At 54.2% G+C, this 58,484-nt stretch overlaps 2 protein-coding genes across 8 annotated transcripts; one reads left to right on the top strand and one right to left on the bottom strand.

The window, feature by feature from the left end:
- The first annotated feature begins 3,869 nt into the window (after window positions 1-3,869).
- SDCBP2 (syndecan binding protein 2) lies at window positions 3,870-21,357 on the top strand. Its single transcript, XM_059406695.1, has 9 exons — window positions 3,870-3,976; window positions 11,409-11,480; window positions 12,101-12,155; window positions 12,876-12,976; window positions 17,356-17,514; window positions 18,057-18,232; window positions 18,309-18,480; window positions 20,116-20,207; window positions 20,439-21,357. Exons 2-9 carry the CDS (start codon window positions 11,427-11,429, stop codon window positions 20,491-20,493), a joined length of 864 nt encoding a protein of 287 aa, XP_059262678.1. The 5' UTR covers window positions 3,870-3,976; window positions 11,409-11,426; the 3' UTR covers window positions 20,494-21,357.
- A 90-nt stretch (window positions 21,358-21,447) lies between these two features.
- On the bottom strand, window positions 21,448-57,433 carry SNPH (syntaphilin). 7 transcript variants are annotated; one of them, XM_059406689.1, is made up of 8 exons: window positions 57,303-57,433; window positions 56,935-57,040; window positions 42,385-42,541; window positions 34,623-34,650; window positions 33,251-33,898; window positions 32,444-32,650; window positions 28,842-28,991; window positions 21,448-25,798 (listed from the first exon to the last, which is right to left on the bottom strand). In XM_059406689.1, the coding sequence occupies exons 5-8, from the start codon at window positions 33,430-33,432 to the stop codon at window positions 24,625-24,627; spliced, it is 1,713 nt and encodes a 570-aa protein (XP_059262672.1). In that variant the 5' UTR covers window positions 33,433-33,898; window positions 34,623-34,650; window positions 42,385-42,541; window positions 56,935-57,040; window positions 57,303-57,433; the 3' UTR covers window positions 21,448-24,624. The 7 variants fall into 7 exon arrangements, with proteins under 7 accessions (XP_059262672.1, XP_059262674.1, XP_059262673.1 ...); XM_059406691.1 differs by lacking the exon at window positions 42,385-42,541 and having other exon boundaries at window positions 33,251-33,347; XM_059406690.1 differs by lacking the exon at window positions 42,385-42,541 and having other exon boundaries at window positions 33,251-33,805.
- Window positions 57,434-58,484: the final 1,051 nt, after the last annotated feature.

A 58,484-nucleotide genomic window follows, 5' to 3' on the forward strand; every position in this document is an offset into this window, starting at 1 on the left:
TCACTTGCAGGAGTCCACATGGCCCGGGTAGGGATGTGAGGGCAGCAGGCCAGGATTCCACAACCATACAAGAAGCTGTGCCCCTTCAAGTTATCACGGTGGGGTACAGTGAGGGACTTAGAGGCTGGGGCCACAGGCAGGGGCTATGCTTCCAGAAATGGGGCTCAAGTATTGGTTGGGACTAAGTGGGGAGTGGGAGGGAGTGCGGGGCTTCAGACCCCCAGACCTGTGACTCACAAGGGCTGGGGCCACCACCTGGAAGGTCTCTGACTCAGCTGCTCAGGGATGGGAATGACTCTGAGCCCAGGCAGCTTTATTCAGTTCGCGGCCAAGGCCTGGCCTTACCACTCAGACTGTGTGGCCTTGGGCAAGGTGCTCCATGCTCTAAACCTAGGGCCCGCTGGGAAGACTATGAGATTAGGTTATGTCCCATGCGCAGCACGCAGAGGGCACTTGAATAGCCCGCTGTCCTCACACAGTGACAGTACCAGTGCAGCCATGGCCCTGGGGTCCACGCTGAGTCTGAGCACACAGCTGGTGCTTCTCTCTGCCTGGCAACTGTCCCCCCTTCTTCCAGAAAGAGTGCTTGTGTTTCCACTTGAACCAGATGACTTGTGTTTCTATAACTTGCAGCCAGACTGACCGCACGAGGAAGTCAGAAACTGGCATTTGTTGCGTGTGAGTGGCATCTCAGGCTCTGCCCATGCTTCATTCCACTCACCCGCAGGACCAGCCTGCAAAGCTGGTACCACGACTCCCACTGTAGATGTGGAAATGGAAGCTCAGAGAGGTGGACAACGGGTGCTATGTCACAGAACTGGGCCTCGGATCTGAAGCCCCAGAGGGGCCCATCTTTCTTTCTTTTTTAAGATTTTATTTACTTAGAGAGCACACAAGTGGGGGAAGTGGGAGAGGGAGAAGCAGGCTCCCCACTGAGCAGGGAGCCCCACACAGGTCTTGAACCCAGGGCCCTGTGATCTGAGCAGAAGGCAGATGCTTATCCATCTTGGGTGCCCGAAGCAGCCCACCTTTTAAATAAGAGTGAGCCTGTGCTTTCGTAACTGATCAGTGTGCCAGGAGGGCATTCATTCATTCAGCAAACACTTAAGAGAGCCTAGTGTGGGCCAGCCATGGTGCTAGGCCCTAGCGACAAGGACCCCACAGCCAAGACCTTACCCTCAGGGAATTCCCATTCCAGATGGCACAGAGGTGTCCCCCCAAGGGCCAAATCCAGGTGGCAGTAGACGTCCGTGACATTACTGTGAGAGGACCTGGACCACCTGTGGGCTCAGTAGCAAGGGTGGTAGTGGCTGGTCACACAGCGCCCCCAGAGTGCTCCTAGGGAGTTTGTGTGTGTGCATGCACGGCCTAGTGGACATCGGTGTCTTAAGACTTCTGAAGGTTGTTCATACGAATATGGAATGCAGCAGATACATAACCCAGTTGAAGCATAAGTTTCAGTTTTTATTTTGAAAACAGCTGCTGTTGATCTCATAACTAGGCCCTGTCCTCATGGAGCTTCAGGTCTAACTGGCAGCCTGACCCACGCAGGACAGTCCAATCTGGAGGTCAGAGGCTGGGGAGGCCAGATGGATGGGGATGACCGGGGGCCTTCCTGGAAAAGGAGCTCAGGGGTCTGGTGGGGACAAGGGAGGCATTCCAGAAGTAACAGGCAGGCACGGGGATGGAAATGTGATGCGGGCGTGAGGTAAGGGTGGAGACTCGGACTGAAAAGGCAGTGATGGGGACAGAGCTTAGTCCTGACCCTTCCATAGGGAGCCCCTGAAGACTATGAGCAGGGGCATGCCCACAAAGCTCCACCTGGGTGGTCGGGAAGCAGGGTAAGAGTGAGAGACGGGACGTGCTGGAACACTACAGAGTGGAAAGAAACCCCTGCCTGTGTGTGTGGGGGGGGTGGTTTGGGGCCCAGTTTGAGCCCCGGCTCTGGGCTCACCTACCATGTGACCACAGGCAAGTCCCTCACCCTTCTGGGTCCGCTTCCTTCTCCATCTCCTCTCCAAGGCCCTTTCAGACCATGACTGGAGTAAACTGAAGTGTGTGCAGATTGTGTATTGGGGGTGGGGGGACTCGTGTGATTCCACTGGCATCATTATTTTCTAGTTTTCTTGGGCCTTTTATAAAGACTTGGCCTAAGATGGGTCCATCACCCATGGCTTAACTCCTCCTTCGGGCCCATATGGCTCAGCCCTCAGATGTATCTATGCCTCAATTTCCAGTGGCATTTGTCTCACCGAGGAGAAAACATGGCCTGGGAGCCACTTTCCAGCTGTGTAACTTGAGCAGTCCTTTGCCTCTCTCGCCTACTTAGTAGAGAGGATATGGGACGTTGAGATGAGGGCTTTAAAGCATGATTAGTGGCCACTGCCTTCCTTGCTGTTGTTCCTGTGAGCTTTCCTGGGTAGGATTCCTGGCTGTAAGCTCCTGGGAGGCTGGCGGTGTCTCCTCTGTGGCGCTGCACACCAGCTGGTCCCCCACACAGGCTGGGATGCCCCGGGCTGGTGCAACTCTGCCCAGGCTTGTCACGGGGATTGTGACTCGGACCTGCCTGGCCGGTGAGCAGTCCCGATACTCACCCCGCCCTGGGTGGGTGTCCTGTGTCGGTGCCCTGTGTCACTCTACAGGGACTGCCCAGCACACAGGTCCCCAGTTCCTCCCCAGGCACCAAGAGGGACAGGCACCCCTGTCCAACCAAGCTCACCAGGACCTAAACTAAATTCTTCTCCCTTTTTTGTTTACTTGTATTTATTTGGGGAGGTAGGTAATACATTCAAATTCTTCAAAATTTAAGACGTATCAAAAAGTGTACTATAACCAAATCCCCTCCTGGCCCAGAACACAGCCCCTTATTCCTCTTCCTGGAGAAAACCAATCTAAACTCCTTTTTAAAACAAGCTTAATTTGCTCCCCCCTTAGAAAAAATTATAAGCACTAAAAGCAAAAACTAACTTCAAACCCAACCCAACTCGCCCCCCACTACCTTGGAACACACATCCAGAATTTCAGCATTTTATTTTATTTTATTTTTTTGAGGCAGGGCAAGGCAGAGGGAGAATCTTAAGGAGGCTCCATGCCAGGCGTGGAAACCAACGTGGGGGCTCGATCTATGACCCTGAGATGACAACCTGGGCAGAAAGCAAGTCGGACACTTAGCTGACTAAGCCACCAGGTGCCCCCAGACTTCCAACACTTCAGTATACATCCTCCCAAACTGGTTGCAACACATATCCACTTTTCAAGAGATGAAAACCAAACAGAAGAGCAGAATCACAATACTGACTTTTCAGTATCTTGCTCACCGTCTTGGGAACCTTTCCTCATGGTTTTTCCTTAAATGACACAAATAGCTTTGTGATCTTCCACAAATAAGGATTTGTTTAGCCAGACCCCAGTGACTTGGGGCTTGTGCTTTCTAGATTTCCTTATTATAAGCAACACGGTGATGGGCTCCAGGACCTCAATGCCTACTTGTTTACTGGAATAAATTACCAGGAGAATGCCGCTGCACAAAGATGACATGTGAATTCGTAAGGCATTCCATATTAAAAAAATAAAAGGGGGGAATGCTGGGTCACAAGTTATGGCCATTTTTTTAAGGCCCTGGATGCCCCCTCAAACTGTCCTCACGTTCAGCGGGACTGATGTCCAATCCAAATCGGACTTCCTCAAGGTCAAGAAGTCTTGGTTCCTATCCCTCCCACCAGTGGCAGCGGGCCCCTACCCCCACCTCCACATCTTGACTAAGGCCCGAACCCTCCTCTGGGCCCGGTGACTTGCTTTGTTTATACACGCACAGGGCCTTTACCTAAATCCATCCGGGTTAGTCAGCTGACTGGGGGGCGGGCACCACCCTTCCCAGAGCAGGAACCTGGCTGGGACAAGGGCACCCGCTCCCAGGGAGGGGAACAGACTCTTGGCAGTGGCTGACAAAGGACGCCAGGCAGCACCCAGGTGGCAGGTAAGAGCTGGGGCCCGTACTGACCACGACTGAGGTCTGTGAGGTTTGTTCTTACGCCCATTGGCTGGTCCTGATCCCTGTGGAGGCTCCCAGGCAGTTTTCTTTCAAGGTGCCTCCCTCTGGGGGGAACAGTGTGGACAGGGGTCTCCTTCTCTGACGCCTGCCCTGGGTCAGGTTTGAGGGCTGAGTGATCTTTATCCAGATATTATGGGGGCTGCAGGCTCCTTGGGACCTCCTGTGATAGGGCTCGGGACATGCGGCCCACATCCTGCTTATCAAAGGGGGGGCCTTTGGAAGGCCAGGCAGAGTGGACTTCCACAGGGAGCGGAGAGTATATTCCTCAATTTCTGTTACTTATGTCTCCACCTGCAACGGTTTCTACCCACTACCCTAAGTAGGCGAGAAGAAATCTGCTGGGGAATGGGGCCAGTGGCTTGGCCTCACTCGGAATGGTTTCCTTGTGTGGACACTGGACACATCCCCACACATTCAGGGGCACTGGACAAACTAATGGAAGTAAGGGGGACAGTCTGTGCCCCGCACACCACGGGGCCTCAGGAAATGGTGCTTCAGACGAGGCAGCTGTGCGCGGGGGAGACGCACTGGGTCGTTGCACAGGGCAGTTGGAACTGACGGAAACAACTGTTTGTGTTTTTAGAGTTTTTCTTTGTTTTACAGCCTTGATTTCCAAACTAATAACAATTCTCACACCACCATCAATACTCCCTGGGGCTCCCTGTGTCCACCCTTGCCCTGCTGGTCTGTTCTTCCAATATTAGCCAAAGTGGCCCTGTTAAAATGTAAGTTGGAACAGGTCACTCTGTGGCTCAATGTTCTCCAGGGGCTCCCCTCTCAGCAGAGTAAATGCCAAATGCTGGCCACAGCCCCCTGGAGACCTGGCCCACTCCCATCCTCTCCTACTTCCTCACCACTGGCCCCCCCTCTGAACAAGACTCCAGTCTCACCAGCCAGATGGTCTCTGAACAAGAGGAACCCCCAACTCAGGGCCACCGCAGTGGCCATGCCCTCAGCTTTGATGCTCTGCCCTACCCCTCTAGGCTTTTACATAGTCCCTTGTCACTCCCCACCCACAGTGAGGCCCTTGCGGACATCTGGACACCCTACCCTCCATCTTGCTTTATCTTTCTCTCTGTGACTTGTGACACACTTCCCTGTCCAGCTAGAAAGAAACCCTCAAAGACGGATTTTCCTCTTGCTCACTGCCTCAGTACCTAGAACAGCACAGGGACCTAGGTGTTCAGTAAATGTCCTGAATGAACAGCTAACGATGACTGCACACCCTTTATGTGCTTGATACTGTGCTAAGTGCCTTCTGTATTTATCTTCTCTCTTTTTAAGGATCTTTAAATCTTCACGATAACTGTGATACAAGTACTGTTACCCATCTCACAAAGGGAGATATGACACCCAAAAGGGACTCATCCATGCTTGCTCTCACAAATTAGAGGCAGCAGCCTGAACCCAGTCCTGCCTGCCTCCCAGGTCTTGCTCCTGCTTTGCCTCTTAGGGCCCTGTACTGGGGAGCATCTGCATCCCCCGAAGATGTTCACAGCTTTCCTCCAGCAGGCAGTACAGCCCTGAGGAGGAGGGGGGGGGGGGTACATGCTGGTTGCCTAGCAACAGCCTCTTCCTTTCTAACTCACCACATCCCTGGGCTAATCTGGCCTTCCAGGAGCTGTTCCTCTGACACTCTAACCCACGCTTCCCTCCCCCACACACTGTCTTCTGAAGGATGGATGAGTTGTCCACAGGAACAAGTAGGAGTCCCATAGTTTCAGCTATTTAGAACAAGGTGTTCCAAGAGAGTGTTCTCATTCCAAAACCCAAAGGTGGGAGCGGACGACCCTTTTCAGCCCTGCTGATCTCCGAGGACCCGACTGCTGGATTGTTGTGGGTGGTATTACTGCTGTTATCAAAAAATACAGAAGTTCAGAGTTGGAAATTCTGTAAAGTGCAGGGAAAGGAAAATTCCTTTGAGAGAGATGGGTTACTTTCCTTTCACAGGAGCCAATTAATTGCAGGAAGCCAGCACTGAGCTGAGGAACTCTTTCATTGTCAGACTGTAGGAAAAAGCCTTTTAATCCACCTCATTAGAGCAGCGGGGGTTTTTTTTTTTCCCCCTCCTTTCTAGGCCCAGAGTTTCTCTTCAAAGGACTTTTTTGGGGGCTTTCTCTTCCCTCTGTGTCTTGCTTTCCCATTCCTTTAAGAAAGAGTAACTGGACTCCTGCCGTGTGCCAGACACTGGGCTCAGTACTGGGGAGGGAAACAGGCAAACAAAAACAGCACAGAGGAAATCCAATCCCAGAGAATGTAGAAGACCTTGCTTACAGAGGTGCTTAGTAAACATTAGCAGAATGAATGATGAATAGGTGAATATGCGGTTCTGGGGTCTAGAGAAGGGAGGTTTGATTAATTCCGTGTGTGGGGGTGTGGGGATTTGGGGGGAAAGCTTAGAACTGAAGAAACAGGAGTTCACCAGATGAACAAAGGGGAAGGAGAAGGCGTGAATGGCATTCAAGACAGAGGGACGGGAACCTGAAAAGGCAGGGAGGCATGAACTAGGAGTGTGAGTTCTAGTGTCAGCAGGCAGGCTGGAATGAATGAAATGCAGGATGAAGTGTGGAAAAGTGAGGTGTGACTCCAGATGGTAGTAGGAGTCAGGTCATGGACATCTGAATGCCAAGTTGAAGTTTTAGAGATTTATCCTGAGAACAAGAGCTCCGTAGGGCTTCAAGAGCAGGAGCTGAGGTTAACTCCCAGATTTCTGGCTCAGACCAGGAGGTGGACTTGGTAGGACAGATGAAGAGGGGCAGCAATGCTAGGAAAAAATGAGCTCAGTTTGAATAACCTGGGAGGTAGTAAAGATCTGGAGGGCAGCTGGACCCTTGGGTCTGGGCCTCCCTATCCCTGCAGTAGCACATTCCGCACCCACTCCCTTGAACCCTCCTCCTTCCCTCCTACAAAAGCCTTTCCTGGTTGCCTAAGCCTTTTGTTGCCTTTTGCTTTAGCCTGCACCCCCTAAGCCAAACTGCCTGAATTCCTTATAAGAGCAGTGGGTCTGATTCTAATGTGGGAAGTGATCTGCCTGGCTAAGCACAAAACCCCTACTCTGGGTGGCAGGGCTCAATCACTCAGCTACTCTGGGTGGGATCCCGGGGTGAACCTGCGTAGAGTGGGGGCGGGGCACTTGCAGCTAAGCACCTGGTCAGAAGTCGGGGCCAGGCAAAAATACCTGGTGGGAGGGTCAGTGATGTCCCAACGGGCGGGAAATTACTCGGGAACTGAAAGCGCTTAAGCCTTAGCGGGTGAGGGGGCTTCTATTCCAGCAACAGGCTGCGGGAAGAGCAGACATGTCTATACTCTCCTTTCCTCCCACAGCTACCTTAGAAACTGAATCTTACCAGCCATCAGGGAACGGATCACCTGCACCCTCCCTCCTCTGGAAGCCGTAAATGGTCCTCTGGAGTCAGGGACGTGGGGGGACACTCGCTCCTTTAAAGCTGCGCGCGGCCTCCAGTCGGATAAAGAGGGGACAAGGGGCCCGATCGATCCTTCCCATCCCTTACTCTGCTGCTTTACCTGACCCTTTTTTGTGTTTGTGGGGGTGCCGGCGCCAGCCACGGCCACCTGGAGAATGCGAGAGGCCGGGGGGATTCTAGCAATTCAGTAACCAACCCAGCCAGCGAGGAAGTCGCCATTTTTCATCCCGCTGCCGCGGGGCAAGCTGGGAGCCACCAGTAGCGGCGCGCTGGCCTGGGTGGGTAGGACGCATGCGTTCTAGATGCCGCAGCGCGTCCTAGCGCCCCAGTGGGGACTCTGCGCAGGCGTCGTAGCCCCGAGCAACTGGTAGACGTCGCTTCCGCCCGGTTTAGGAGCTGAGGGTGTGTCAGAGTGGGAGAAGTTTGGAGAGTTTCAGCAGTGCGACGGATTTGGAAACTGAGGCCTGGGGTGAAGAACAGGCTCTAGCGACTCGTGGGGCTTTCCTCAGCTCCCCATGCATGGACTTTGTGCCTGCTTGCGTAAAGCGAGAAGATTGAGGCTGGCAGGGAGAAAGCGGGTTCGTCCTGAATGGTGGTTCCCGGTGGTGAACCAGCCTGATGCCGAGTCGTTATTATGAACACGGAACACGAGCAATGAAAGTAATTTATAGTAGGAGAACACGCTCTTAACTTTGCAAAAGCCGAAACAGGATTACACCAGATCGTGTTTGTACCTAACTCAAAATGAGTATGTTTGGATGTAAGAGAAGACAGCATTCAACTGAACTCTGCCACAGTTTGTATTTGACGTCTCCAGTCAAAGGATAAGTGTTTGTGTACAGGTGTGGAATTAATATGACAGTCAGGCACACGTGGGTGTATTCTGGTGAGAAGTGTTGACACTGATTTCCCAAAATGGCCAACAAAACAAAGCATAACCTCCCTTGGTTAACCTGGTATTTGCATGTCTGGATAACATACGGCATATTAAAACTAGGTTAGTACTGTAGTTGTATATGAAACGGTACAAGCAGGCTTTATGCCCACATAAAGGTTTGGGAGGATAGTTTGTTGCAGTGACTGCTCTGCACGTTCCAGGAAGTCCAGATCTCTGTTTGCTCTTTCCTAAATGTTACTGATGTCCCCTCAGTCTCGTGATACCCAAAAATGCCCACAGAAATTTCTAGTCTGTTCTTGGAAAATTACTGTTTTACTCAAATAACTTTTTTGTCACCATGCATGTTTGCCATTGTGAGGAGGCGTAGAATGTGGTGAACAGGACACAGCCCCTGCCTGCCCTTGTGAGGTGAGGGATCTGGTATGACAAAATACCCAGATGTCAATAATGTGATATGATAAATAGCTAGACAGTAGAAAGCACAAGTCAGGGTTAGGAACACAAGAAGACCCGACCAACTAGCAGGGGGGTGTCCCACAGCCTGAAAAAGGCAACCCAAGAAATAGCATTTGAGCTAAACCTTCAAAGAGTACCCCACACGGAGGGGTGGTGTGCCAGAAGCAGATGACCCAGGTGACTAGTCCTTGGTGCAGAGTAGATACTCAAATGACGTGAGTGCACAGATGGATGATTGAACGAGGCACTAAGCATATTTGTTAACTGGGAGCCATTCCCCACTAAATCATAAATGTTAAAAGGCAGGGGAATGCCTATTTCCTAATGCTGCCCAGAGCCTGAAACTGAGTGGAGACTCACAGAAGGTGAAGGTGGTGAAGATCCCAGATACAGAGAAAGTGTTGTGTGGTCCTGGCCTGGGAGTGATTTCTAGGAAGTGGATCTCTGGTTTTGTTCTCCTAGAGGGTAACCACTAAAAATACAACTGCTGTGCTGCTTCAGTGGTAGAAAAAGTGGGGCAGAGCTGACCTCTCATTTTCACATATACTCCTCATACATCATCCTCGTAACAAGGCTTATTTTTGGCGGGTGGTACCTGCTGAGGACTGTCGCAAGAGAAAATTCTCCCAGAATGTGTGCACAGTGGGGAAATTCAGAGGCAAAGAAAGAGGTTTACTCTCCCTGCTGGTCTAAAGGAAGTCAGAGCCAGTCTCCCTCTCCCTCTGCGACAACCTCTGCCCTCTTGAGGTGATCATTTCTGCAGTAAAGACCAGACTAGGACAAGGATCTGGAGCTGCCTGCTTCCGGGAGCCAAGCAGGTGATGTAAATTTCTGGCCAGGTACTTTGGGAATCAGGAAAGCACAGGCAGCCCCATCTAAGAGACTGGCTGCAGCTCAGCCTGGACTGGGTGTCGCTGTGCATGATTCCTGCTCTTGCACTGCCAAATAATTTGACTTTTTTTTTTTTCAATACAAGTTAGAAGTGAAGAATTTTTTTTTATTAGCAGGCTTTAAAATACTGGCACTAATTCAAATTTGGGAAAACCCCAAAAAACAAGACTTGAGAGGTGAATGAAATGCATTTGGGACCTCTGGTCCTTGTTTCCATCCTGGGAAGGTGGAAAGACATCAGAGCAGGTGTACACAAGAAAGGGGTCCCTAGGGTGGTCACAGGGAACTGACCGGACTGCACCAGGGGAGATGGGACTCCAGCCCTGCTCTGGTCCAGATCCTCTGGGTATCCCCCCTGAGTGGCCCACAGGGGCTAAGGTCATCCTTATCCATCATTGTTCCTTCTCTTTCCTCTTCACCTGCTGCCTTGATACCACCCCTCTACCCATGTACACCATTCCTTCTAACTTGCTATCAAGTTCCTCCTCACTCACATCTCACCCCTAGCTGCCACGCTGTGTGCAGACCTCCATCATCTTCCCACCCCTCCCCAGGCACTACAACATCCTCCAAAGGGTCTTGCCTCCTCTCGTTCTCCAGATGGCAGCCAGTAAGCCCTTCTGCAGGAGCCTGCAATGTCTCACCCACCCTTAGAGTCCCCAGGGGCTCCCCTCTGCTCTCGGTGTCTAGCTCACTTTCCCTAAGGTGGCCTGCACAGACTTCTGATTCCTCCAGAGATTGGAACTGGTGGCTCACAGGCCAGATGCAGACAGGTTTTATTTGACCTTGCAGAATACTTCATACTTTCAAATTAGTGGACTACATGCAAAACCTAAGACAAGGAATTTGACAAGATCAGAGCTTTGCAAGAAGAGTGGAAGCCTAGGCTAAGATCAAGGCTAGAAATGGGCGGTATACAGTAGGAGCTCAAATACCCAGAAGTGAGCAGGGGTGTGGGAGCTGGGGGAGGGGTTCTAAATGTCCTGCTGCCTCTCTGTTGTAATGAAGACCCCACCTACTTAACACCGGACTGACTTCTGTGTAGTTGGGGGCTGATGCTGGACACACCCCTAACAAAGGCCAGGTATGCAGCAGGTGCTCACTATGAACCTGCTGGATTTGGGTCTCGAGTGACCAGAACTTTTAAGCCTGTTTGAACTTCGAAAAAAAAATTTTTTTAAGGACTTTACTTATTTGAGAGAGAGCACAAGTACGGGGAGCAGCAGGCAGAGGGAGAAGCAGCACCCCTCCCCCCACCCCTCATGGCTGAGCAGGGAGCCTGATGAGGGACTCAGTCCCAGGACCCTGGGATCATGATCTGAGCCAAAGGCAGATACTTAATCAGCTGAGCCACCCAGGCATCCCTCCATCTGGCCTTTGAAACATGGCAGGGAAGGACTTGATCCCTAGCCCTGCTCCTCCCAGCCAGCATGTCCTGGGTGGTCCCCTGGGTCCATGGTCTAAAGCCCAGAATCAGCTGAACAGATGGGATGGAATTTTGCAAGGGTGGGCTTGGGAATAAATCAGACTTGGGTTCAAACTCCACTCCCCCATCTCCAAAATGCAGAGGATACCTTCCTGATTTATTTCTCATCCCGAGAATCCTGAGTGGCACACATGGTGGGGGGAGGCAGACATCCACACTTCCTCTCACCCCTCACCACTCCTCACCCTCTGTGCCCTGTAGGTGTTCCAAGGAGGTGCCATGTCCACCCTGTACCCATCTCTGGAGGACCTGAAGATGGACCAAGCTATTCAGGTAAGCCACTAGGCATGTGTGAGCCTAGGTCCCCTCGTGGGGACTTTGTGATTGCCCCAGGATAGGTAAGGGAGGCTTGTCTTGGAAGGTGCTGGGTGCTGGGTCCCTGGCCATGCAGGTCACCTCTGCAGGACCTGCTGGTGGACAGACGTCCAGAGGCTAAGGCAGTGGAGTTAGAGCAGGAATGGAGAAGCCCAAACAGCTGCAGACAGGCCTTTTGTGCTTCCTAGCGCTTCCTCCATCCCAGTTCAGGTAGACTCCACTGTAGACAGGCTTCCAGAGTAAGTCCGATGGGGATGGCTTTTGGCCTGCTCATCCCCAGAAGCTCCTTCTTCCTTCCATCCACCTGTGGTTCCAGTGGGTTTTGAGAATTTGGGACTTTTTGATCGAGAATTTCACTGGGAGGTAGGCCTCAGTGCTCTGGCTGCCTCAGGTAGTAAGTGGGTCGTGACATTTGGTGGGTTGTAGGCTATGGGGAGAACCTTCCCCAGAAACGTGGATACCCCACCTTAGGCTGCCAGCATAACTAAGGCCCTGACTCCCAGCCTCAGGGAGCCCCGGGCTCCAAGAGTTCTGGGGGTCCTGGGCACAGATGACCAGCGCTTCCCACCTCTCCCCAGGCCCAGGCCAGAGCTGCATCCAGGATGCCTGCCCTGCCAGTCTCCCAGTCTTCAGGTGAGTGAGCCAGCGGGGGTGGGGTGCTCCTGACCGACAGTGACCTCTTGTGGCCACTTCCAAGCAGTCTCTTGCCTGCCCCTGTGCTGTGGGCTTCCTGAACATTTTACCCTCAGCAGAACACTTTGAGAGGGAGCCTGAGAAAACTGTGGCTGAGTAAGAGCACTAAGTCCCCTTTGGAGCTACCTTCTGAGGCCAAGTGAGGAAACCAAAGATGTTTGTGGTGGTCCCTCGAGTTGCTGGTGGCAGTCTGGATTCAGGTCCTGTGGCAGCTAACTTGACCTCAGACCCAGTCTTTCCCTCCTTGCCATGCAGTCTCCTGGGAGCCGCCCTGGGGTCAGACACCGGCCTCCTACAGCCCCTGCAGACCCCCAGCCCCTGGATTTCCTAGGAGCCAGGGCCTCATGACCCCAGCACCGGCCCTGGGCTTGGTGTCAGATGTCTCCCTGGTGCCAAATAGTCTGTGGCGTTGAACACCACAGCGGCACAGGAGGGATTCTGTGTCCCAGGCTGCTTCTGGGGAGAACCCTGCCCCTCAGCCCTTCTGAAGAGAGAACCCCCATCACCAGCAAGGGTTCCCTTGCATTCTCAGGAGTAAACAACACCCCCAGGCCCTGTTTCCTGATACAGATGAGTGAGCACATGGGAGCCAGGCAGGTGTGGCCAAGGTCACACCCCTGAATAACACCTTTCCTCTCCCTTCCATTCCCTTCCTGTCAGTTTTGTACCCAAGCCTGGCAGAATTGGAAAATTACATGGGTCTTTCCCTCTCCAGCCAAGAAGTCCAGCAGAACCTGCTTCAGATTCCAGAAGGTGCTACCGTAGGTATTTGTCTCTTGCCTAATGTGGGCACAGAATGTGCCAACTCTCCCTCCCTCTTGGTGTTGCCATATGAACAGACTGGACTCTCCTCTTCCCCAGCATGTCTGGGCTGTTTCTTGATGGCACTTTTCATTTTGAGCCATCATTAAAAGGGCTGGGGTTTCCTGCAGACTTGGGCACAGAGGACCCCTGCCTGCTCTTTGGCCTCTGGCTTTAGGCAGCTGGATGCAAAGGGAAGGCGTTAAACCCGACCTAAGCTTGGAGACTTCAAATGAAGGAGCTGCCCATGCCTTGACAACTGTTGCATGGACGGCAGAGCTGAGGCAGGGAGCAACTTGCCACCCAGCTCTGATCGCCGGGTGAAATGACTGTGCTTGCTTGACTCCAGCTCTCCAGAGCTCAGGGGAGTGAAAGAAATGTTCCCTCCTGAAAAGATGTTTGTTTAGAGCCCCCATCCCCACTCAAACCCCCTGCCTCCAGCATCTCCTTGGGCCGTTGGTCAGTGGGCTGGTTGGCCATCCTGTCCCCACGTGGGACATTGGTGGCAGAACCCAGCCACCAATGGTCTTATGAAGTGAGGCGGGTGAGTATGAGAACTGCCTCAGCCGTGGGCCAATGAGGGGCTCACAGGAGAAAGTCAACCAGGATAGGGACGTGTGGGGCCCTGGAGTGCTGCTCCACAGTGATCCCCCCCACCATAGTCATGCTGTGAAATACAGACAAGAAGCCAAGAAAGTCATGTGGTATATACCTCACTCGGAAGCCTTTGACTGAATCCTTCCTTGTTCCAATAATGAGGACGTGAGTGCCTTTCACCTAAATATTGATAAAAACATGACAGATGAATTCATTTTTATAATTAAAAATGTTATGCTTAACTTTTTATTTTTAAATAATCAGATTCATGGGAAGTCACAAAGATAGTACAGAGAAGAGTGCAGAAGACTGCCCTCACCCAGCTTTCCCAGGGCTAATGGGGAAGCGGTGGCGTAACTGTAGGATAAGGAAAGCGGGCATTTTGCATTGGTCCAGTGAGTGTCTGTAGTTCTGTGTCACTTTGTCACCTGCAGAGATAGACCCACATAGGTACCAGTGCAACCAAGGCACGGATAATTTCGTCACCACAGAGGTCTCCCTCGGGCTGGTCCCTTGTGATCATGTGCACCCTCTTCCCCTCACCTTCCCTAACCCCCTGGCCACCACTAGCCTGTCTTCTGCCTCCACTCTTGTGTTTCCGAATGTTACCTTCCTGGGACCATATAGTGTTTTCAGATGGGCTTTCTCCACTCAGCATAATGCCCTTGAATTTTTTCCAGGTTGTTCACTATATTAGTAGCTCATCCCATTTTCTATATTTATTTGTTATTTGTTTATTTTTGTTTCATTTTATTTTAATTGCAGTATAGTTAACTACAGTGTTATGTTAGTTCAGTACAGTGCAGTGATCCGCACTTGCATACATCACCCGGAGCCTGTCGAGGCACGTGTGTGCTTAGTCCCCCTCACCTGTTCTCCCCACCTCCCGCCCCCTCCCCTGGCTCATCCCATTGTGTTATTAATAGTCCATGGTATGGATGTGCAGAGTTCTGTTTAACCCATTGAGGGTCATTTTAGTTGTTTCCAGTTTGGGGCTATTACAAACTGAGTTATTATGGGTATTTGTGTACCGTTTTTTTGTACGGACGTAAGTTTTCATTTCTCCGGGATAAATGTCCAAGAGTGCAGTTGCTAGGTTGTAAGAGAAATGCATATTTTGAATTTTAAAAAGATACTGGCAAACTCTTTTAAGAGTGGCTCTACCATGTTATTTTCCTGCCGGTGACACCTGTAGCTCCAGTTCCTCCCCATCCTTGCCAGCTTCTCTTTAATGTTTGCCATTGTGATGGGTGTGGAGTGACGTGTCTTCACGGGCTGAGTCTGCATTTCCCCAGTGGCTGGTGATGCTCAGTGTCTTGTCATGTGCTGTTTGCCAGCTGTAAATTCTCCTCAGTAAAATGCTCTTCATACGTTTTGTTCATCTTCTCAATGGATATTTTTTTTTTAAGTCAAGTTTTTTTTTTTTTAAGATTTTATTTATTTATGACAGAGAGAGGGAATACAAGCAGGGGGAACTGGAGAAGGAGAAACAGGCTTCCCGTTGAGCAGGGAGCCTGATGCGGGACTTGATCCCAGGACCCTGGGATCATAACCTGAGCTGAAGGCAGATGCTTAATGACTGAGCCACCCAGAGCCCCTTAAGTCAAGTTTTTAGAGTTCTTTATTCTAGAGTCCTTAGATAGGTTGCTTGTAAAAATTTTCTCCCAAGTGTGAGCAAAATTTTTAGTTGTGATGAGGTTCAATTCATGGATCTTTTTCTTTTGTGGATGGGGCTTTGCTGTCCTGTCTAAAGACATTTACACCAAGCACCAGATACTGAAGATTTTCTCCCTTATCTTCATCTAAAACCATTATAGTTCTATGTTTTACATTTTTTGAAAGATTTTATTTGTTTTAGAGAGAGACAGAGCAAGCAGGGGGAGAACAGAGGGAGAGGGAGAGAATCTCCAGCCAACCCCGTTGCAAGTCTTGATTCCAGGACCCTGAGATCATGACCTGAGTCAAAACTGAGTCACATGTTTAACTGACTGAGCCATGCAGGCACCCCAGGTTTTACATGTACATTTATGATGAGGGGCACCTGGGTGGCTCAGTTAAGCATCTGCCTTTGGCTCAGGTCATGATCCCAGGGTTCTGGGATTGAGTCCCGCATTGGGCTCCCTGCTCAGTGGGGAACTTGCTTCTCCTTCTGCCTGCTGCTCCCCCTGCTTCTGCTCTCTCTCTTGCTCTGTCAAGTAAATAAATAAAATTTGAAAAAAAAATTTGTGATGAAGTTTGAGTTAATTTTTGTATAGGGTGAAGCTTAGGTCAAGTTTCATATTTTTATCTGTGGATGTTCAACTGCTCCCATGCCCTTAGTCAAAAAGACTATTTCTTTTCCATCGAACTGCTCTGGCACTTCTATTAAAAAGCAGTTGGCCCTACTTTTGTGAGGCTACTTTTGGAGTCTTTGTCCTATTCCATTGATCCATGTGTCTGTCTCGCCACTGTTACTAAACTGTAGCTAAATAATAAGTCTTTAAATTTGGTGGAATGATTCCTCCTGCTTTATTCTTTTGTCAAAAAATAGCTTTAGTTAGTCTAGTTTCTTTGTCTTTTCATATAAAGTTAAGATTAACCTTGCCTACATCTGCAAAAATCTTGTGAAGATTTTGATAGAAATTATATTTAATCTTTTATTTTATTTTATTTTTTATTATTTTTTGAAGATTTTATTTATTTATTTGACACAGAGATCACAAGTGGCAAAGAGGCAGGCAGAGGGAGAGGGGAAAGCAGGTTCCCTGCTGAGCAGGGAGCCTGACGTGGGGCTCCATCCCAGGACCCTGAGATCATGACCTGAGCTGAAGGCAGAGGCTTAACCCACGGAGCCACCCAGGCGCCCCTACCTTTAATCTTTATATCAGTTTGAGGACAATTGAGGGCTTCACTATGTTTTTCTAATCCATGAATAGAAAATACCTTTCCATTTATTTAGATCTTCTTTGGTATCTTTTATCAGTCATTTTTTGGTTTTTGTTTTCAGTATACAATTCCTACATATGGGTTTTTAGACTTACTCCTATTTTTTATTTTTGAGTGATTATAGTTGGTAGTGTACTTTTAATTTCAGTTTCCATGTGCATGCTGTTCGTGTATAAAAAGTGTAGTTGGTTTTTGTGTGTTGATCTTGTGTCCTGTGACCTTGCTGAACTCGCTTATTAGTTTTAGGAGTTTATAGATTCCTCGGAATTTCCTGTTAGATTATCACATCATCTGCAAATATTTCTTTTCCAATCCGTACGCCTTTTATTTCCTTTTCGTGCCATATTGCTCTGGCTAGTTATTCCAGTACTGTATTTAATAGTAGTGGTGAGAGTGATATCCTGACTTGTTCTGGGCTTTAGTCCGGGGGAAAGCATTATTTTTATATTTCTTGCTAACATTTTTTTTTTCAAGGCAAAAATCAAGTCCTTTCTCCCCCTGATTGCTCCTCGTTTGCTGAAAATTTTTGTTGTATTTTTAGTTGGATTTTAAAATGGTCTTCTCCTGATCCCAGTGTGCCTTGCAAAATGAGGGTCCCTTTTCTGTATACCCATCCTCTCTCTGTCCTCATTTTCCTGCTGATTTTCAGGGGCACAGACTTTGATGCCCCCTAGTGGCTTCATGGAGCCATGTCCCCTAGCAGCCCCTGCAGAGAAGAGGTTAGTTTGGGGATGGGATAGGGCCCAGGGACTACATTCTTCTTTTTCCATCCTGATGAGGCCCCAGAGGCCACCTGACCCCACCCTGGTGTCTGCAGACAGTGAGCTCTGGCCCCTCACCAGGCCAGTTGGTGGCACCACTATCTGGGAACAGCCTTGGCACACGGCGTGCGGAGATCAAGCCTGGGGTACGTGAGATCCACCTGTGCAAGGACGAGCATGGCAAGACAGGGCTGCGGCTGAAGGCTATTGACCAGGTAAGGCTGGGGGCTGGGCAGGAGAGGTGGGGGCATCCCCCCCACGCATCCGCCACAGTCTGGGAGGGGGCAAAGTGGGCCTTGTCCACAGTAAGGAAGGTGCAGAGCAGGCAGGGGAGCTGAGGCCTACCAAACCTCGGGCTCAGTTTCCTCCTCTCCACCTCTGTCCCCCAAGGCCTCAGGGCTGGTGCTGGGTTTTAGCAGCAGGGACCCTCCACCTACCCCCTCTGGGTTCCTACTGCTCCAGAGGGTTCTGGGTTCCAGGCAGCTGTCTGCAGACAGGGGAAGCCAGGGGTGCTAATGCCATTGTAAGAAGCTAGGCAGTCCAGGGGCTGGGGATGTAGCCGCCAGCTAGTGTTGAGAGCCTGACTCAGCTGCTCCCTGGCTATGTGGCCTGGAGCGTTTCCTCCCCAGGCAAATGGGGTAACCCCTGTCCTGTCTGCACAGAGCTGTAGCTCCTAGACCATCAGGAGAACAACGGCAGGAGGGACCTGGGTTCAGAGTGGGCTGCGCAGCTGACGTCAGGGTCCTTCCTCCTCCAGGGGCTCTTTGTGCAGCTGGTGAAGGCCCACAGCCCTGCGTCTCTTGTGGGGCTGCGCTTCGGGGATCAGATCCTGCAGGTTGACGGGCGTGACTGTGCCGGGTGGAGCACGGATAGAGCCCACCGGGTGCTGAAGAGGGCGTCAGCCGAGAAAATCATCATGGTCGTTCGGGACAGGTGGGTAGCCAGGCCCCCAGCCTCCCTCTCTGCCTCCAGCCACGTCCTGGCCCAGCTCATTGTCTCTCCCCACCAGGCCCTTCCAGCGGACGGTCACCATGCACAAGGACAGCGTGGGCCACATTGGCTTTGTCCTCAAGAAGGGAAAGGTGGTCTCTGTGGTCAAAGGGAGTTCTGCGGCCCACAACGGGCTCCTCACCAACCACGCCGTGTGTGAGGTGAACGGGCAGAACGTCGTCGGGCTGAAGGTAGGCCGGCGGGAGCTGCAGGGGCTGAGAGCTGGCTGCACGGAGGGCAGGTTCGTGCCTGCGGGCGGGCTGCTGTCCCTCTCTAAGCCCGAGGCCCTCCTCCTCCAGTTGCTGAGAGGGTTCTCTGAGATGAGGGAGGTAGAGCTCTGAGCACAGGGCCAAGCCCATGGGAAGTGCTCAGTAAATACAAGCTATTGCCTGGCAGCCAGAGGATCTGTGGGGTCAGAGGAGCGGTGGGGTGGGGGTGAGGGGGAGTGCTGCCAGGACGGGGCGCCTGGGGAGGGGGCTGCTGGCTGCGCAGATACCTCCCTCCTCCCTCTCCCGTGATACTGGCTCACATTCCCCGTAATAAGAAGATTTTTGAAAATTGCTGCTCAGAAACACACTTCTGGCCTCTGTTCATCTTTGGAGGGTGTGTGTGTGTGGTGAGTTTTATCTTTAAAAAGCAAGAAGGAGCAAGGGGTCCAGGGTCTAGTGGATGCTGCCCGAGGGGTGGGCACCTTCAGGGACCGGGGATGATGAGTCATGTGGCTTTTTGTTCCTGAACAAGTGAAAAGGGCTTGATGCTGACTTGCTGCCACCCGGACCGTGAGTGGTCCTCCATCGCGGCTGTGACTGAGAGGGAGGATGCTGTCCCCTCCTGCCTTCCGAACTGTGGGTCTCCCCTGGCTGAAGCGGCCTGGGCAGTGGCCTCCCGCTCTGCAGGTGGCATGGATCTAAGCCAGTACCCCACCCTCTCAAGGGCCGTCACCAAGCCATTCCTGTCCCATCTCTGCTTCCTGTGCTGGACAGTCTCCACTACCATGTGTGGCAGACCCTCCCTCCCCAAAGGCTCGCGGCTTCGTGAGGAACTTGCCAGTTACCCTGGCAAACCGTGGTGCTCAGAGGCTCTGAAGACTCGGGTTCTCCCTTTCCTGGATGGCTCCATGTAGCTGTGCTTTTTGAGATGGTTTTGTCTCCTGAAAGCAGATCCGTTTCCACCCTGTGGCTGTCACTAGTCCCACTAGCACATCCTCGCCTCTCATCCCACAATGGCTGAGCGCGTGACCAAGTTAGATGTCTGTGATCAGTCGCTCTGTCTCTGAGGAAGGGCCGGAAGCTCTTCTGTGGCCATGCTTCAGAGTTTGGTCCGCTTGGCCCACTTTTAGAGCTTTGTCCTTTCTTGTTCTCTCCATGGTCTGAATGGCATCCACAGACCTTCCTTGTGTTACTAGGCAACAGGGTATAAGATGAAGGCCCGTGAAGGGTCTGCTCGGCTGGCCGGCCAACAGGAGCCCAGTGGCTGGGTCATGTACCTGACGGCCCCCACGGAAGGGTAATTTTCTTGTGCTTTGGGACCAGAGCCTGTGTGTGACTGACTCCCACACACTGGCCTTTGGGGGTGGGGAGCGTACTCATCTTTACCGCAGAGACCTGGTCCGGGGCCTTACATTCTTGCTCAAACAAGTCTTCGCCTGGTGTTTGCCTGGGACCCTTACCTGATGGCAGCAGGGTCCTTTAGCTAGGGCCTTGCTCACCCCCCCTCCTGCCCCCCCCAGTGCAGAGGGGCCTCAGAGTCACCCCCCCCCACCACTGCAGAGGGACCTCAGAGTCACCCCTGGCTGCAGGGTGACTGGTCACTCACCTCCTCTCCAGGACAAAGAGGTCACAGAGATTCTGGCCATGGCCGGGAATGTTGTCACCTTGACCGTCATCCCCACCGTGATCTACGAGCACATGGTCAAAAAGTAAGGCTGTCCCCCTCCTGCTTTCCCCCTCACCCCCCCACCTCCCCCCAACAAAGCCAGGAGAGCGCACACTGGGCTCAGTGTCCTCCCTTCCTTGTGGCTGATGGCTCCCAGTGTGAGCCCTAAGTGTCTTAGAAATGGAAATGAAGGCCCTGTGGGGGATGCCCTGGCTGGCTGGGAGGAGGGGCACCTCCTGCCGGTTTTGGCGACTGTCCCTGTTGCTGTATCTAGGTTGTCCCCCACCCTGCTGCACCACACCATGGACCACTCGATCCCCGCCGTCTGAAGCCAGGAGAGAGAAGCTCAGCCGTCCTAGCCTCCCACCCTCCTGCAGGAAAGGGCGAGTCCTAGATGCCGGGGGAGGCCGGCTGCCACGCCAGGGCTGTCCTGAGGGGGCACCTTCCGGGTGGGCAGCCACTGAGGCACAGGCCCCCTAAGGGCCTCCGGCTGGGAGCTGCACAAGGTCCCATAGGCAGTGACTCCCTGTGCCGGTTGAAATGCGGGGCACGTAGGCAGGCTGGCCAAACACTTGTTAAAGTTGCCACTGGGTCCCTTGTAAGATTTTTGCTGCCTCTACCAGCAAAACAGTTTCACATTTTGAGAGAACACAACTTCATTCTTTGTTACTTTTTTTTTTCCTCTTGGCTTGCTGTGTGTCACAAACTGTACATAGTACCACTGCTTTTGAATAGATGGGATTTTAAATACAAGCCCTCTTCAAAAGTAATTGAAAATTCCAGAATCCTTGGTCCCATGACATGCCAGGCCTGGTTTTCTTCTAAGCAGAGGTGAAAAGTGGTCTCTGAGAGCAGAGATTTGGCCAGTCCTGAGGTGGCAGTGACTGGAGAGGGGGAGCCATGTCGGCCTCCTTCCACATCTGTGGGGTGGACAGGAGGCCCACTTCAGGGGTGCAGGAGGGCCTGCGGTGCACTGGAAGGCCCAGCAAGGCTGACCCTTGCCGGGGGGTTGGGGGGGTGCAGGGGAGGCCCTTCTAGATCCTAGATCCTTTGTGGGACCCAGGACGGGAGTGACCATCCCATGCTGTGATAGGCACATGGCGGTGCTGAGCCAGCACGCGGCTCTCTGGTTCCCTCCACCTCAGAAGGGAGCTCTTTCCCCTCAGCCCTTCCCTGTGTGTCCACTGTGCCTCCCAACTTGGTAGGGATGGTTTGAGCCCCTTGCATCCCTCCTCGGGGGTGCGGGCAGGGAAACACCGTGTAAAGAAAACAGGCCAAGGGGCTTGCTGTGTTTTCATGCTTTAATTCAGAGCTGTCTGCTGCAGGTACAACTCTGTCTGAACAGGACAAAGGAGACAAAATGAAGACCCTCGCCACTTCCCCCTTTCCCATACCCCCCGACTTCTCCATCGAGGGGATGGCTGAATGGGGGAGTGTGCTGTGACTTGTTGGTACTGTCCCCCTGGGCTAGAGAATGGGGTCAGGAGTTCCCTGGGCTCAGGCCTCTGGTAGGCCCCAGAACATCGGCGGGGCTGCTCCTCCCCAGGCGCTGTCAGACGCCCCATTGCTAACAGTGCCTGGGAAGCCTGGTCAGTGAAAAGCTAAGTTCTCCCCTTGGGAGATGCTCAGAATAAACTCCGCAGGAGGCCAGCTCTGTGTGCAGAGTCCTAGCCCATGCTTTGATTCCTGCCTGAGCCCAGAGCCAGAGGAGCAGCAGGAAGGCCCAGACCCAGGCCCTATGACTGAGCAGAAGCCACTTCCGGCCCCCTGGGCTCCAAGGGACCAGCAGTTCAGCAGGTGCTTCCTGGGGAAATGTCCTGTGGGAGGGAATCAGCCCCAGCCCAAGGCCAGACGGTGGAGGGAGGCCCCTGCCCCCCGACGATTTCTGCTCCAGGAGCCGAGGGCAGGAGGGCAAGGCCAGAGCTCAGCAGGAGGAGATATGAAGCAAGAAGGAAAAAGGGGAGCTTTGGAGGAGGAGCACCGGAGGGGGGGCAGTCCCCCGGCCTTGGCCTTGCACTCCTGCCCCACACTCAGTGCCCCGCGGTGCTGGGGCCGGAGCCCGAGCCAGCAGGCCGCTGTGCTTCCCCGTTTGCTCTGAGCCTTGGGCGCCGCCCTGCCCCCTTTGCATAGATGCAGACACTGAGCACACGCATGGGCACATGGAGGGCTGGACCAGGGCCGCCAGCCGGCATGCTCTCGGGGTCCATCCTGGGGCTGGGTGCAGAGCCACCGCCTCCACTGACACGAGAAAGAAATGCCCGTTGAGGGCCCCAAGAGAGAAGAGCCTTGACGTTGTGGGCGAGGGCTCCGCAACCCTGAGCGGCGGCGCCACTCACTTCTGGCACGGCCCTTCACTGGGACCTCCGGTGGGACCCAGTGGACTACGGCCCCGACCACTGAAACACGAGACACGACAGGAAGGCCACAGAGAGCAAGACACAGACAGGAGCAGAGGGGCTATGTGGCTTGACTGAATTCCAGTGTGAAAAATATATAGATTTCATGTTGTCAAATATAGTCAGACATTTATTTTCTCGGCAAAGCTTGGACTATTTCTAAGGAGACGCTACGCAGCTCCGTGAGTGCACAGCACGAGAGGCAGGGTCCACGGCCAGGCCCGGCTTGGCTTTAGATTGGGTGTGTCCACGGCCCCTCCATGGCACAACCCCAGCGTCTGTGGGGCAGCCCCAGCCAGGCCCCAGGACTTCAGGTGCGCTTCGGCTGGGGTGGTGGTGCTCTGCAAAGGACAGGTGGTCTGAGGCCCCAGCCAGGGGAAGGAGGCTTTGGAGGCACAAAGCGTGTGGCAGAGGGGGCTGCGGGCCCCATGGCTGAGCTGGCTGCCCACTCCCAGTGCATGCAGGGCCCCCCCTTTGATTGGAGGGTGCAGAGAAGAAAGGCAGAGCCCCCAACTCAGGCGGTGGCTGTGGGAGCAGCGGAGACGGGTGAGCAACCTTGGCAGAGAACCACAGTGGTCCCAGGGCCAGAGGAATGAGTAAGATACAGGGTCCCGCCAGCGCCCCCCGCCCCCCACGTGGGGCCTAATCTCTGAAGAGTGGGAGGGGCCACCAGACAGGTATAGGCCCCACAGGGGAGAAGGAGCAGGTTCACTTTATCAAATAATAGTGGTGGTAAAAGGTCAGCAGCTTTGCTGGGGGACCCAAAAGGTCAGCAGCTTTGCTGGGGGACAGGGAAGGAGGGGGGACAGTGAAGCTTCCCAGGCCAAGTGGCCTCAGGCTGTGAGCAGGGAGGCCACAGGGCTCCGGCCTGCCCTGCTCCGTCCTTGCCTGGGAGATGACCCGGGTGCCCTGCTTTGGCCTGGACAGACATCATGGCTTCCATATCCCGTCCTGCCGTCCATCATGCTGGCTTTTCTCCAGAGGCAGCTAGGTCTAAGTTTAGGAGCCCTCACTAGAATGCAAGCAGCCCCTCAGTGGAGATGCTGGGGCGCATGAGAGCCAAGCCCCAAAGTGAACATAGTGCAAAGTGTAAGCTGGGCCTGAGGCCCCCTGTGAAACTCAGGCTGAGCTTCAGGGGCCATCATGGCCTCTGGCTTCTCAAACCAGCGGAGGATTGCCGAGTCCAGCCCACCTGCCAGACTGTAGGACCTTGTCTCAGAAGGCTGGAGGAGTGCCCCTGAACTGCCAGCCCCTGCCTCCTCCTCTCGGGCCGGCAGAGGCTCCAGCCCCAGCACTAGCCTGTCTGGCTCAGCTCTCACAGGAAGAACGATCTGACATAGCCAGGAGCGTGGAGAGGGAAACAGAGCCTGGGGAAGGGCTCGGACAGACAGACACAGAAGCCACACTGCGCTCTGCCACCTCTTGCCCATCACCGTCTTTCCACCGGCCCATGCCTGTGGCCCGACTACACTTCCGAATCCCAGAGCGGGGAGCAGGCTGGAAGATGCTAGAACTGCAGCTGGGGCCCAGGGGTTGCAGACCCTGCTGAGAGTCCTGGGCAGGTAGCGTGTACTCTGGGCAGCAGCTGCCTCCACAGAAGGAGGTAATACTGGCCCAGAAGGCTGGACTGAGGGCAGGGGGTGGCTGGGGAGGAGGCTTGGATGGGCAGCAATGGGATGGGACCCGGGGTAGGGGTGGGGAGGCTCCCCTGGGCACCTCAGGCCCAGCCTCCCCACATCGACACCCCGGAGACTTCTGGGCAGGGGCGGGCGGCCCTGTGTGAAGGTCCAGGTGGACAGGGCTGGGTTGGGGGACCTCCCCACCTCCTCTCTCTGCAACGTGTCCCTTCCGTGTGCCTCTCTGCCTTTGGTCTTTCTTCCCTTGTCTCCTATCACAGTTTGGGGTGCCTTCCCCCAACCCTGACTCCCAGCCCTGACACTGTTCACATCCCCTACCCAAAACTAAATCAAGCAGCTGAGGCCCCCAGGGCGTGAGCAGGAGGAGAGCGGCACCCCTACGATCATTGGTCAGGCCGTCAGAGCCGCTGGCCAGGGCCGCACACGCTCACAGCTGGGAGCTGCCGGCCGCCTGGCTTGGACCCTGCTGGCCCAGCGAGCGGCAGCTGATCCTGCGGATGGAGTGCAAGGCCACAGTGCAGCAGCCCCGCAGCAGGGAGCTGATGTTGTAAATGGGCTGGCCCTGGCGGCGCTGGGAGCGGCACAGCCAGGCCACCGTGGGCACGGCCGGTACTACCACGGCCAGCAGATCCACGATGTAGTGGCGACTCCAGTAGCTCTTGGGTTCCTTCTCAGCAGCCGCCTCCTCCTCCTCTTCCACGGGGCATGCCACACTCACCGATGGGCCTGGGCTGGGGTTGGCACCGGGCCGGTGTGGGCTCGGCCCCCGGGTGATGGGCTCCGGGGCCTCTAGCTCGTCCCCCACCGTCACCACCACGGCGGAGTTGCAGTCTTTGGGCCCTGGGGGTTGGGGCTCCAGCTCTGGGCCCCTGTCCCCTGATTCAGGGACTGCTCCGCAGACCTGGGCCTGGGTCACTTTCTCCAGGATGGCGTCCAGGTCTGGCTGGTACTGCACGAAGTCCGTCTGGATGGCGCGCTCCTGCATGCAGCTGACCTGCACGCCGGCCTCCAGGCCACACAGAAGCTTCTCGTAGGTGTTGCTGGCAGGGAAGCGGGGGCCCAGGCCGAAGCTGCTGTGCAACGAGCCCTCCTCGGGGCCGCAGTCCACCCCGGATGACAGCAGGCTGCTGGCCTCCAGCGCATCCGTCCGGCTCAGTGTGTCCTCGGTCCCCGCGAAGCCGCTGTCAGCCCCATCCTCTGCAGAGGCCCCAGGGTGGTCGCCGGGGGGCCGGTCACCGCAGACAGCAGGGTCACTCAGCTTGGTGTAGGTGGAGCTGCGGGTGAGGGAGCGGGCGGGGGACCCGCCGGCCGACTCCCCAGCGCCGTCGTCCTTGGCCGTGCCGTTCTGGGCCACTTCCATGCTGTGCAGCAGCGTCTCCAGCTTCTTGTTCTGAATGTTGATGTCCACGAAGTACTTCTGCAGCCCCTTGTCCTTGTCGATCAGGTTGTTCTTGACGGTGTCGATGACCTGCTTGAGCTGCTTGATCTCCTTGCGCGCCTCCTTCAGGGCCAGCTGCGCCTCCACACGGTGGCACTCCTCCTCGATCCAGTCCTCCTGCATGCGCGACAGCTGCGTCTTCAGGTCATCAATCTCCGTGTCCCTGGGAGCAGAGAGGACACACATGCTCACTGCCTGGCCTGTCACTGCCGCCAAGGACAAGCAGGAAAGAGCTGTCACCAAGGACAGAGGGCCTGTGCCTCCCGGCCCAGAGTTAGACACAGAAGGCCTGACAGTGCCTCCTTCTCGCTCCAGAGGGGTGGGAGGTGGCCAAGGGCCACCCGGGGTCGGGGTGGGGAGGAAGGAATGTCCAGGCCCCTCTGCATCCCCAGCCCTGGAGGCCAAAATGCAGATGACTGCCCCCACTTAAATCCATTACCTACAGGAGAGATTAGACAAGAAAGATGCCCAGCATATAAACAGATGCCTACTGCTATAGAAACCAAACACACCCATTTAAAAAATCTTAACATAAGACAGTAAGAACGAAACAAAAAATTTCTCCTCCGTGGGAAGGGACATGGCCTCCTACGAAAGCCGGTAGTGAGGACTATCCACGGGGGGTCCTGACCAGAGTCACCCCCCTCGCTCCCTGGGGGAGAGGCAGCAGGCTGCCCTGCTTTACTGATAGAACTTACTGCCACTGTGTGTGTGTGTGCGGGGGTGGGGGGCAGCCGGCCTCATACCTCCCCTCAGTTCTGGGGACGAAACGTGGTGGGTGCGACAGAGGAAAACGGTGACCACAGTTGGCTTTTATCCACACTGGTCATCCCTGCTTTGTATCTACTGTGAGGGGGATGGGCCAGAAAGATGGACAAGAAGGCAGAGGCCACTCCTGAGAGAAGAGGCCAGCAGCTGGCAAACCAGACAAGGCACCCCAAGTCACAGCTGAATGTGGGGTGCAGGGGAGGGAGGCGAGTTAGAAGCCCTTCCTGTTCAAGTCTGGTGGAAAAGGCAGCACGAGACAGGGCAGGATACAGTGAAGGCCGTGAGGGTAGAGGAAAGCCACTCCCGAGCCGGCAGATCCTGCAGGGTTGGGGGGCGGGGGGACACATCCACCCCTGCACCAATATGGCCCATGTGCCCCACGTTCACGGGAATGCAATCCACAGAGGGTGTGACCATCACTCTGAGGGTGATGAGCCCAGCAGAGGGACCACGCCCGATCAAGCACCATGCGCTTAGCAGAGTCAGGAGAGTCAGATCAGGAAATGAGACCAGGAAGCGTGTGCTGTGCTATGTCGAGGGGTCTGGGCTGAGGCGCTGCGGTGGCCAGAAAGGTCAGCAATGGAATTATCTGGAAAGGGGCGGACTGGAGCGCCCAGCAGGACACAGACCTGTGATGGCAGCCAGTGAACCAGAGCTGCTCAGAGTGGAAATGGCAGACGGACCACCAGACATGGGAGACCCTTATTGGAGTTCATTGTAGGGAAACCCACTACACTAACGCCGAGTGCCAGGAGGGAAAGCGAGCTTGAGGGAAGGGATGGGGCATGCTCAGTGGGGTGGGGCCCTTCCCCTCTCTCCTTGGAGCTGGTGGGACCCCAGCCAGGGAGCTCTGCCATCCGCACCCTGTCCAGGACATTGCATTTGAACTAAGCCTTGAAGGATGAGTTTGCCAAGGAAGCAAGACGGGGGCAAGGCCATTTCAGGAAGTGGGAACACAGCAAACAAAAGCACAGGGCATAGATGCTTCTTTACAGAGAAGGCAGGGTTACTGCAGGGATGGGTATCAAAGTGAACATGGGTAGCGTGTGCGGCAAAGGGCTGCCACAGGTCCCCGCAGGACTAACAGGTAGAGAGTGGCCAGGGATTTGAGGTGGAGGCATGTCCACGCCAGGGCATCGTGCCCAAACCACACAGGGCAGATGGGCTGCCCAAGCCGCTGGGCCAACCCTAGAAAGGAAGCCAGGAGATGGGTTGTCTGCTTCCTGAGCACAGGAGTGCAAGCGGCCAGGCAGACCCAGGCCACCACCGAGAAGACGATGGGAAATAAAAATAGAAATCCCAACTCGAAAGAGAAGGAGGCCACAGAATGCCACCTGTAAGTTTCTGTAATACAAAACCACAGCAGATCCAAACCGCATCAGCTCTCAGGCAGAGCTCTGGTCATGGAAGATGCACTCACTCCTTTATATGCGATGTCCAGAACAGATGAATCCATAAAGACAGAGGGACGAGAGGCTACCAGTGGCCTGGGCCATGACTGCTAACCAGGAACGGCGCGGGATGATGAGAATGTTCTGGGACTGGATCCCAGTGAGGGTTGCACGATTCTGAGCCTACACTAAACATCGCTTAATGGTACACCTGAGAGAGGGGGCCTGTACCGGACGTGAATGACATGTCCCTAAAACAGCAGTTTTACAAAAAGAGAAAAGAGGGAAGAAGCCATGGTTATGTTGGCCTGCCCTGCCCCCAGATCCTGGGGTGGCCCAGAGTCAGCTGTGTGTTCAAACAGACACCGTCCAGAGGGGATGACGAAGATGACGGAGAGTCAGAGGGCGGCGCTGAAGCTGCAATGGTAAAGGTGAAGCCAGTGAAGCCGGTGGCCCAGGACGGTAGCAGCCGAGAGGGTCCGGATTGGCCCTCAGGTCTGGAGATTGAGCTCAGAGGGCACCATGGGGGCTCCCAGGGACCCCTGGGCTGAGTAGGAGCGCGAGAAAGGTTTCTCATGACCTCCTATCCTCCGTAAGCAGATGAGCCAGAAGGAACTCCGGGGCCTGAACGGGTGGGTCCAGAGCCCCCGGTGACCCCCTGAGCAGAAGCCAAGGGGGCCCAAGGGCTGTTTCTCCCTGGCAGAGAAGGTAAGCCAGGAATATGCCCTGCGCTCCCTGCTCCCCAGGTGGAAAGGAGCCAGGGACCAAGAAGTGGCCCAAAGGGGCTGCCAGGCTTAGATTGGGAGAGCACCTCCATGGGTGTGGGGAGGACCAGGAGGCTGGCCGGGAGAGCAGCCGAGGGGAGGAGGGGGATGGCTGGGGGCTCCAGAAAGGGGCTCCTACAGGGCTTCGCTGGAAGGGAAAGGGCAGGCGGGTGCTGGAAAACCCTCAGCCGCTCCTTCCTCCCAGAAGTGCCCTGGGGCCCTGCGCCCTCTCCATGTGGTGAGGGCAGTGTGTCTCCAGGGCTGCCCCTGGCCAACGGCTCACCGGTCCTGCAGCCGGTCCTGGGTGTCCTTCAGCCGTGCCTTCAGGTGCCGGATGCACACCTCCTTCTGCTGCAGGGGTGTCAGGTACTGCTCCGGGGTGGGCGGCTTGACACCATGGTTGTCGCTGCACAGCATGTACTTCATGGAGCGCCTGCAAGGGGACACGTGTCAGCGGAGAGGGGGGAGGATGCCCTCACTGTCCTGGTCCCATGGCCACCAGATAGCTCCGGGCTAGGTCTCCCCCAGTGGCCCGTGTGGCTGTGAGAACACGCAGGTCTTCTGAAGCTCTTCTGAATGAAGACCCCAATAGAGAGCCCGGGGCTCTCCTAGTCAGGGGTGAGGACACAGGACGGAGCAGGTGCATGGCCTGGCACCATGTGGGGCGCTCTGCTGATGCTGCCATCTCAGTCCTAGGGGGTAATCCCAGAACTCCAGTGTGTGGTCTCTGAACCCAGAGAACGAGGTGGGGGCCAGAGGCTGGCAGGGGTGCACCCCCCCCATGTAATTCTCCCAGGGCCTGTGGGGGGGTGGTAAGGACTCACCCCAGGGTAGAAGGACGCACCCCCAGAGCTGAGAGCCTTCACCGCTGGGCCTGCAGGACCCCGAGGGGGGACTAGGAGCAAGCACAACCATCTCCAAACCCATGCCCTGGTGCCCTCCTTGCTGTCCTCATGTACACATGGGCTTGCACAACTATGCACATGCATGTACTCGGTGTGCATAGCTGAGTACGATGACCCCGGTCCACGCATGCCTGCACACCCACCTCTGTGTTTGCACACCCGTGCCTCCCACCACCCTGCGGCCACCCTCAGGGACACCCACAGGGACTAACTCAGCAGCCACACATGGGGTCACACACATGCAGATGCTTTCCACCCCCCACCTCCTTCCACATGTGTGAACACCCACGTTCTGGGCAGCTACTTGCTCACAGCTGTGCCCTGAGGTGGTAGCAAGCCAGGGGCACAGGCCGCCCAGCCTGGGTGGCACAGACGTGTGTGTGCGTGTGTGTGTGTGTGTTCAGCACTCCCTGGCCTCAGCACTGCAAAGTGGAGGAATTCCCACCCAGTGGAGGAGGAGGGAAGGCCAGACCTTGTGCCCATGAAGGATAGCACCCAGTCCCAACAACCCGTGGCCCAGCTGCCTCCACCCACAGCCTCTGGCCTGCTGCTTGCTCTGGGAAACCTCCTTGGACCGTGGCTAACAGCCCGGTGCAGGCTGTCAGGCAGCCTGGCAGAGTCCCGCGGCCATCCCACGCTGCTCCTTCAGGGGACAGGGACACCAGGTTTAGGGAGGGGCAGTGACATCCACAGAAGAAGATGGGCCCAGGTTTGCTGAAGCGGCCACACTAGAAGCAGTTTGGAAGGTTCCGGGGGAGCCATCTAACGTTTACTGAGAAAAAGTAGCGCAGACTGTCCGCCACTAGCGAGAACACGTGGCTAGAGGTACAGAGAAACGGGAACGATTCTCTCCTGCTGACTCACCTTGTCCTCCCTGGGTATGACTCAAGTCCTATCACATGCCGGCCTGTTTTTGGCATGACAAGGGGCACGTGTCATGGGTTGGAGCTGGGGATGTCCCCTCTGCGGGGCACAGTGCCAGGACTTGGGCTAGAGGGCACAGAGCGGCGATGAATGGGAAGGGGCTCCTTCCCGGACCCCGGGCACACGAGTTAAACTAGGACAGTTGAGAATTGGGAGAAGAAGCACTTTTCACTCTTCCCATTTGCCAAGTGTTTTTTTCTAATATAGTATTTCACGCTCATACAGTTTTAGTCATTAGCTCTATCTTTGCAGAAAATATATATAAATAACCAAGAAGGGGGTGACTGGATGGCTCTGTGGGTTAAAGCCTCTGCCTTTGGCTCAGGGCATGATCCCAGGGTCCTGGGATCAAGCCCCACATCGGGCTCTCTGCTCAGCAGGGAGCCTGCTTCCTCCTCTCTCTCTCTGCCAGCCTCTGTCTACTTGTGCTCTCTGTCAAATAAATAAATAAAATCTTATCATATTGGAAAGAGAAATTGAACTTTAAAAATAAATAAATAAATAACGGAGAAGAAGAGGATACTGTAACCCGTAGGTGTCCGCTGTTCCCACCTCAGGGTGCCTGTGTGCACTGAGGCCACAGCCAAGGTCCCCCTGCTCGCCCATAGCCGCCACTGTCCACATGGGCAAGAAGACCCTCCCATGGGGCGGTGCACAGCCTCAGGGCTGGGATCATCCCCGTGCACTGCAGTTACGACGGGCACTGCAAAAATCTGCTGCTAATGACAAAGTGTTCAAGTTGCCAACTGGATACTATCCAAAACGTGAGCACATCATTGCGTTCACGCTCCTTGTGCTTGGGGTGGGGTCCTGGCCAGGAGGCTGGGGCATGGGTCCTGCACACGTGCATCACCCATTACATGCATCAAGGTGGAAAACTCTGAGAATGGCTGCCTCAGCGCAATCTGAGTCTCAATTCCCACCACGTGGGACCCAAATCCTCATGGTGGCTGCTCCCCTTTATGGGCCACCTGCAGACATCGATGCAACGAAGACTGCGGGATGTTAGCCCCACTTGAGAGGTAAGGGAATGCATGTTCAGGGACAGGAAATGTGAACGCCCAGTCTGCGCTCCCTGAGCTCTGGGCTCCGCTGGGGGATCAGGACGGAACGCTTAGCATTACTTCACCTGCCTCCCCAGCCTGCTTTTCTGGTTCCATTCTGCCATTCCTTTTTTTTTTTTTTTTTTTAAAGATTTTATTTGTTTATTTGACAGAGATCACAAGTAGGCAGAGAGGCAGGCAGAGAGAGAGAGAGGGAAGCAGACTCCCTGCTGAGCAGAGAGCACGATTCCGGACCCAATCCCAGGACCCTGAGATCATGACCCGAGCCAAAGGCAGCGGCTTAACCCACTGAGCCACCCAGGCGCCCCCATTCTGCCATTCCTGAGTGCACAGCATAGCCTATGCCACATCCTACTACACTCAGCCTCCCAAGCCAGCTGCATCCCTGCTGCCATGCAGGTGGCCCCCACCCGAGTGGCCTGCCCCTCTCCATTCTTGCCTTTCCCCCAGGAGCACCCCAATTCTATGCACAGAGGTGGGGTGCCAGGGACAATCTGGTGGCCCCCATGCCACCTGGCCGGCAGCCACAGCCAGTGCCATCCCCCAGTGCCAGCCGACAAGGTGTGGATACTATCCAAAACATGAACTCTCAGAAAACATGAACTTTCTACCTTCTTCCTGCCTGGCCCCGATGCTGACCTGATGCCTAGGGGTGTGGGAGCCTCTGGTGAGGGTGAGGACAAAAGCTGTACCCCAAGGATGGTGAAGCAGGAAGATGGGATGGGGTCCCCGACACTTTAGGGAGCTGCCTGCTGCTGGGCCCTGGTTCTGGGAACATCACCCCTGGCTCGTGTAAGCCCCAGTCTTCAGGACAGGGAGTCCCAAAGCATACAGACGGTAGTTCCCCTTCTTTTTCTCGGGCAGGAACTGAGACTCTGGGGAAAAGAGCTGCTGGAGGCCTGTGAATGCTGGAGTCAGCCAGTGCCTGCCCAGCCACATGGGGCACATGTGCAGGGGCGCAGCTGGCCAGGCATGGGGGCAAGGGGGCTTACCTGGGCGTGGGGCTGCTGTCGCTGCCCTTGTAGGAGCCTGAGTTGCTGCTGCTGCTGAGAGAGGAGGTGCCGTAGGCGTCCCGCACGCTCACGGGGGGAGAGGTGCGCCTGGAGGCAGGAAGAAGAGGCAGGTGCTCGTTCTGGCTGGCGGGCAGCTGCGGGCACTGGGCAAACACCGCCAGGCCGCTGCGGCCCAAAGGGCCCCCGCTGCGGGGTCACGGGCCAGGGAGGGAGAGAAGCACAGGAGAGAGGGGGACGCACAGACATGGGTGACAGAACAGACAGCGCAAATCAAGATGGAAAACCAGGTGGAGGCCGCTCCTCCTGGCTCCCCAGGACAGGAATGGAGGCTGGGCAGGGCCAAAAGTGGGGTCCCATTTGCCCTCGCTAGGGGTTCTCAACTTCCAGGGTCCCCTGAGCCCCAGGGAGAGCCCTGCAGGGGCTGACACGGGTGGGGCAGAGGGGCCATGCAGGGGTAGGGACTGGAAGAGGGGCACACACAGGCCAAAAGGAAGGCCAAGCGGGACAGGGTGGAGGACAGCACGAGGCCCCTCTGGTCACTGGGAAGCTCAACAGCAATACTGAGGTGGAGGGACCCAGGGGTTGCACACGTCAGAGAACTTTATACCTATTGTGTCACTTGAGCCCTTCAACAGCTCCTGGGGGAGGTGAGTGTTAGCAAGCCTGCTCTAAGGCTGGGAAAACTGGGGAGATGACTTGCTCAGCAACACACTGTAAGCTGGTGGCAGTCGGGGGTAGGCAGAGACCCTCCCTCCTCCCACCCTCCAAAGCCAAGAGGACACTCACCTGCGGGATCCAGCAGAGGCCCGTCTACTGCCCGGCAGGGACATGGCCATGAGGCTGCGGGTCCGGGTGAGGGGCGGGGGAGGCGGTGTCCCCGGGGCTGAGGAGAGAGGGCGCGTTGGGGGTGCCGCGGGGAGGGCCGGACCAGGCCACGTCATCCTCTCGCTGGGGCCGCTGCCTGGCATGGCTCCTCCTCTTACCCTTCAGCAGGACACCCCAGGACCGAGTGAAGGCCTGGTGGGCCAGGCGCTAGCCACGGCGGCCTTCACCAGCGATGTTACCACACTCCTGCGCCCTGACTGAAAGTCTCGGTCGTCAGGGCCTCGGGAGCAGCCAGAAATCATAGATCCAACCCTGAGTTCTCCAGATGACTGAGCGTGGACAGCAAGCTTGAAGGCCTTGCCCAAGGTCACACGGGCATCGGGGCAGGGCCACCTGACCACCAGCGCAGCACTGCGTCCTCAACGCTACCAGCCAGGCCACCCGATCCCTGACTCGGACCCCACCCTGTGCTGGACAATCCTCCCTCCTCGGCGGGGGCTGAAGGCCGGAGCACTCCTGGAGCAGGACCAGGAACCCCAAGTTAGGCTGGGCTAGTCTCGACGTCACCTTCCCAGAGTGCCCGCTGGCGTGTGGCTTAGGGCTTCCTGTCTATAGGGGAGACAAGACAGACCAACAGACCGGCGCACGTGTAGAAAGACATATGGACACACACGAATGTGAAAAGGTACCACATCCCTGCCATTCCGAGACAGGCTGCACACATCTCCGGGAGCATGCTTGGGGCCTGCCCATGCAGTGGGACGTGCAACTGCCCACCCCCCCACATGTGTGGGGCACATGGGCATGCTGTACCCCTCCATGCAAACATGCATGCTCACTGGCATGCGTCAGGATAGAGCACAAGCTCGAAGCAGATGAGGAAGAGGGCAAATGATTACAGAAGCCCTCCTGGGGGCGGGGGCTGGTTCTTGGTGGGCAGTAGGAAGCAACCAGGCCTGCAGAGACCCATCCTTGGCTCTCTTGACAAGTGGGCAAAGGCTTAGGCCCCAAGGGCAGCCCTACAGGGGTTTAAGGAAGTGGGAAGCCTCCTCTTGGGCGTTGGCTATTGTAGGAAGGAGTCCTGCACTGGGCGTCATCGCAGAGCTCCGGGAGCCCGAGATGGAGGGACCTGGACTCTGGGCCACCCCGAGTCCTGTGCTGGCTCCAGACAGCCCTGTTCCCTCCTTCCATGCTCAGAGCAGGGACTAAGGACAGGAGCCTGGGTTACTGGATACATGGCCAAGGACACCGTGCCCCGACCTTCCCCCATGCTGGAGAGAAGCGTTCACCGAGCCCCACTGCGCGCAGACCCCGGGCCAAGCTCATTACGTACAGTGCGCCATGGGCTCCTCCCAAAAACCCTATGAGGAAGCGCTGTGATTAGTCCCGGTACAGATGAGGAAGCTGAGCCTCCAAGAGGGAGGGACGCACCCCGCTCACACTCCCAGCGTGGGGCAGAGCCAACAGGGGGCAGGCCGGCACCAGCTGCAGAGGCTCAGACTGAGCCGGAGTCAGACTCCGGAGTCCCCTGGCCGGGCATCACCCCTTCTCACGTCAGGGCCTCTGGGGAGTCCGTTCGGCCTGTCCCGTGGCGGGGCTGCCTCCTAAGGGGACAAAGACACCGCTCAGGTGGCCTGTTTCCTGGCTGTGGCACAGAACGGAGCCTGTTCCCCTGGAGGGCCCAGACACAGGCAGCATTGTCTACCCAGAGGTGTCGGGTGCCCGGCGCAGGCCTGTGACCTGAGCTGCTCATCCCAGCTCAGGGAGGTGTCCCAACCATCGTGCCCTGGTCACGTGGACAAGGCCTCCTGGCACCGTCGGGCCAGCCCCCCGAGAAGGAACCATGGGACCTTAGTGCTCCCCACACTTGTCAGGAAGACCATCAAGGCACAGCCTACGGGGCCAGAGGGGTGATGTGTTATCAGATTTGGGCCCGACATGGCCCACCTGCATGACCAGACAGACCCTGGCTTCTAATCCCGGGCAGCCTGGCTTCCCTGGAGCCTCACCCCTTCCCTTCTTGATTTTGGGATGATGCACTGAGGGGGCAGTGCCTTCAGGAGGACTTCCTGGCAAAGGCAAGACTCGGGTCGGAGGACAGGCCTCACTCTTCCAAGCCAGCTTGGGCCAGGGTTGCTACGGAGCTCAGAAACTCCAGGTGGAGGCCCAGGCCTCTGTCCAGGGAGGCAGGCCACATGCCTGGTTTGCTTTGGAGCTGAGTTGGCCTCAGTACAATGAGGGCTTTGTCTCAGCTGTCCCTGCTCCTACCTCACCTCCCTCCTCTTGCGCTCCCTCTTCTTTCCTCCCTGGCCAGGGGTGCTGGGAAGGGGACAGCGTTTGTACCTGGATGGACCCAGTGGTCTCTGGGGAGCCCAGAGCCAGCCATTCCTCTGGGACAGAGGTGGAAGTGGCATTTCCCCTGCTGAGATGGGACCTTGTAGGCGGGCTCCCTTGTGGGAGGGCAGAAGCCACCCAGGCCCAAAGGGAGCCGCCTCTCCAGGATCCTACTCAGAAGTTGGTGTGCTTTCTCCAGTCCTCCCTCCTCCCCTTCCGGGCCCCAGAGAGGAGGCAGGTTGCCATGGTGCATGTGTTGCCCGTGCCGCCTGCCTGCTCCCAGAGTCCCCCAGCCCTGCGCCCAGGCAGCCAGAGCCGGCTGCTCGGAAGGGAAGGTGCGAGGGAACCCCTCACTGCGGGGGCTGAGTTGAGAGTCTCTTTCATCCTTTCAACACCAGAGTAAAGGCAGGCCTTCCCTCCAACCTCCTCCACTTCCCCATCCTGCCTGCACCATGACAACACCCACCCAGCAGGTCCCCAAAGGCCTACAGTGGGGGTCCAAAGGACACAGCGGGACCCAGGGAACAGGAGACAAAAGGATGCAGAAATAGAGCCAAACAGATCTGGGCTCAAATCCCAGCTCCGTCCCCTAGGTGCCTGCCTTGGGCAAGTCATACCCCTTCTCTGCATCTCAGCTTCCTCATCTGTGACAGAAGGCACCTCGTGGCCTACTGTAGCTGGGGCTTGGCCCAGCACTGTACACACTCAAAAGTGGGACTCGCCCGCATCTTGGAAGTTGATCGTTGCATCACAATGTCAGCTTCAACACAGAAACACAGTCAAGGCATTACGTGGCCTCTCAAGGGTCAGAGAAAGCGTCTCCAAAAAGAAATTTACACTGGGTCTTGAGGGATGAATATGAGTTCGTCAGTCAGAGAAAGCAAATGGAAGGGAAGGAGAAGGCTGGGCAGAGGCAGTGAGTTGTTCAATGGCATGGCAGCCGAGGAAACCAGGGCGCCTGGTGAGGTCAGAGGCACAGTGAGGGTGGGGCTGCAGGATGAGGCAGTGCCAGGCCACACAGAACCACCTAAGCCAGGATCGTGGGCAACAGGAAGCCAAGGAAGGGCCTTGGAAGGGGGAGGGACGTGATCGGACTTGAAGTTTAGAAGGTCCCTGAGGTGGGGGCCTTTATGGAATGTGGCTGGGCAGAACATAGGCAGGGAGACCAGGTGGGTTATCGAGCCCTCCCAGGTGAGAAGTGAGAAGAGCCATGGTCAGGGCGGCAGCAGAAGCAACAGAGATAAGGCCATGGAATCTCGAAGTGCATCAGGGGCCCCGATTGTGTAAAAATTGGGCACTACTCTTCATTCTGGCATTTAAGGCCCGCTTCTCTATACCCCTGCCCTGTGTTCTCAGCGACCCTCTGGGAAGTATCCGTCAGTCTCTCCTGCAGCTCTGCCCAGGCTGTCAGTCCAGCCTGCAGCCTGCTCCCTGCCCTGTGCTCATGCAAACATCACGTGCCTTCTGCAAGGCTGTGCCTCGCTGTCCTCGCCCCTGGACCTCTGCCCTCACTCACGGTCACTCAGCATGCATGCCCTGGGGGGAATCTCAGGGAACAGCGCCCTCTGGGGAGTTCATAAAAACAAACACAATCAACACACAACTCTTAGTAACACAGTGGTTTAAGCAGGCACATCTGGGAGGCCAAGAGTTGGATTAGATGGTCTCTAGGACACTTCTGGGTCCAGCCTTCTCTGATTCTGGGCTGTTAAGGAAATGATGGACTTTCAATGAATGCTTTTTTCTCTTTCCATTACTAGGGCTCCTGGGTTTCAGCTTCCACCCCTGCAACCTGAGAAAGCTGCACTCTTCAAAGAGACATTGGCCTTTTACTCAATGTCATGGGCGAGAAACCAGGCACTTGTATTAATCTCGTATTCTAGCTAATTGAAAGTCCCTGTACATACTAGAAATGATTTTTTTTTTTTTTTTTGCAAAGACTCGGCCATCAATAGAAGAAGAAAGCTATCCTGAAATCCAAGGGAACAGAACAGCCTGTGTCTCATGACTCAAGCCTCTGACAGCTGCGGAAAGCAGAGCCTTGCAATCGACAGAACAGAACTTGGGAGGGGTCCTCTCTCTGCCAAGACAACACGAGAAGGCGGAACATTCCTCCCATCAAACAGCAGAGCGCCTGGTGCTCCTCGAATGCCAAAGCCAGGAGAAGCAGGAGGTGGAAGTCTGGCCCGGGTCTGTGCCAGCAGCCATGCTCTGTGTCTGCCTCAGAGGATTAGTGTATACCAGGGCTCTCCACGGCCGAGGACCTCACCAGCCCCTGCGGTTGTCCACACCCTCAGAGAAACTGAGGACCTTTCTCCCTGAACTTGGGAAGTGGGCAGTGGTGGCATTTCCCCAGCTCGCTGCCTGTGCCCTGCGCCAGCTGCTCTTGGCACTGGACCTGGAGATGGGAGCCTCTGGGCTCCTTCTCACTGTGGCCACCCCAGCATGGCAGCTGGACAGACAGACCCACGACCTGGCCACTACCCAAGGCCAGAGGGACGGCGCTGAGGGCTGCAATGGCCACTCCACAGTGGCCTTCAGGGATTAGACTTGGATTACAGACCTTGGCATGCATCAAGCCCCGTGGTTTGCAAACCATCGGGAGAATTTGCCTCTGGGGTGTGTGGGGTGGGCTCAGGCCTCCTTCCCTGCTTCACCTGCAGCAATTCCCCCCACTCCCAGCATCTGCTCTACACGTGCAAGGTCTGCAGTCAGACTGCTGCTCTAGCTAACAATGTTTCACAGTTTAAAATCTACGTACTGTGTATTTTCCACAGGGAGCCAGTTCACGTCTAGAAGAATGGATGCTATCACCAAAAAGAAGGACTATAACCAGCATGGGGGCAGGAGGGGAGAAGCTAGAGCTCTTGTGCCCTGCTGGTGGGAATGCAGGGCAGCTGTGGGAAAATTGGTGTGGGGGGGCATTTCCCCAAAACATTAACTGTAGAGTTACCACAGAACCTAACAATTTCCCTGGTAGGTAGATGCCCCGAAGAACAGAAAACAGGAACTCACACACCAACTGGTTTAGGAATAGCAGCACTATTCACAGTGACCGAAAGGAGGAAACCAACCCAGAAGTCCGCCAGTGTCCAGTGACTGGATGAACTGAACATGGTACATACGGCGAATGGCAGGACGGACACCTGCCACAACATGGGTGAACTGTGAAATATGCCAAATGAAACAAGCCGGACACAACAGGCCACACATTGTCTGAAACCATGGATATGAAATGTCCCTAGCAGGCAAATCCGCGGAGACCTGAAGTGAATCAGTGGTTGCCAAGGGCTGGGAGAAGGAGAAAGAGGGCCTGACGGATAGCAGGAGGCTCTTTTGGGGAAGATGAAAATGTCCTGGAACTAGATCGTAGTGACGGATCACAACTCTGTGAATATATAAAACCCCCCTGAATTGTACATTTTTTGGAGGTGTTCCTTTTCAAATTAATTTATATTCAATTAATTAACATATAGTGTATTAGTTTCAGAGAATCTAGTGATTCATCAGTTGCTTATAATACCTTGTGCTCATTACATCACCTGCCCGCCTTAATGCCTGTCACCCAGTTACCCCATCCCCCTACCGATCTCCCCTCCAGCAACCCCCGGTTTGCTCCCTAGAGTTAAGAGTCTCTTATGGTTTGTCTCCCTCTCTGCTATCATGTTATTTTACTTTTCCCTCCCTTCCCCTATGATCCTCTGTTTGGTTTCTTCGATTCCACAAATGAGTGAGATCATACGATCATCGTCTTTCTCTGATTGACTTATTTCACTTCGCATAATATCCTCTAGTTCTATCCAGGTCATTGCAAATGGCAAGATTTCTCTTTTTTGATGTCTGAGTAATATTTCATTGTCTGAACCGTACATTTTAAAAGGGTGGATTTTATGGTGTATGAATTTTTATCACAATAAAAAAACACATTTTTTAAACCTACATTATGTGTGTATATATGTTAAATGAACAGACAGGCCTGGTCCAAAAAAAGGGGAACTCGCATACAGTGACTCAGCCAGATGCCATGGGGTGGGAACTAGAAGCAGCCCACGGCCCTTTGCCTGACATCAGTGGGCTGGCCCCGGGCCCTTTCCTGGAGCTCCTGACTCTGGGTCAGCCCAGAGGAGACAGGAGACAGAGTCCGGCCCTTTGGAAGTTTAGTGCCGCCACCAGCCCATCTGATTCTTGCTTGTCCCCCATGCAGGGAGGCCGGGTGGACACCAGTCTGTCTGACGTGTGGGAAACCCGAAGCTGCAGAGGTAGCAAGACTGCCCAAGGTCACACCTTGGATTTATAGGCCGTCGGCACCTGCATTTCTACCGCATCAGAAGGTCTCATAATACAACGCAACTAGGACACATATAATTATGCTGCACAAGAGAGGAGAAATATACTTTCCCAGAAGACTCTGAGACCCTGTGGAGGAGAGGGAGTGCGAGGTGCTTCTGCAAGCTTGGACACCACCAGAACAGGAGGTAAGCAGAGGAAGGAACAGCATTAAAAAAGAAATTTCTCATGTGCCTCTCCCCGTAACCAGTGTCTCTCCTGGCACCCCCCAGAACCCTGACTGTGGGTAAAGGAGAAGCCCTCATGTGAAGACCACCTTTCTTCCCTCCCAGCAGCCCTGACATCCTGCCCCTTTGCCAGGCTGCTGAATGAGCCCTCCTCCACTGAGGGGCCCTCAGCTACTTCCGGCCACCTTGTCTGGTCCCTCTTGGTGACCTTGAATCTCAGCCATGGTGCATTTGGTGGGAGTCACCCTTCTGACCCCACCCTTCTGTCTAGGACCCAGCCCAGGGAGTGGATGGACAGACAGATGGAGGGCTGGGGACATCCTAGGCCATGGGGGGATGGAGCTTTTCTGGCTTTTCCTACTACAGCCTCCCAAAGGGAGATCTCTCTTTTCCCCTCTTCAGACAGTCTTTGTTCTACCACCACCTCAGGAGCAACTCTGGAATTCCTGGCGCCCTCTCCCACACCAGCCACCCTCGGGTGGGCTCCCATGTGGGCAGGAGGCAGCAGGGGCACACCAGTTTCTGTCCCCGACCCCCCAGCTGCTCAAGGGCTGCCTGTCTGCAGACACGCACGGGAGGGAGGTAGGGGAGCCAAGGGGCTCTGGTGCTGGCCTAACTTGGTGGCCACTTGGCAAGTGACTCTGGCAGATGGAGGCCCTCAGCGACTTTGGCTGTAGCATATGCTCTTCTGGGCTTCCTGGCTGATAGAGCTGTCAAGCCTGAGCCTGGCTCCTCTCCCCAACCCCACCTCCCGAAACTCCAGCTCTAAAGTGCCAGAGGAAGGGGAAGATGGCAAAGCCTCCATGTCTAGGGACTGTCCTGCTGGCCCAGGTCTTCGCCTGGCCCCCTCCCCACTCCCACATTTACCCCCAAGTACCAACAGGGTGAACTTGCTCTCAGAAGTCCAGAATGGGAGGGATCCGGGGTAGACTTTGTCACGACCTATCATTGTGCAGCGAGAGAACCCCCAGCCCTTGCCCTCATTTGAATCCAGGCAGAAGTTCTAGAAAATAAGAACGAAGGGTAGCTTTCTGCGTAAAGAAGTCATGGAAGGGTAAGAGGTAAGACCACGTACGTCCCACTCAGTTCAGGGCAGCTCACAATAGCACATGGTAAAACAAACACCAAAACCGGGGAGGGCAGAAGGGAGTGACACAGCCTGATGACAACGCACTGTGGACGAGGTTCAGAAGCAGCTCTGAGCTTCCTGGCCACCAATGCAAAACAAGAAATTATGCCCAGTCTTCTCGTTCTCACGGTTAAAGAAGAGCAAGAAGCAGACCAGTTCTTCAGGAGACATAAAGATCTTGAAATGAATACTACAAGAGACACCTCTGCATGGGATTTGCAGTGGGGAAGGACTGCCCATTGGGAAACCTGCAAGTTCAAGGAGGGACAAGCCCTCAGAGCCTACCCGGGGCACCCTGTGTGTGCCGGTGCTCCACTGATGGGAGGCTGAAGGACACATAAACACATATGGGACACAAGGACCGAAGGAATGTGGGCCTGTCATCTCCTCTGCTTGGGATCACAGCCCCTTTCCATGGACAGCCCCTCCCGCTCTGAGATCACACGGTGTCCATCTTCCTGGGAACCACATCAACCCCAGCTGTCTCTGGCTCTCCCTCCCTCCCTCTCTCACTCTCCCCAGCATTGCTTCACAATTTAGTCCAACTGCCACTCTTTCCTAAGCAGAAAACCACAGATTTGTCCAAGGCCACAGTGTGACCTGTGGGAGAGGGGACACGAGACCAAGGTGGGCCAGCTGATTCCCACCCCACCAGCCATCCTGGGCGTGCCGCTCCTGCTGGGAGCCAAGTCTCATCCATCTCCGTGAAGCTCCTGGGGGCTGCGCAGGGGGACACTAGTCCTATTGGCCCAAGGAGGGGGACACTAGTCTGGCCCAACTGGTCCTGTTTGAGCCCAGGAGCCACACCCCGCCATGTTAGCATGCATCCTCTCTCCTCCCAGGCCCCCTTTCCTTCCCAGCGGCTAGCTTCCCTGCCATCCTCAGCAGATGATCCCTGTCTGGCTGATTTCCAGTGGGCATTGCTCATGTCAGGCCCAGTTCTTTCATGGTCGCTCAGGTGGGGGGCCTTTGGGAGGGGCCGGGTATGGCTCACACTTGCTAACGGAGGGTGGGTAATTATAAACACTTCTCTCAATGAGTCTTCCCTCTCTGGAGGAGCTGCCCCACCCCTTCATTTACTGAAAACAAGCAGTTAAAAATGCCTTAAAAGGGGGTACCTGGGTGGCTCAGTGGGTAAAGCTTCTGCCTTTGGCTCAGGTCATGATCCCAGGGTCCTCAGTTCGAGCCCTGCATCGGGCTCCCTGCTTGGCAGGAAGCCTGCTTCTCCTTCTCCCACTTCCCCTGCTTGTGTTCCCTCTCTTGCTGTGTTTCTCTCTGTCAAAGAAATAAAATCTTTAAAAAAAAAAAAAAATGCCTTAAAAGGGAGATTCTGTGACCATCTGTTTGACTTTGAAAGTCCTTTGAATGGTTAAAGGTTAAGAGGCTTAGTCTAAGAGGCAGGAACCATGACTTTGGCCTCCAATATAGCTGGATTTGAATTCCAAACTCCATCACCATCTCTGGGACAGTAGGACTTGACTTCTCTGAGCCTCAGTTTCTTTAGTAAAATGGGGCTACTTCCAGTTGTTGCGCATGGTCAGTGAGAGGGCCACGACATGGCTAGCAGGAGCCCAGCGTACACAGCATTCCACCAACAGGAGTCATTATTTACCAGCCTGGATCTAGTCTTAATTCTGGTGTTATTCAGACACATTACATCTTCACCCCAGTCCAGAATCTAATCTGAAATATTATAATAGCTAGTATCTCAGGGGTCCCTGACCACAGAATCATTTGTAGACACTTAGTCCAGTGCATAAGGAAAAAAAAAGTCACAAACCAACCCTTGTCTACCAAACTGCAGAATTTCAGGACATCACCGCTTTGATCTAATGGACGGTCTTAATAATGAACATGTCCAAAATATGAGCTCCTGCTCTGGATGTGAGGCCTCCCTGCTCCCTCTCTGGCCCAAGCCAGCAGCTCCCTCTGGGGGATGCACCCATCAGTACCAGAGGGCCTTTTGTAGTATGACTCTGGTCCTGCTGCTCCCCTGCCCAAAACCTTTCCTAGTGGCCCATGTTGGAATAGAAGCCAAAGTCCTCACTCTGGCTCATGCTGAGCCCTGCAGTCTTCCCCCTCCTCCCTCTGACCTTCACCTCCTGCTCCCCTCATGCACGCTGCCCCAGCCACACTCCTTCTCAGGGCCTTTGCATAGGCTGTTCTCCCTGCCTGGAAGTTTCTCCCCAATCTCTGCCTGTGTATTCTCTCTCCCCCTGCGGGTCTTTACTCCAAGGCCACCTTCTTAGTGAACCTGCCTCGACCACTTTGTTCGAATAAAATACAATCCTTCCTCCCCAGCACTTCTTTCTGCTCATGCATTTTTTCCATAGTTCTTAGCGACAGATAGTTCTATGTTACTTTATTCCCAGAATATAAGCTCCAGGAAGGTAAGGAAGTCTATGCATTTTGTTCTTTATATAATTCTCAGCACCTGGAACATCGGAGGCCCTCAATAAATATTTGCTGAATAAGTGGGTTGATGTCATCATCCAAGTATGTGCAGGCTTCTTAGCAAATCAAAACGGGGTGGGGGGGGGGAAGCTCCATGGCCCTGGGTTAATATTATTATATTATATTATATTATATTATATTATATTATATTTCTTTGTACACGTGGTGTACAAAGGGGGCTTGTCTTTCCTGCTCGACCATGAGCTGGAAGTTACCTGAATCGTCAGGATGTAGCAGGGACTGGAGGGCAAAACCCTTAATAACCACACCTGAGGGGAAAGGATGAAAGCCGTCACTCAGCACCCAGCCAGGCCCTCTGGGGAGTCCTGGGGGCTCCACATTTATGCTCACAATTCACACTTATATCCCCCTACAGCTTAGGGAGTGTCCTCTCCATTTTACCACCAAGGAAGCTCAGACTCAGGGGACCCACTGATAGGTATGAGGTGGCAGTGCTGGGAGGGAGGTGCCCAGGACCAGTGCAGCTCCCCCTCCAAATTACATCTCCGCACCAGAAAGCCCAATTAGTTGTGCCAACAACTCCTAATCCTGGTGGCAGCCCCCAGAGAAGGATGAAGGATACATGATTCTAAGGGAGCCTCATTATCTGCAGATTCTGTATTTGCGAATTCACCTACTCGGTAAAAATTATCTGTATCCCCCAGACCAATACCTGAGGTTCTGGGGGACGCACACGTCGGGTGAAGAATGTGAGCTCCTGATGTGTACGTTCCCAGATGGGATGGGAGTGACCTTGCTTCACTTCTAATACTGCAAACAGGTCCTTTCTACAGCCTTAATTGGTGCCACTTCTTTTTTGTTTAGTTTTGTTTTTTACATTTTTGTGCTTTTTGTTGGTGAGTTTGCCACATAAAACGACCCGCAGCATAGCTCAGGGGCTAGCGTTTCCACATACGAGAAGCTGTGATGTGCCTTCCAGCGAAAATTCGTATGTCAGGTGACATCGTTCAGTAGAAATTACCGAGCTGTCCGTATGAGTTCCACGTGGATGACATCAACAGTTTATATTAAAGAGTTGTCTTTAGATAGAAACACCCTAAAACAAGGCAATGTATGGATCCGTCGACGGAAACGGTGTGAGCAGAGGCTCGCCAGCCCTGTGTTCTTCCTCTGCAGTGGGGGTTCCGTGGTCACTAGCTCCAGGTCTGCAGCAGCTTCGCAGAACATACCAGAGCAAAGAACAAGGATGGACTACACTAAGCCCAGCTCTCCAAGACACAGGTCGGCACACCTGGGCCCAGCTGTGTGTACACACAGTGTGCACACGTACTCCCACTCCGAGTGTGCTCAGCTCCAGGTACCCAACATGCACACGTACTCCCACTCCGAGTGTGCTCAGCTCCAGGTACCCAACATTCCCATTAGCCCCTGCCAGGTCCCCTCCAAGGGCATGATGGTCACGTACAGGGCCAACTTCCTTGTGGGAATGTGAGGTTCATCATGGTCACGATGATGAAGCCAGGCTGTGTAGGACAACTGCCAAGTTCTGTACCCAGCCCACAAGCCACAGCAGGGGCAGTTTCTGGCAGGCAGCAGGGCCGAGCCTTTTAAAGCCCATGTATCAGCCTAGGGCCCAGGAGAGCCCCTTAGGTCCACCTCTTCCTAGCAGACTGGCCTTCCTCCTCTGACAGGGGAGGGCCTCCTTCTGCCTAGCCCCCTCTCCATTGGTAGACTAGGAGTCCAGGAACCAGAGAGCCAAAGCCAGAAGGTGCCGGAGATGGGTAGCCCAACAGGCCATATCATCATGCCTGTGGACCGCTTTCCCTCGGCCTGCATATGTATGCGTTTTCATCTGAGTTGACATTAATAAATTGAGACATTTTGTATTTTTTAAAAATCTAGATTTCTGGCTTGTCTCTCTTGTCTGCATTCCTGCATGGCTCTGACCCACTGAGGCTGGGAGGCGGTTCTTTTTGGCTAGTGTTCTTATCCGTGCTCTTGCTCTCACACCTGGGTTGTTTTGCTTGTGCTAGCTGCCTGGCATTGGACTTTGGAACCTCTGGTCTAGTCCAATCTCTCTTTATAGGTAAGTGGGGGGTGGGGGGTGTGTCCAAGGCCCCAGGTCAATCAGTGGTGGAGCCAGGACTCGAACCCTAGGCCTGAAGCTTTGCATCCCGGGCGCTGAGAGGCATAAGGAGGCTGGGAACCCGAAGAATGGGAACGTGGCCTGAGGGGGAGATTTCGTTCAGCTAGAGGCTGCTGGGGCCAGAGAGTTAAAGCAGAGAACACCTGCTCTGCCTGCTGTCAGGAGAAGGCGCTTCTCCCCACCTGCTGGCCAGCTGACCTTCCCTACCCTGTAAAATAAACTCCTGCACAGGCTTTGTTGACACAGTGCTCTCAGGTGTCCCTCTCACCTGTCCTGTCCCATTCCCCACCTCCCCGCCCCCACCTCGAAGGCAAAGATCTTCAGAATCATAAGGGAGGGTAGGGGGTGCTGGCATACCCAGCAGGGGCTTAGTCCTGGGGCAAAACCTAGTTCTTAGCAGAGAATCCACTGTGAGCTTTACCTTCCTCATCTGAAAAATGGGATATCCGTTGGCAGAATTTAATTAGGTAATGGCCCAGTGAACACTAGTTTCTTTCTCTTATTTTATAAACCAAGGACCCGGAGACAAGTGAATGATTCATTCCAAGAAGTTCATGGAATTGAAAGGGACTCCCTTAGCTCCCGCTGGATAATTTTAAAAGGTTAAATATAGTTATATTTGTGAAGGTATTTATTATAGTTATAAAAGTAGCACAATTAAAAAAAAAAAACTTCCAGTTTTGCTACTCAAAGATAAACTCCTGTTTAATTTCATTGCCATTTCCTCCAGTTTTTTTCTAAGCACAGAAAAACATGGTTTTGAGGGGAGGTGGGAAATTATTTTTACGTCGTTATAAACATGGTATATATGCACCTTTATAGCTTTTAAAAATTTAACGTGGTTTAAGAATTGCCTATGTCATGGCATGTTCTTTATAAAAAATATTTTTCCTAAAGATTTTTTTTTAAAGTAACCTCCATACCCAACGTGGGGCTCGAACTTACAACCCTGAGATCAAGAGCCACACATTCCACCGACTGAGCCAGCCAGGCGCCCCTATATAAGGTATTTTATGGGCTGCGCAGTTTTCCATTTCATGGGCCCATCGTGGCTAAGTTAACGGCCTCCCTTGTTGACTGTTTAGACTTTGTCACTAGCCAAAAAAAACCCAATGCTACCATACAGACCTTTGTGCATAATTGTTTTCCTCTATGCAGACCTACTTCTTCAGGATAGATCCCCGGGGGTGGGTTTACAGCCTCACCAAGTATGCTGCCAAACTGCTTTCCGAAAGGCCTGAGTGACCAGATGATTCTCTCCCTCGTCGCACATGCACATCAGCTGTGTTTCCTACTTGACAAAACCACTGGCGCTCAGCTCTGCCTCTTAAAAGGCAAGAAGTTCAAGCTCCCACAGGAATTATCTGCGATGATCTTTCAGGGTTTCTTCAACTTTGGGCCAAGTATCTTCACCCACATGGGGCAAGGGGGAAACTTCAGGAGGCAACAAGTTCAGGAGCGGCCTGGCTCGAAGCAGGACTGAAATCAGTCCCCCGGAGCCTCTCCTCTCTGCTGACGACAGCGCTTCTTCCCCATGTGGCAGCTGTGTCGGGTGGCTTCAGTCCACGTTCACCCAGCCTCTGCTGTGTGCTGAGTGCTCCCTAATGGCCCAGGACTCCCACTTCACAGTTCCTGCCAGTGAGGGGCTATGACTGGAGGGAGGGGGCGAGTCCCTTTGCAGAACTCAGGAGAGGGACCTGTGAGCAGTGAGCGGGGGCTCTGAAGGATGGGTGCAGAGCTGCATTCCAGATGCCAGTGAGGGGGGCGGGGGTGGGGCCAGCAGGAGGACAGCTCAGGGGCAGCGGCACAGGGGAGTGGAGGGGGAGGCTGGGCACAGGCGGAGGGCCTTTGGAGCCTAGGAGTTCTGGGCAGAGGAATGACAAGGTTGGGTTCATCTTATAGAAGCTGATGCTGTCCCAGCTGTGCTGGGGATGGGCTGGAGAGGGAGGGGGAGGGGCACCAGGAGACCCTAAAGGGGAGCAGAGGAGAGGGAATGAGAGCAGCAAAGATGACTTCCCGAGAAACTGAGGATGAAGGCTCCTGAGGGCACAGAAGAGAGGGACAGTGGGGAATGAGGGCATGGGGAGAAACGTGGTGGAGCCCAGGTGTCTGGGTAGGTTTGGCAGGGGAGGCGGGCAGACACCACTCACCACTTGCCCAGTGTTCACTCTCCCTCTGGTCACAGGACCCTAGTGTGGGTCAGGGGTGGCGACTGCACAACTGACCCACAAAAGCCCGCAGAGCAGCATCGGCAGTACCAGTGAGCTGCAGCACCCAGCCTGGGCTCGAGAACGTGACCACAGGTCTCTTAGCCCACAAAGACCCAAAGAGGAGTGGGCCTCATACTTCCGGCGGCTCGGATCTCCCTAGGAGCCAGGGACATGGTGGGTTCCGATTCAAGGCCTAACAGACACCTGCTGACAGAAGTCAGGCAACCTAACAGAATGATCCGGGAGTCCTAAGAACCCCACGAGCTCACCGTGTACTGGGAAAGCAGCCCAGAGAGGGGCCACCTCTCCTGGGACACAGCCTGACACAGTGTCAGCAGCTGGGACCCTCAGCTCTGCCAATGACTGACTCATGAGCCTCAGGGCACAGCTCCCTTGACCTCTTGGTACCTCAGTCTCCCCATCTGTAAAATAGAGAAAACACTTTCTACCCAATGGAGTGGGTAAGTTGGCAACTTACCACTGTGCTAAGTTGGCAACTGCCTTCCTCACCAGCCTGCTTCTCATCACATCTGAGCCCACCCTGTGAACTCATACTTTTGCCGATGCAGTGCTCTCTGCCCAGAAAGCCCTTCCAAGCTCTCCTCATCCTCCTCATCTTCCAGGCTCATCTCGAGCAGGGATGCCTGCGTGTAGCTTCCCAGAAGCTGGAGATCCCCCCTGCTCTTGGGGAGCCCCTTGGTCACGCTCCCTGCAGAGCACTTCTTACACCACAGAAGGTAGGCTGTTTGCACACAGGCTCGCCTGCGGACCACAGTCTTTCACCTTCTGAGGGTTTCTAAGCCTGTGCATGAGCGCGTGCGCACACACACACACACACACACACACACAGGCATCTGGTGTAAGCAGCAGGCGTGCTCATGGCTAGTGGTGGGAGGCCCTGGCAGAAGAGGTGATGAGGCCTTCAAGAAGACACGGCCCAGCCCAGAGCAAAGCAGGAAAGGCTGCCCAGGGCTGTTCCAGCCAGCACAGCCCTAGACTCGGCCCAGGGCGGAGCCAGCAGACCTTCCTTAGTGGATACACAGCTCTCCCTCCTCTGCCTCCCAAAGGCTGCTTGGTGGCCATAGGTCACGCCCACACATATTCCATGTCCTTGGAGCTGGACGGCTAGATAGAGAGCTCCAGGCCTGTCACTCATGAGCTGTGCCCACCTTACAGACCAGGTGAGGGTGGCTCAGGAAAGTTCCCTGACATGACTAGGGTCAAGGAACAAAAGGCACAAGGTACCCCTTCCTCTCGAGATCAGAGGTCTGTGTGGACTCTGATGCCCCACCCCATGGGATCTCAGGGACCCAGAAGCTGTTTAAGAACTCTAGGAGCTGTCCTTCTGGATTCTGCATGTGGCAGAGAAGACATGAATCCAGAAGCAGGAGTCCCTTAGGAAGCCAGTCTCCCTCAGAAACTTTCTCTCTGTCTCTGTCTCTTTCTCTCTCACCCGAATGTGCACATTGAATCTGTAACTCCCACTGGGCCTGCTAGGGCAACAGACACATATTTGACAAAGAACTTGCATCCAGAATGTATAAGGAAGTCTCACGGCTCAGTAAGAAGAAGACAAACAACCAAATGATTAAATATTAAAAGTGGGCAAAATGTTAGAACTGAAATTTCAAAGAAGCTATATGGATGGCAAATAAGCACACGAAGATGTTTAACAGCATGTGTCATTAGGAAAATGCCAATTAAAGCCATAAAGAGATCCCACTGCACACCTATCGGAATGGTTAACAGGGAGAAGATGGACCACACTGAGGGCTGGCGAGGCGGCGGGTCTGAAGATGAGATTATAGAATGATACGGCCACTCTGGAGATCCTTGGGAGGTTTTGCCCAAGAGGACGGGAAAGTATTATCTACACAAAGACATACAGACTCGCACACAGCAGCTGCATTTGTGATAAAAAAAAAACTGGGAAGAGACCCAACTGTCCATCCATCAGCAACGGAAAGGATAAACTGTGTTTTTTCTTCATCCACACAATGGAATACTACTCAGCAATAAAAAGGAATATATTAAAATCGCATGAATCCCAAAATAATTATGCTAAGTGAAATAAGCCAGACCCCCCAAAAAACAACCAAAAACGCACACACTGCAGGATTCCATTTTATATAAAATTCTAGGAAATGCACAGTCATGGACAGCAATAGAGAGCACATCAGTGGCTGTCTGGGGATGGGGGAGGTGTGAGAGGGAGGACTTACACAAAGGGGCAAGAGGAAACTTTCGGAGATGATGGGTTTGTTCATTATCTTAACTGTGGTGACGATCCACACCGTGTCAAAACTTACCAAACCATACACTTTAAATATGGGCAGCTTGTTGCCTGTTGACTACATTTCCATAAAGCTGGGAGAAGGAGAAAGAGGGGAAGGGGTGGGGGAAGAGAAGGAGAAGCAACCCCAGCAAGGAGTAGTGTTTCTCAGGAAGCCAGGCACACACGCACGCGTGCGCCCAGACGCACACATACAGACACTGAGTACAAAACTGCCATTTGGCCTCTAAGGGTCTCTCAACCCAGGATTCTGGCCAAAAGGGACACCCAGTTACTTATCATTTGCTCATAACTTTTCCAGGACTCCCGCCCCACCCCCCATGTGTGTGTGGCTCGAGCTGGGCCCTGGGGCTTCGGAGATGAAGTTCCTTCTGCCAGCCATGGTGCGGCTGCCCCAGAATTTGGCCTCGACCCTGAGCCGCATGCTTCAGACACACAAGCCAGGTTCCCTTCACCCCATCTGAGGTCCTTCTCTGCTCTAGGCTTTGCACCCCAGCAAAGGCCAGCTTTCTCTCTGTGCCGGCCACGTGGCTGGGCTGTACATGCAGAGGGCACTCGTGAGCCGGCCCTCAGCACAATCCAAGCAGACAGCAGCAGACCTCGGCAGCAGGACCACCGTGGCTTCCAAAGAACGGGACCTGCCCCCCATTTCCCGCACCAAGCTCCTCACGCCTGTCTCTCAAGGGTGGCTTCTGTGCCAGGCCTCACAAGCCGCCAGCCAAACCCCCTCTTTGGAAGATGCCGACCCAGCTTCCAGAGCCCCTGTGGCAGGGAGGCCTGGCCAGCACCAGCCTCAAGAGGGGCAACGAGGAGACACAATCCTGACAGTGTTGCTGGAAAGGGCACAGGGAGAGCCTTGGAAGCCGTGGGCCCAGAAGGAGATCTCACAAAGTACCAGAGTCATTCAGCCTTGTGGATGCCAGGCATCCTGGCCCAGGTCTGCGGTTCCAACCTCATCACCTTTCCCTGCCCTCACTCTCGCTGGGCAATTATGGAGCCCTAGGGGCTTGTATCTAGAATTCACACGGGAGGATGCCCATGGAGGGCCGGCCGCAGACACATTTTAATAGACAAATGTTGCCTGGTTGGCCACATTTTAGAAACAAAAGATGTCACAAACATCCCTGTTCTTGTAAGTCAGAGGATCCTCAGAACACAGGACCAGTACACTGGCATGGCGAGAGAGATGGAGGAGGCCAGCTCTTGCCAGTAAGTGCTTGGCAGGGGGCGACAGTCAAGACAACGGAACTTGAGGTTGCTTGCTCTCCATGTTTTATTCTGGCATCTTGATGGCATCTAGACCTCCTGATGACCTTAGGAGGTAGACAGCCTCATGTCCCCATTTCACAGAATAGGAAAGAGAGCAGCGTGACTCCTGAACACAAGAACACGTCTGTGATGCACAGAGCAAAATGTGGACAGCAGAGTTTTTAATGAAGCAAAATGCATTTAATTTGGAGTACCTTTTTTTTTTTTTCTAACTGATATTATATAGTCTTCTTGCTTTTGGGGGTAGAGGTGTTAAAATGCTCTTTCTCTCACTGTACGGCAATGGTAGTAAACAGAAATCTGTTTAAGTGTCATTTGAATGTCCATCTGGCAAAATACAAAGATGGCAAAGCTAGGCCAGATTCCCAAATGTACTGATCTTTGAAATTTAAGTCTGAGAAGCACTGCTCTCCTGTATAGCCTTCCAGTTCCAGAATGACAGCACGCTTTTCCTCTTTCTCCTGGTTCAAAAAAAAAAAAAACCTAAAAAAACAACAACTACAAAAAACCCTCAACAACCCACCAGTCCTAAACCATCTCTATCTTCACCTCACCCTGCCTTTGAAGTGGTGGCTTTTGAAGCGAGCCTTCCCCAAGCCCCCTCCCTCCAGCAAACCCACAGAGCCTTTGCTCGTGCCTCTTGTTATATTTCTCTCGTTCCTCCTCAAGTTACGGTTACCTGTATCCTACCTACACTCGTTCCCCTGAAGAGCTTATAGAACAGAAGAAAGAGCTGGCCAGTCAGCACTTGAAGGACCCTCAGACACCTCCGCCTCTGCCTGTTGGTTTGTGGGTGTGAAAAAGCCAAGGCCAGGTCATCCAGGGAGTTGAGGGCAGAGTAGAGCGGAGATGAGGACCTACGGCTCCTGATGCCTGGATGCTGGCTCTTTCTACTTCCCTAGGCTGCTTCCCAGACACTCCCTTCTGGTTGGCTCAGCACCTTGGTTCAGAGGACACTGCTGAGCATGAAACAAATCCTGCATGAGTATGTGTCCATTTGGGTGGGCAGAGCAGCCTGAGGGACATGGGCCTCCTCTTCTCTGTAGGCCCTCTGCTCCAGCTCCGTATCACTGGCATCAAGCCTTCCCTCAGCATGAGCTGCCCATCCAGTGAAGAAATGGCCCTCCAGCCCCTGGTGACCTGGATGCAGAAAGACCCCATATGGCTCAGGAATACAATCCCAATTAGGCCAGAGTTAAGATTCCAGCCTTGCTGCGTAATTTTGGGTAAATGCCTTCACCTCTCCAGGTGTCAGGTACTCCAGACAGGTGGCACACTGGGAAGAGAGATGAAGAAGTCCCCGAGCCTACTGGTTTAGCAATCTAGCACTAGACAGGCTTGCCAAGAGGAATTTCGAGAGCCTTGCCTCCAGAAGCCTCTAAAGACAGGAAAGGTTCTCGGACTCCTGGGACAAATGGATTATTCCACTAGAGCTGTGCCAGGGTGAGCTTGAATGGTCCCTCAGACTCCATGGCCACTTTTTTGTGTGGCTGGAGTCAAAAGCCAACAAATCTTTAGAACAGTCTGGAAATGTCCTAAGCTGGGTGGATAACGAGGATGATGCTGATTCATAAACTCAACTCTGAAAACAAGGATGTGACAATGGTACCATGTCTTTTGAGCCCTCCTGGCCCTCGGAATAAGAAAGGTCTTCACCCCTCTCTGACCTGCCATTACACACCTTAATCAGTATGCATCACGGCTCCTAGATGGTTTATCAGACCTGCATGTTTAGATGTTTGTCTCCTGCTCAGGTATCAGTTTCTTGAAGCGAGGGGTTACCTCTTTTTTTTTTTAGATTTTATTTTTATTTTTTGATAGAGATCACAAGTAGACAGAGAGGCAGGCAGAGAGAGAGGGGGAAGCAGACTCCCTGCCGAGCGGAGAGCCCGATGTGGGGCTCGATCCCAGAACCCTAGGATCATGACCTGAACTGAAGGCAGAGGTTTTAACCCACTGAGCCACCCAGGCGCCCCTCGAGGGGTCACCTCTTACTTTCCTGTATCCCAAGCACTTAGCCCAGGGTCTGGCTAAGAAATAATAAGCAAATGTTGACCAGCGTAGACAAGGAACCCCCACCCCTTTTCTGGGACAAGGTGGCAGTTAGGTCTCTGTCCATCTGCAGGATGGAAATGCCAGCTTTCAGAGGGAGACCGGCTTACACAAAGTTACTCAGTTAACACCAGGGACCAGACTAGAGACCACCACTCTGACTCCCAGTATGGTATGCCCCCAGCTCATCAGCTGTGTGACTCTGGGCGGGGCTCTTCCTCTCTCCACCCTGGCTTTGTCTCTGGTGAAATGGGTCAAAGTCATACCGGGATTGTTGTAGAAATAAATGAAACAGAGCACAACCCATTGGGAGCACTTACACTGTGCGTCTCTCGTGACTATTGTTCAGGCCCAGCAGTGAAAGGGCACCCACCACCCACCAGCAAAGCAGGGCTCATGGTGAAAGGAAGGCTTCCCACCCTGACATACACGCTCTTCAACCCAGCAAGTTCCCTGAAGTCATCACTTTGGGGAAGCACCTGATCTCCGGTCATGATCCCTTCACTGCTTTCCCTTCTCCAAACCCCAAGGCACGTGCACAAGAGCACACACAATTCACGGTGATGACAACAAAGTCTGCATGGGGCTGGGGAGTGAAACCTTTGGAAAAGCACGCGCTTCCTGGTCAGACAGACTGGTGTCATGTAACATGCTGTCCTTCCTATCTGTACCGCCACAGCCGAGTAAGTCTCTCTCAGCCTCGGGCTCCCCAACTTCCAAACAGGTATAATGTGTGACAAGGACCACCCAAGGTAAGTCATGGCCTGATAATCCAGAGATGATACTAAGAGTAATAATACTTGTCCCATTTTCATTTAACAAAATGCACATGACAAAACGTCAGATCAGAAGGGGCTTTAAGGATCAAGTCGTCCAGTCCTGTCATCTGGACTTGTCATCAGGACCCAGAGGTCCTGACTGGCCCAAGGTCACACACTGAGGCAGGGGTGGAGTGGGACCTGGGGCCTGGGTCTCCGGATTTTCTACTGCGTGTGCACTTTGGCCCACTTGATTCTCTTCATCTGCCCCCCTCCCAATACCCACAAGCACAGCGACGGGCTGGAATCACGTTCTTCCCAACCCTCTTCCCTTCACACTCTCTTAAACCAGCAGGCACCATCTGTTTGCCAACATCACCCCTCTCCCAGACTCACTGAGCCCCTTCCAGCCTGCCTCAAGGAGAAGATGAACCAACCGCTGGCTACTGGCATTAACACTAACGACACTATTAGTACTAGTGATTAATGGCCACTAGCAACCTGCACAGTGCCCTGGGCTTAAGCGTGCTTTTCCTACAACCTATTCCCGCAGTTTCTCCCTAACCTAGTGGGAGACAGCCTCATAACTTCCTCAAACTCATTCAACATATACTGAGCACCTACTTTGTGCCTAGCCAGAGGCTAGAGGTTGGAGACATAGATAGGAAGGAGGCACTCACAATCTAATGGGGATTTAGGGCCCAAATGATGCAGCAGCAATATGCCCTGCCCCAGCCTATGGGGAGGCTTCTCTATCATGCTGTCAAGAGGCAGAGTGTATCTGTGGAATACATTGGAGCAAGAAAGGGTGAGTGCTGGGCTGGAAGGACAGCAGGAGGGAAGATAAAGAATAGGAAATACAGACACCAAACACTCAACTGCCAGTCTCAGGGAGATTCTAGTGAGAGATTCCAGGGAGGGCAAGGGAGCAACAGCGGGCTCCCTATGGGATCAGGAGGCCCCAGTCCCTGACCCCTGCCAGCACACAAGATTCTGATGTTTCTCTTCCCTTAGGGACTTTGCCCTCGGATGCCAAGATTTCCCAAACCCAGTGCTGGGCTGTATATGCCTCCTTGGGACCATCATTTGCTAGAATGATGTCACAGCCCTTGCAGTGGAAATGTTGGTATCTCCTGGATGCTTCCTAGGCCCTCAGCCCAACATACTCCAGCATTCATTATCCCCTGGCAGGGATGCCATCCACAGGGCCGTGGAAGAGATCTGTGGGGTGGGGGGCAGGGAGAAGAGGCTAAAAGCAGCCGCCCCTCTTGTCTTCCCCGAGTCTGTCTCTCAAGTCCTGTGACCCTTGAACACCTACTATGTGCCAGGCACAGGCACTGTTTTAGGTGCTTCCTGACATTTCTCATTTAATCATCACTCAGCCCTCTGAGGGCTGCCTCTTCCCAGATTTACAGATGAGGAAATTGAAGCTTGGGGATGGAAAGCAACCCCACGAAGGTCACCCCAGCAATGGAGTAGGGATGCCACTCTAGGACTGCCTAGTGCCTCCTGTTTCACGAGGCTCACAAGGTCATGTTTCACTAGAGAAGTCCAGAGTTGAAAAAGGCCAACTGAGGAAACCCCAATTATTTCATAAGCCCAGACTTAAATTCTGGGTTGCTTTCGAGGGGTCCCCCTGACATGTAAGAGCTACTTGAATGACATGTCATAACTATACAGACCATTGAATCCAACTCCTGCATTTAACAGATGAACAGACAGACACCCACGCCTAAAGGATTTTAAGATGGCTACTGGGGGCCTACTAGCAGCCTAAGGGACTCAAACCCCACTCTCTGGCACCTCCTTTACACCACCGTGCCTGCAGAGACCACCTTTTCCCCCCGAGAAGTTCCTCCAGTCCATCCCACACCTCCAGATGGGCAGAGGAAACAGGCAGCCTTGTGACCAGGCCTCTCCTCAGTCTGCAGGGTTGAGGAAGGGAACATGGGGCTTCCCAGGCTAGTAGGTATTCTGCTGAGGAGCCGAGGGAGAAAGCATCCTATCCTGCAGGAGCTCCTGGAGACTGGGGCTCAGACCTCCCTCTGTAGGGGTCATGGGTATGTTTTCCAGATCTACTGCAGAGCCCTGCCCCTTCGCAGGGGGGAATGTGGTAAAGAAGCAGTCACTGGCACTTGACCTTGGGTTGGGAGGGGGGGGTTCCACCCTTCTTCCATCCTTCTTCCACCCCTAGGTACCCTTGCTTTACCTCAAAAAGGGAAAGGGGCTTAAATATTTGCTAAACGCCATAAGAGGAAGACATTTAGGAACAGGGTGGTCCCCAAACCTCTCCTAATCGCCCACCTTGGGCATCTTCCCCGCAGTAATCAGCATCCAGTAATTAGTGATTTTCACGGTTTGGGGGTGGGGGGGAATGAAGGGAGGGTAGGAATGAGTCACGGTTAACCCCTCCTCGGCCGGTGCCCTCTGAGGGATTCTACCGCAGCGGGCAGTCCCCAGCGGCCCCCGCCCGCCGGCCGGGTGCTGCGCAGGGTCCCCTCTCGGCGCGGCTTCGGCCTCCTCACCTGAGTCCGCTGGCGTTCCGCAGCCCGCCGGCTCGCACCGCTCCGGCCCCGCTTGGCGCAGCGCCTCTGCAGTCGCGGCTGCGGCTGTCTGGCCCTGTTCAGCAACCTGCGGCGGCGGGGGAAAACACACAGACAGGGGCGGGTGAACGCGGGCGGGGACACCGGGCGGTCGAGCCCCCCGCAGCTGCCAGCTGGGCCGCAGCAGCCAAGAAGCCTGGGGGCAGGTTGCTTGCCTGCCGGGCGCTTGGTCCCGTCTGCTTCCCGGCGCGGCCCGCGCCTCCCCTCCCCCCACCCGCTCTCGGCACTCGCCGCTGCAGTGGGCGCAGCTGGGCGGTGGGCCCGGAGGTCCCCGGGGTCCCTGTCATCACCTGCGGAGGCTTCCATGGCTTCGGCTGCCCTGCCCAGGCCGCCGACCTGCTCTCCGGAGCCCCTGCTGGAGGCGGCTCGCCAGGGCTGGGGCTGCCGGGAGGGAGGGAAAGGGAGGGTGAGGTGGATGGAAGGGACCAGCCAGTGGGCGGCTCGATGGCAGCTGCGTAAGCGGCCCGTCTTCACTTTCCTTCTTAAAGAGATAGTTGGCATCTTGCTCCAGAGGGCGTGGGAGCCGGGGCGCGAGCACGCATGGGGTGGGGTCCTCTCGCACCTACACGCCACCCTGTGCTCAGAGCTGGGCAGTGGGGCACTGAGGAAAGCGCAGTGTCCATGGACAGGTGGTGGGATCCCGGGCCAGTCCCTTCACCTCCCTGGGCCTCAGCTTTCTCATCTGAAACATGGGTCGATGATACCAATCTCACTTCCTGGCACGCTGACGTTTTATGTTAAATAGTTATGTCATCTGAATTCCGTGAGGAACACTTTTCGCTTCTGAGTACCGGGGTCACTTATTAAATGTGAACAGCATTTGGACTAGTAAGGAAAATGAAGGCAAGAATCTTAAATATCTGAAAATGAAAATGTTTGTCTTTGAAGTATTGAGATGGTTAATCTTTGAAAACACAGAGAGATCATCATAACCTGGGTTAAGTGTTCATTATACACCTTTTCCCTCTGTCGGAAATGTTGTATAAATACTATTTGTCTGTCATTGTCACCTTTACTAGAATGTCCGTTCTATGAGGGAAGGAACTTTGTACTTTCCCTTGCTATCCTCGCAGTGCCTAGAGTAGTACTTGACACTTACCAGGTGCTCAGTAAATACTGACTAAGTGAATGAGAGAGCAAGCACACCTTGTGCCAGGCCCAGTCTTCCATACAAACTAGGCCAGATGCCATCCTTGTCTCCTAAGACTCTTAGGTCAAGTCTGTCTACTCTTGGGACGAACTTGTTACCCTCTGCCCTCCACCTAAGCTGAGAGAGAATTTGTAAAGTGATTTTGCCCTCTTTGTATCATGATTCTGCAGTACTGGCCTGGCGAGAACAGTATTTATAAAGTACAGGGGGGAAATTTTTACTTTAAATTTACTGTTATTTGTCAAAGTTAAATCTTTTCCTGTGGCTGGAATTTGTGATAATCCACCACTCTGTAACAATGCCTATAATTCTGAAACTTATG

The sequence above is a fragment of the Mustela nigripes genome, chromosome 7 (genome assembly GCF_022355385.1).
Source record: "Mustela nigripes isolate SB6536 chromosome 7, MUSNIG.SB6536, whole genome shotgun sequence".
NCBI lineage: Eukaryota > Metazoa > Chordata > Mammalia > Carnivora > Mustelidae > Mustela > Mustela nigripes.

Bases quoted from the DNA above. Each gene is read 5' to 3' on its own strand.
- SDCBP2 (XM_059406695.1), top strand. From the start codon at position 11,427: ATGTCCACCCTGTACCCATCTCTGGAGGACCTGAAGATGGACCAAGCT. The intron at 12,156-12,875 runs GTGAGTGAGCCA...CCTTCCTGTCAG, and splicing joins GCCAGTCTCCCAGTCTTCAG to TTTTGTACCCAAGCCTGGCA. The intron at 17,515-18,056 runs GTAAGGCTGGGG...TTCCTCCTCCAG, and splicing joins GGCTGAAGGCTATTGACCAG to GGGCTCTTTGTGCAGCTGGT.
- SNPH (XM_059406690.1), bottom strand. From the start codon at position 33,432: ATGCCAGGCAGCGGCCCCAGCGAGAGGATGACGTGGCCTGGTCCGGCC. The intron at 28,992-32,443 runs GTAAGCCCCCTT...GTCCCCTTGCAG, and splicing joins GACAGCAGCCCCACGCCCAG to GCGCTCCATGAAGTACATGC. The intron at 25,799-28,841 runs GTGAGCCGTTGG...CTCTGCTCCCAG, and splicing joins CAGGACCGGCTGCAGGACCG to GGACACGGAGATTGATGACC.